This window comes from Prionailurus bengalensis, chromosome E4 (assembly GCF_016509475.1).
Source record: "Prionailurus bengalensis isolate Pbe53 chromosome E4, Fcat_Pben_1.1_paternal_pri, whole genome shotgun sequence".
Taxonomy (NCBI): Eukaryota; Metazoa; Chordata; class Mammalia; order Carnivora; family Felidae; genus Prionailurus; species Prionailurus bengalensis.
This window is the reverse complement of record NC_057360.1, coordinates 38951303-39023391: the sequence shown is the minus strand read 5'-3', so window position 1 is coordinate 39023391 and position 72089 is coordinate 38951303. Positions and strand designations below refer to the sequence as shown.

Genomic DNA, 72089 nt, shown 5'->3' with positions numbered 1-72089 from the left:
ACTCACTGTGACGCCGAAACCCTTGGATGTCCTTCAGAATTTGTCAGTTGAGGTGACTTCAGTGTGTGTGTGTACAAGTGTATGCACAAGTGCATGTGACTGTGTAAATGTGTATGTATGTTCCATTCACAACCTCTATCCTTATTGTAATAGAGATAAAAGAACACTATTTTCCACTTCTCTTTTTGTGGTTTATTGACCCTTCCTTGTCGTGTATTCATAATAATGATTTTGGCATTGGAATCATGACATTTGTGGCTATATCAGCTTCCCTTGGATGTTTAATCACCCACAAAAGCGGCTCATTATGTTTTATACTCCACTGCCACGAGCATTACTTCTTAAATATATTTTGATTTAGCTCAATGGGACTCATGTACTTTTGAAAAATAAAGTAACAATTATGATAAGTTTTTGAGTCCGATGCTCACGGTAATTCTTGTTTGCACTTTCAGACCCTCTTTTTTTAGGTGGGCTCAAGGAAGCAACATTAAGCTAATCTGAGTCTGTTTTGCATCTTGACAAATTGTATCCTAGTGAATAATAATAATTATTGTCCTTGATTGATGGTTTAGTCTGTGACGGTATTTGACTTATATTATTCCTCACCATCACTACATCCATACAAGGTATTATTCTCCTTGTTCAGATGAAGAAATTGAGAGTTAGCAAGGTTAGATTACTTGCTTATAGCTATTCAACTAGTGGCTCGATTATAAAAGAAGGAACTACACAACTTCCAAAGAGAAACATACTTTGTAAATGGGGTGGAGGGTGGTGGAAATGGGGAGAAAATGGTTGGACAAAGAGGATAGACAGGGTAAGTGATTCCCTGACTCCTGACTTCCTCACATGACTGCTATGATCCAGATTCCCACCAGGAATTTCTGGCACCATTGCTAAATGGAGGTAAGAAACTAGTATAAAGTCATGCCCTACCCCAGAAAAAATTTTCTACTGGCATAATGAGTGGAGGGAAAACAGAGATGCGGGGATGGGATTAGGAGATTTCAGCGAGGTGTATTTCGAGTAGACCATTCATCACCTGCATCAGATCACCAGGCATGCTTGTTAAAATGCCAGTTCCAGGGGCTCCTGGGTGGCTCAGCTGGTTAAGCCTCTGACTCTTGATTTCAGCTCAGGTCGTGATCTCGTGGTTGGTGAGTTCGAGCCCCGCATCGGGCTCCATGCTGACAGTGTGGAGCCTGCTTGGGCTTCTGACTCTCTCGCACTCTCTCTGCTCCTTGCCTGCTTGATTTCTCTCTCTTTTTTTTCCTCTCTCTCTCTCAAAATAAATAAATAAACTTTAAAAAGAAATGCAGTTTCCTGGACTTGCTCCAGGCCTGCTTCAATGAATCTTGGAACGGATGGGATGGGGGCTTGCCAGGTGACACTCAGGCACAATGGGGAAACTCCTAATTTAGGGTAAGAGCCAAGAGACTGAAAGGTGCTAGGACAGGAAATCATGATGGAAAGATGATATAATTTAATATTTCCAGCTTGCTCTCCAAAATTGACTTACAGTCCCTGCTTTGCCAGCACATATGCCAAAAATAATTAACAAGCAAAAAAAAAAAAATCAGAGAAATAAACTTACTGATAGTTTAGTGGGATTATTTTTACAAGAAAATTAGGAAATTTAGGAAAATATAAAGAAGACAATAAAAATGACAAACAATCCCACAACTAGAGAAAATCCCTGTGACTATTCTTGCTATTTCCTGTCAGTCTTTTTCAGGATCCAAATCCCAATATATTTATGTAATTGGGGTTACACTCTTTATACTCTCTTCTCCTAACGTTTATCTATCATAAGCAAATCTTCAAGTTGCTAAAGATTCTTTGAAAAATTGACTGCATAATATTTTATCATTAAAATGAAACAATTCAATGATCTTTTCATCACTGGACATTTAAGTTGCTTTCATCCCCCCCCCCCTTATAGTCAGTATCTCCAATATCATTTTTATTATTTAAAATTCAGCTTTAACTGAGTTAACTAATCTTTTTCATATGTTAGAAAGTTCAAGGAAGGTTCTGAAAGATATGTGTTTCAGGTATTTTTTTAGTATTTTTGCATTCTGAGATGCATGTCTATTTAGCTGGGGCCCAAGGGAATGGATGTCTCTGGGTACAAACAGGGTAGCGTAATGAGTTTGGCTTAGAAGCGCATTATTAGAAAGAATGAATGAATGAAATAGTTATCTGAATAAAATCAAAACCAGGGGATTTTGCTGAAGCTGCTTTCAAAACATGAATGACCTATGCTGACATAAGGAAAGAATAAAGATTACAAGGTTTGGTTTCTATATGATTGTTTTGGGGGTTTTCCAGTGAAAAAGTGTTATTTACTAGTACTATAAAAGTATGCCAAAAATATGTCTTCAAATGCAGAAGAGATCATTGGGTTTCACTGTCCCAAGTCAAAAGAAAAAGAATTATTTTCTGTCCAATCTCTAAAACTTTGGCCACCTGCCTGGTATTTCTCTTCAATTTCACACTTTAGAATGGCCTCCGGGCAGACACCGTTCAGGATCAGTACCAAAGAACAAAGCTGCCAAAGTAACCTTTCCACCCATTTTTCAAAGCAAACCAGCCATATTAAATCTATATGGAGAAGGATTGCTAAAATTAACTTTTGCTTATGGAAATTATTGTTTTTGTGTCATATTTCTTATAGTATGGCTATCCCTGATTATAAGCCAACAAAACTCATGCAATTTATAATAAACATAAGCTATCTCACCTGAATCTTCAGGCTTATAAAATTTTAACTAGATTGTGTTCATTTCCCCACAAAACTAACTCTCGGCATATTTTTGAAAAAGATAAAGTGTTTCTTTGGATATTCTTGCACTGATGGTTTTGGGGTCCTTACACGTTCTTCCTTTTTTCTATCTGCAAACCATTCACGCTAAGTTACAAAGCACCAAAAATCACATAAAATGTTACCTCTCCCAGATGTTATCGCCTGTAGGCAATATTTCTCAAAGTTTAGAGTGCAAAAAAGTCCTTGCTAAACTGCAGTTCCTGTCCCCGCCTTCCTGGGTGAAGCCCAGGAATCTAAATTATTAATAAATACCTCAGGTTACTCTGATGCAGGTGATAGAGAACCCCATATATAAGGGGAGAAGGCTCAGATGGTTGGGATTATAAATGCTGTCCAGTGGGCAGCTGAATTATCATATTGAATATTGGACTCTTTTCTGTGGTTCCTAAAATGGATGCAGGGAAATGTTCTTTTTTTTAAAACTGAAGTATATATGACATGCAACATTATATTAGTTTCAGATGTAAAACATAAAGGTGGTTGGACATTTGTATACGTTGTGAAATGATCACCACAATAAGTCTAGTTACTGCCTATCACCATACAAAATTACAACATTCTTTCTTCTTGTGATAGGAACTTTTAATATTTACTTTCTTGGCATCTTTCAAATTTGCAATACATTATTGACTATAGTCACCTTGCTGTGTATTACATCCCTATGACTTATTTTATAACTGGAAGTTTATACCTTTCAATCCCCTTCACTCATTTTGCCCACCCACAACCTCCCTCCCCTGAGGCAACTGCCAGTTTGTTCTCCGAATTTATGAGTTTTGTTTTGTTTTTTAGGTTCTACATTTATGTGAAATGGCACGATATCTGTCTTTCTCTAACATTTCACTCAGCATAACGCCCTCAAGGTCCATCCATGTTGATAAAAATGGATAAGATTTTATTCTTTTTTCATGGCCGAATTGTATTCCAGTGTGTGTGTGTGTGTGTGTGTGTGTGTACGTGTGTGTGGACATGGGCACACGTACATGCATGCTCACATATGTACACCATCATCCGTATCCATTTTCTTTAGCCATTCATCCCCTGATGGACAATTAGGTTGTTTTCATATCTTGGCCATTGTAAATAATGCTATAATAAACATAGGGGTAAACATATCTTTTCAAATTAGTGTTTTCATTTTCTTTGGGTAAATACTCAGAAGTGAAATAGTTGGATCATATGGTAGTCCTATTTTTAACTTTTTGTGGAAACTCCACACTGTTTTCCACAGTGGCTGCTCCAAATTACATTTCCATCAACAGTGCCTGAGGGCTCCCTTTTCTCCACATCTTCACCATTCGTTATTTCTTGTTCTTTTGATAAAAGCCATTCTGTCAGGTGTGAGGCTACATCTCATTGTAGTTTTTATTTGCATTTCCCTGATAATTAGTGATGTTGAGCACCTTTTCATGTGCCTATTGGCCATCTATATGTCTTCTTTGGAAAAACGTCCATTCAGATCCTCTGCCCATTTTTAAAATTGCATGTTTTTGGTTGTTGCTGTTATTGAGTTGTATGAGTTCTTTATATATTTTGGATATCAACTCTTCATCAGCTATATGATTTGCAAATATCTTCTCCCATTCAGTAGGTTGCTTTTTCATTTTGAAACCATTTGTTCGCTGTGCAGAAGCCTTTTAGTTTGATGTAGTCCCATTTTTAAATTTTTGCTTTTGTTGCCATTGCCTATGGAGTAAGATCCGAAAAACATTGCCAAGACCAATGTCAAGAAATTTACTGCCTATGTTTCCTTCTAGGACTTTTATGGTTTCTGGTCTAACATTCAAGCCTTTAATTTGAGTTTATTTTTGTGTACGGTGTCAGTTTCATTCTTTTGCATGTGGCTGTTCAGTTTTCCCAACACCATTTACTGAAGAGACAGACCTTTCCTCATTGCAAATTCTTGCCTCGTTCATCATAAATTAATTGACTATATAGGAGTGGTTTATTTCTGGGCTCTCTATTCTGTTCCACTGATCTATGTGTCTATTTTCATACCGATACCATACTATTTTGATCACTAAAGCTTTGTAATATAGTTTGAAATCAGGGAACGTGATGCCTCCAGCTTTGCTCTTCTTTCTCAAGATTGCTTTGACTATTCATGATTTTTTTTGTGGTTCCATACAAATTTTAGGATTGTTTGTTCCAATTCTGTGAAAAATGTCATTGGAATTTTGATAGTGATGGCATTAGATTATTTCGAATAATATGCATATTTTAATAATATGAATTCTTCTAATCCATGAGCACAAAATATCTTTCCATTTATGTATGTCTTCTTTATTTTTTTAAGGATTTAAAAAATATTTATTTATTTAGTTTTTGATAGAGAGAGAGACAGAGAGAGAGTTGGGGGGGGGGCAGGGAGGCACAGAGAGAGCGAAAGAGAGAGAATTTTAAGCAGGCTCTGTACTGTCAGTGCGTACTGACGTGGGGCTCAATCTCACAAACCGTGAGATCATGACCTGAGCCAAGATCAAGAGTCAGACGTTTAACTGATTGAGCCACCCAGACGTCCCTCTTCTTCAATTTCTTTCATCAGTATCTTATAGTTTTCAGTGTATGGGTCTTTTACTTCCTTGGTTAAATTTTGTCCTAGGTATTTCATTCTTTGTGATGCCATTGTAAGTGGAACTGCTTACTTAATTTCTCTCTGATGTTCACTGTTAGTGTATAAAAACAGAACAGATTCTTGTATATTGATTTTATACTCTGCAGCTGTACTGAATTTGTTCATTAATTCTAACAATTTTTTGGTAGAGACTTCCATATATTTTTTAAAAAGGGTCTTTTAATGTATAAAATCACGTTGTACACAAATAGTGACAGTTTTACTTCTTTCTGTCCACTTTAGATGCCATTTATTTATTTATTTATTTATCTTTCCTACCTAATTTTTCTGGCTAGGACTTCCAGTATTATGTTGAATACAACTGGTGAGAGTGGCATCCTTGTCTTGTTCCTGATCTTAAATGAAAAGCTGAAGCTTTTCATTGTTGAGTATGATGTTAGTTGTGGACTTGTTATATATGACCTTTATTTTGAGGTATGTTCCATCTCTATCCACTTTGTTGAGAGAGGGAGAGGCTCTTAACCTACTTCCAGCTAGGTGAAATCTATTCTTCAACTGTTTGTTAACTATTCATTCACTTACTCATTCGTTCACTCACTCATTCAATCATTTAACACATTGTATTTTATGGGGCGCCTGGATGGCTTAGTTGGTTGAATATCTGACTCGTAATTTTTGGCTCAGGTCATGGTCCCAGGGTTGTGGGGTCAGGTTGCACCCCGTGTCAGGCTCCATGCTGACCATGGAGCCTGCTTAATGTTCTCTCTCTCCCCCGCTTGTGCTTGCTCTCTCTCTCTCTCTCTCTCTCAAATAAAAAAAAATTATTTAAAAAACATTTTAAATGCATGATCTTTTAGGGAATTGATGGGGTGGGATGTGGAAAAGTAAAAGGTGAAAAAGACTTTATATTTGCCTATGAATTATACTATGGAATTTGCATTTGTTAACAAGGAACCATGGTATGAGACAAAATTCAAGATATACCAAATAATATTAATTTTTCATAAGTTTTTGTTGACTTATTTTTACCTTATTTGGTTTCAAAAAACGATGTGAGATGGCCCCAAGGATACACAGCACACAACTGAATGAAAACAGAACAGATGAAGAAGTCAGAAAAATACAAAGGTAGGAAAAGAAGATGAAATCAGAGCCAATACCATACACAAAATGTCCATCTTAAGCATATGTATTACTAGAGATGGGCAGCACATTTGGATCTGAACTCTCTTGGCTGCCAAAGAACTGGCTTATATGTGGCAAATTCACTATATCTGTAGATATAAATCCTCCTGGAACTAAAGCTTGAGAAAAATCTCTTTTGTTGGTCTTCATCAGGGATACCTGTGTGATGTAGTGGACACTATTACCAACCAACCACATTGCTTCAAAAAATACAAAGTTGTGTTTCACAGAGCAGTTTATTATAATGCTAAGATACTCCTTGTAAAAAGAACCTAGGACAGCTACATGCAAAAGAATGAGTTGGGTCCTTACCTCACACCATATACAAAAATTAACTCAAAATGAATCAAAGACCTAAAAGTAAAATCTAATGTTAGAAAACTCTTAGAAAAATGTAAAGGTAAATCTTTGTGACAATGGATTCTTTGATATGACAACAAAAGCACAAACAACAAGTACATGGGATTTCATCAACATCGAATGATTTGTGCTTCAAATCAGCAACAAAGAATGAAAAGTCAACCCATAGAATGAAAGAAAATATTTGCAAATATAAGGAACTTCTTTCTTGAATATACCAAGAACTTTTACAATTCAATAATAAAACAACAAAGAACCCAATTTAAATAATGATCAAAGGATCTTAATAGACATTTCTCCAAAGAAAATACACAAAAGGCCAATAAGCTCATGAAAAGATGCTCAGTATCATTAGTCATCAAGGAAATGAAAATCAAAACAACTAGATACTACTTCTCTCTGACTAGGATGACTGCAATCAAAAATTCAGATAGGGCACCTGGCTGCCTCAGTCGGTAGAGCATGCAACTCTTGATCTCGAACCCTACATTGGGTACAGAGTTTACTTAAGAAAAAAAGTCAATTAATAGCAAGTGTTAGAGACGATGTGGAGAAATCAGAACCTCATAGACTCATGGTGATAATATTATAGTTACTGTGCAAACCAATCTGGCAGTTCCTCAAAAATTTAAACATAATGAGGGGGGCCCGGGTAGTTCAGTTGGTTAAGTGTCTGAATTTGGCTCACATCATAATCTTGCAGTTTGTGGATTTGAGCCCCACATCAGGCTCTGTGTTGATAGCTTGGAGCTTGGAGCCTGGAGACTGCTTTGGATTCTGTGTTTCCCTGTCTCTCTTCCCCTCTCCTGTTTGTGCCCTGTTTCTCTCTCTCTCTCTCTCTCTCTCTCTCTCTCTCTCAAAGATAAACATTTTAAAAAATGAAAAAAAATTAAACATAATGATCCCATTTGGCCCAGGAATTCTACTCTTAGGCATATACCCAGAAGAAATGAAAACATAAACCCACCCCAAAACCTGCACATATTGATAGCTGCATTATTCATAATATTCAAAAGGTGGAAACAACCCAAATGTCTATCAACTGATGAATGGATAAATAAAATGTGGCATATCCGTACAATGGAATATTATTTGGCCATTAAAAGGATGAAGTACTAACACATGCTACAACATGGTTGAACTTTGAAAATATTATTAAGTAATGAAGGAAGCCAGTCACAAAAGACTACATATAGATAATTCCATTTCTGTGAAATGTCCAGAATAGGCAAATCCATAGAGATGGAAAGCACTGTAGTGGCTGCTTAAGACTGGGGGAGATAGGCTGTGGAGAGGTGATTAATGGGTACTTTTGTTATCATTGTCATTAGATGATAAAAATGTTCCAAAATTGATTGTGTTGATGGTTATACAACTCTGTGAGTATTCTAAAAACCACTAAATTCTACACTTTAAATGAGTGAAGCATTTATATCTCAGTAAAGATGTTACCAAAGGGGGAAAAAAATCCTAGGAGATTTCAAAAAAGTTGCAGTCAAGTATATGGCTGTCTGATGGTTTGGCTTGATCCCAGACAAAATTGAGAATATCTAGGAATAGACAGGTTATATATCTTTCTGGAAATTGTCCATTAATATCATTTCTCATCAGTGGGCTTTGATAAGAAGCGGGTAGCAGAGAGTTCAAGTTACATTTTCTGGCAGGATTCCAAGACATAATTATTTTTTGATGATTAAAGATAAATTCACATACTTTGGCAATCCAAAATACAGTTCTTTCTACACCTGAAACTAATATAACACTGTATGTAATTATACTGGAATTAAAATAAAATTTTAAGAAATAGAATTCTTTCACAGGGCCTGAAACTTTCGATATATTCTCTTGAAACTGCTTTGAGGTCTTTTGATTAAAGCACCGCTCAGTACTGAAGACAGAGATAAAACATCATAGTGATTTTAGTCAATAGTCAGAATAGTTGTTCTCAATGCAGAATGTACTTTTAACAATTAAACTAGCAGTGGTCCCAAGTACCAGAATAAATTAAAAATAACATAATTTTCTTTTTTAAAAAACTTTTTTTTTGTTTTATTTTATATTTGAGAGAGAAAGAGAGAGACAGAACATGAGCAGGGGAGGGGCAGAGAGATGGAGACAGAATCTGAAGTAGGCTCCAGGCTCCACGCTGTCCACACAGAGCCTGATGCAGGGCTTGAACTCACGAACGTGAGATCATGACCTGAGCTGAAGTCAAGAGTCAGACGCTCAAACAACGAAGCCACCCAGGTGCCCCGAAACAACATAATTTTCTAAAAATAGTGGCATCTTTTGTGGTTTTCCTAAAATTCTTACTTTAAGAACCACGGTTAAGTGAAAAAAAAATGTATATTTTTTTAAAAGACTCGTGGTCAACCAGAACAGTCTTACATAAGCTCTCGGTTAGCAGGTGCTCATCAGCTTCTCCAGTCAATTTGCTGTGTGATGCCTGTGGAGTTTGCACAAGCTCATATTCCCTCTATCAAAAATAATTACAGTGTAAAGGGGAATAAAAGCCAAAGACCATCTTGCTCTGGGTACCCCGAACTTGGTACCCCGAACTTGGATAACTCTTCTCCTTGCATCATTCTTTTGGTTAGAAGGAGTGCAAGAAGACATGACTGTCTCACCCATTTGGAAAGCCCATGTTTGCAGCCATCACTGCTGTCTCCAAGGAAGAGGCCTTTGCCCAGCCCAGGGGCCTAGAGACATCCTCACAGGCTGCCTGCTTTGAATGTTTTCTAACACAAGGCTTCGTTGTGTCACAACAGCTCCAGAGGAGGCCACTCAGGTCCCACTCTGTCACCTTGAAGCTCCATCTATCTGCCTCAACATACTGCCGACAGTTCCCATCTTGGGTTTGAGCCCTCCCCCCGAATTATTTTTAAGGCTTCTAGAGGAAGCAAATAAGACTATACTGCATACTGCTTGCAGAAGGTGCAAAAGTTCATGGATAATAATAATGAATGTAAGTTTTCTAAATGACTTGTTTTCAAAATGATTTTTCCTGAATGAGATGGAGAGTCACATTATCATCTTATCATAGCAGAGGCTCTGAACAACACATCAAGAAGGGGGTGAGAGGTAGACCCCATCACTACTATTTACTGGGCCAGCCACTGAATCTCCCTGGGTCTGATTTTCTTCATCCTTAAAATAAAAAGGTGGGGCTGTTGTATAGTTATTAGGAGATGGTATTTAAGGCATTTTCCAGCACTAACATTTATAACTATTTTAATGGATCTTACTCGTCAGATGCAGAGAGAAATCAATCAAAACTGTGCTGCTAACCTGTTATTTTGTTTCCCTCAAGGATTATGGCCTTTATACTGGAAAGAGTGACTAAGAAGGATTTGATGCCCCATTTGGATGTCAGAGTTTTGGAAGAAGGTTCAGCTTAGAACCCTGACTCTACCCCTCAGGATACAGCTCCTGACAAGGAAAGGAAACCATCCTGACTGGCTAGGATCCTTTAAGACTTATGAGTTCTCTCCCAGGGGAAGACTCCAGGTGTCCTTATCTGCTGCAGGGTTTTGCCGATGGAACAAGAGCAGCAGGTCACTGTCCTGGATCTCAGGCCTAGCTTTTGCCCCATGCAAGGTTTCTGTCATGTAGCAAATATTTATTGAGCACCTACTATGTATTAGATCTTGAGACCTTAGCAGTGACCAGATTGACAAGGTCTTCCTTCGTGGAGCTTGGGGAGGTGGGCAAAAAATAAACAAATAAATATGGTAATTATTCATACGGCAAGAACTAATAAAGAAGTAAGTACGATGTCTACATGAATGCAACAATAGAGAATTATGGGTATGGGATGGGGAATGTCCCAGAAGGTTAGGTTAGGCAGTGCCCCTCAGTAGAGGAGACTTTGAACCTGAGACCTCAAGGCAAGAGGAAGCTGGCCTTGCAAGGACTAGGCAGAAGGAAAGCCGACACAAAATTCCTGATATGGAGAGAGTTTAGTGTGTCTCAGACTCACGGAGCAGGGTGGTGGTGCAGAGGAAGCAAAAGAGAGAGGGGTAGCCTGCTTGGGATTCTCTCTCTCTCTGCCCCTCCTCTGCTTGCACTCTCTCTCACTCTCTCTCAAACTACATAAATAAAAACATTAAAAAAAAAAAAAAGGTAGAGGGGCAGACAGGAGGCTGAAGGGAGAGCCTGGACCGACTTGTCAGGGCCCAGAAGGCCCTGACAACCGTCCAGGTTGTAAGGAGAGAAGCAGGATCTGATCATGGGTTTTAAGATCAGTCTGGCTCTTGGGTGGAAAATAAATGAGAGGGGGTAGGGGGTAGGGGTACAAGGAGAGGAGGGTCACTGAGGATTGATCCTAAGGAGTAAGAAGTTCCATTCAATTTTGCCTCAAATAGCTAGCCAGTTGTACCATAGTATTAATTAACTTCTCTTTCTTTGAACTCTTTCAATTTATATTCTACATCCCCAAGTATGCATGTTGATCTCTTTCTGAGCTCTATTTCATCCGTCTGTTGTATATTCATGCCAGTGCCCCTGTTTCAATTGCTATAATTTTATACTATATCTCAGTATGTGGTAGAGCTAGTCCCCCTATTACCTTTTGAATATCTTGAGTACGGTCATATCAGTGGTCTTCAGACGTTGCAGAACACTGGAATCACCTGGGGTGCTTTATAATGCAACCAGAGCATTCAGATTTTTTTTTTTTAAGTAGTCTCTATGCCCTACATGGGGCTCAAACTCACAAACTCAATCAGGTGTTGCATGCTCTACTGACTGAGCCAGCCAGGTGCCCCAGGGCACCTGGGATTTTAAAAGCTCCCTAGGTACATTGATAGGGATTGCATTTAAGTGTGTAGATTGCTTTGGGTACTACAGACATCCTAATAATATTTGTTCTTTCAATCCATGAGCATGGAATGTTTTTCCATTTCTTTGTGTCTTCTTCAATTTCTTTCATAAGTGTTTTACAGTTTTCGGAATACAGATCTTTCACGTCTTTGGTTAGCTTCTTTCCTAGGTATCTTATGGTTTTTGGTGCAATTGTTAATGGGTTCGATTTCTTGATTTCTCTTCCTGCTGCTTCATTACTGGTGCATAAAAATGCAACTGTTGTTCACAGAGCTAGAACAAACAATACTAAAATTTGTATGGAATCACAAAAGACCTGAATAGCCAAAGCAATCTTGAAAAAGCAAAGCGGGAGGAATCACAATTCCAGACTTCAAGTTATATTACAAAGCTGTAGTGATCAAGACAGTACTGGCACACACACACACACACACACACCACAAAAACAAAAACAAAAAACAAAAAACAAAAAAAAACCCCAAAAAACAGACACATGGATCAATGGAACAGAATAGAAAACCCAGAAATAGATCCACAACTATATGGTCAACTAATCTTTGACAAAGCAAGAAAGAATATGCAATGGAAAAAAGACAGCCTTTTCAACAGATGGTGTAGGGAAAACATGCAAAAGAATGAAACTGGACCACTTTCTTACATCACACACGAAAATAAATTCAAAATGAATGGAAGACCTAAATGTGAGACAAGAATCCATCAAAATCCTAGAAGAATTTCTGGCCTTCCCTTTCAATTCATCCTTATGAACTCCCACCACCATCATCTCTGCCCAGCAAGGAAACTATTTTTTGCTTCTGTGAATCCTAATAGCATTTTGACTACACTTCTCTTGTGGTTCCTATTCATTATGATAATGATAGCACTTATAGCTGGTTTCCTTACAAACAGTAGGCTTATTGAGGTTAAGGTCTTTTTTGTTTTTCCCATAGTCCGTACCTCAGTAACTTTGTAACATATTAAACACTCCATAAATTTTGTGAAAAGAAAAAATGAACGATGACATCTGTGTAGAAAAAAATAGATGACGTGATAAATGAACAAAATGAATGAGCCCTTGACTTAACCACAATGAAAGTTCTGTGCTGACTTTTGCCTAAAAGTTCAAATAAACCTAAAAACTAGGATTTAGTAGTATGCTGTGGGAATTTGTCCTTGATCCTATGTTGAACCCTTCAATCCTTCATTTCTTCTCTCATTCATAATGTCCTTCTATGTGCCAGGAACTATGTTCACTCGGGTGGGAGCAGAGGAGTAAAACTCAGAAGGCTTGGTCTTTGCTGTCTAGTAGACTCTGGGAAAGCAAATAATAATAATAAAAAAACAATGATAGAGAATTAAAATGATTGGCTACAGAAGGTGAGTGGGTGAACTGGAAACACAAAGAAAAGAGCAGTTGATCTGAGGTGGGAGGAGGAGAGGCATTGGAAAGGCTTCATACAGAAGGTAACCCTTGATGTGAGTCTGTGTTTGGAAATTTTATCAAATTCAGATTAAGAAAAAAGGTGTGCTTATCACATTTACCGAAAATACAAAACTAGGAGAGACATAGTAGATGACAAAGTTATGAATTAAAAAAAAAATTATGATAGCAGTGCTTCTAGTAATTTCTACCAAGGAGATTATCACACAAGTGCAGAAAGACTGTTTACCATAGTTCTGCTTATAAAAGTGTAATTTGGAAGCAAATCACTTGTCTAAGTTGTACTTCACAAATGCAATAGAACACTACACAACCATTAAAAATAATGTTGTTATTCTCTATTTATTACCTGAAAAGATGTGTATGTTGAGAGAAAAGAGCATGTTATAAGACAGAATATAGTGTGATCCCATTGTAAACATTGCACATTCACATCAATATGCATGGAGTTTCTTTTTTAATTAACCAAAGTGGAATTACACCGTTTGGCAACTTGTATTTTTTCTGTATTATGCCACAGGTCTCGTTCTAAACTTAAAAATGACAGAACACGGGCGCCTGGGTGGCTCAGTCATTTGTGTGTCTGACTCTCAATTTTGGCTCAGTTTATGATCCCGGGGTCATGGGATTGAGCCCCATGTTTGGTTCTGCACTGAGCGTGGAGCCTGCTTAAGATTCTCTCTCTCCCTCTGCCCCACTCCCCTGCTTGTGCTCTCTCTCTCTAAAAATAAATAAGTAAATAAGTAAATAAATAAATAAATATTTTTAAAAAGACAAAACATAATTAACAAAGCAACGGTAAACTTACTATTATAAATAATGTTTTCTTTGATACCATTATAAAAATAAACTTGTGTGTTGATTTTTTTAAAAATGCAATCACTCCTAGGTGTAGAATTTGGGATGATTTTTACTTTCGGTTTTGTACTATTACCATCTGAATTTTTACAAGGAAAAATAATTTTTTTAAAGCATCAATCTACTCTTTTAATCATAAAAAGCTAGCTACGTATCAAAATAAACAAGCTGAGACAAAGAGGGATGTTTTATATCCTCCAAATAAAGCACACAAAATAGGGGAGGGGCAACTTGATAGTTTATATGAATAAGAGCTGGGGTTTTAATTATTCATATAATTACATGCCCACCATGCATAGCCCAATGGTATGATGTAGTTATTAAAATTTGAATGCAATTTTAGGCTACATTAACAGAATTATAATACGCCAACCATTGGACTGTGAGCCTGTTTAACCACATATGGATTCAGTTCCAACTTTGCTCTATAGTAAGAGACATTATAATTTAGGGTGTGTTCAGCCAGAAGAGAGAGATCAAAACACTGTCACAGATCAATGTTGAGAAAACTCATAACAATTAGCTTGGAAAAGAGAAGATGCAAGAGGGCACATGTCCGATATCTTCAAATATTTTGAAAATGGAAAGCAGCATAGAGTTCTTCTGTGTTGTTCCAAAGAGCAAAACTGGGCATAGGAATGGGATTTATAGCAAGGAAGGGTTCAGCACAATATCCCAATATAAATCAGAGCTGCCCCCGAACAGATCTAGCTGCCCACAAAGCAGTAAGGGTTGGAAGCAGGTAAGAGATCATTGGGGGGTTTTGTTTTGTTTGTTAATTTATTTATTTTGAGAGAGAGAGAATGAGAGAGAGAGAGGGCATGCGTGCATGAACTGGGGAGGGGCAGAGAGAGAGTAGGACAGAGAATCTGAAGCAGGCTCTGTACTGACAGCAGCAAGCCCAATGCGAGGTTTGAACGCACAAACTGTGAGATCATGACCTGAACCGAAGTCAGATGCTTAACTGACTGAGCCACCCAGGCGCCTCGGTAGGAACCATTTGACAAGGAGGTTATAAGTGCTGGGAAATGGCTCCAAATAACATACAGATGAATTAGATCCCTTCTATTTTTAAGATTCAATGGCTTATTTTTTCCCTCCATAAATGTGAATCCTCATTGGCCCCATATGTTCATATGTTCATTTCTGACTACATCTTCATTTTATTTATTTATTTATTTATTTAGGAGCAGAGGGAGAGGGAGAAGGAGAGAGAGAATCTTAAGCAGGCTCCATGTGAAGCACAGAGCAAGACTTGGGGCTTGATCCCACAACCATGAAATCATGACCTGAGTTGAAATCAAGAGTCCAATGCTTAACAGACTCAGCCACCCAAGTGCCCCTGTCAGTCATTTTAAATCATAGTCTTATAATCCTTAGCTGGGAGAGCCCACGGTCCAAAGGCCAGATGGTTATTAACAAGGTATTTCTTGGTATGAGTTCATGCCAAAACAAATTAGAAAATGTATCTTGCTGAAAAATCTCATGTCTTTTCACTTCTAGGATTTGTTTCAATAAAGGGAAGTTTTTAATTAATAAAAGATATGCAGTGCCACTTGAAATTGGTAATGATAATTCAATTCCCTTCCCTTAATGACCCATCAAAATCACTCATAGCAGGTCTTCTATGGATTATCCCATCCTCTCTTGGCAAGGTACTTTTATAGGAACTTCTGGTGTTGGCAACAGTTATAATAAGGTTAATAACAGTTAATAAGCTGTTAAGAAGGTTATTTTAACATAGCTATTTAAAGATGATCATTTTGGGGCACCTGAGTGGCTCAGTCAGTTAAGCATCTGACTCTTCATTTCAGCTCAGATCATGATCTCATGGTTTGTGAGTTTGAGCCCCACATCAGGCTCTGCTCTGACAGTGTGGAGCCTGCTTGGGATTCTCTCTCCCTCTCTCTCTTTGTCCCTCCCCTACTTGCATGCACTCTTTCTCTCAAAATAAATAAACTTAAAAATAAATAAATAAAAAGATCATTTTGACAAAGTAATCTGTGCAAGAGACATTCTAGGCTCTCAGTGCCATCCCTGAACCCATTTCCAATCCTTATTGAATTTTTTGTTCCATCCCTGAAAATTGCCCCATCACACAACCTTATCAATTTGTTTATTCCTACTCCATGACAGATCCTGAGCTCATCCTCACCCTCTCCCATCTAGGGAAAGGGTGTGGTTCCTTGGGAAACTGAACTCAGAAGGCCTTAGGCAGGAGGTAGGTGTGAGAAATAATTTCTCATTTCTCTCTGAAACCACTTTCTTAGATACAAACATCCGGAAGTCAAGATGTCTAACGAAGGCGGGAATTAGGGAGGATGCTAAAATAGTGCCCACCATATGGAGGCAAAACATCAGCTAGAATGGGGCTACATTCCTGAGGGGAAGATTAATTTTTAAGCAAGATTATTTATTATTATTAATCTCTGTTGTTTCCTGTTGTACTGTATAATGTTAAAGCCTTTATTTAGCCTTTCTTAGAAGTTTTATTTCCACTTGATGATCATAACCGAACCATTTATTAATTTGTTGATTTGTTTAATCATTTATTCACTGATCCATCAAAGATTTATTGAACATTGCATTCAATAGCAGGAACACAAGAAGGAACAAGATACAGACCTACCTTCAAGATGCCCACACTCCAAACTGGATGGGATCTCCATTCTTGATGCTCCCAAAATAAAAAGGTCACACTTGGGGAAGTATAATGGCCCAGCTGTGATCTCTACTAGTGAATTATCTTCCCCAAAGCCAATCTTAAAAAGGGGGTGGGGGTTTGTTAAGAATGTAGCTCCCTGGGGTGCCTTGGTGGCTTAGTAGGTTGAGCATCCAACTTCATTTTGGCTCAGGCCATGGCCTCATGATGCTGCCAGCACAGAGCCCACTTTAGATCCTCTGTCTGCCCCCCCCACCCCCCCTTCACTCTCATGCACTCTCTCTCTCTCTCAAAAATAAATAAACACTAAAAAAAAAAAAAAAAAAAAAGAATGTAGCTCCCTGGGAAACCCCTATTCATCCTTTGAAACTTAGGTAAAATATTTAGAGTAGTGTCTGGTGTCATATTTAGTAGACCCTCCTTGACTTGCCCTGATGCTGAAGAATTTTGAAGAATCCCCCAGACAACTTTTGTACTTCACTGTTTGCCTTTCTGTTTTCTTTTCCAGATAGTTAATTTTCAAAAGGAGGGGCTGAATTTTAGCATTACTGTATCCTCACCTCCGTCAGAGTTCCTGGCATGTAGCTAGTGCACTAAACACCTCCAGGAGTGAACTGCCATGAAGGCTCGGTGGCCTGCTGTTGCCAAAGCCGTCCTCTTCCTGGTGTTGGGGTCACCTCTTTTTTCAGATGGTATCTCTCTCCCCAAACAATCTAGATACCAAGGTTCTTAGACTTGCTGAGTCACAATAGGAGAGAGACTTAGAGGGAACCTTTCTAGTTTAAAGAACAGTTATTTTCATTCTCTTAAATGTCAGCATTGTTTCTGCTTCCATTTTAAGATCCCAAATAGGAGTTCTTCTTTGTGGGGAGAGCTTGCAGCTCGGTCATTTCCGGACATGCCTGTCCTTCACCCAGAGTACCACGGAATGGAATCCTTGTGTTTTCACACAGGATTGATTATTTCACACAGCAGTCGTTATCATTAAGTCTGTTTTTCAGGATAGCCTATACTGACGCTGCCAAGGTTTTATGAACCAAAAATCAGAGCTTATGTTCAATTGCATAAGGAAATACTCACAGACAGAAATTGGGACTGTCACAAATAACTGGGACATAGAATCATTGGCTCTCCTGCTCCTCTCCCCACATATAATTCTTCTGAATGTCAAGCATGTGCTCTGCTCTTCAAAAAGTATACCATGGATGTTACCAGTTTGTACAGAACCCCCACTGTTCTTCCATAGTATTCCACAAGAAGGCTGCGTTGGTCTCAGGGAGAAAACACACTTGGAGCTGGGTTTTAATTCCTGGCTTTGTAACCTACCATCTTAGGTGTGACCCAGAAGTTAGCTGACTTCTCTGAGCCTCTTTTCTTAACTACAAAAGGGTTATTTTGGGAATATATGTGATGAAGTAGATAACATGTCTAGCAGGCATGACAGACACCTGATATATTCTAGATCCTCGTTTGTCTTCTTTGGCTCCTGTGAGATACTGAAATGATCACTTCATAAAACCAAACAAAACTAAGCCCAAACAAGAGAAAAGTAAATTTTTTAAAAAGGAAAAGACAATAGGTTTAAAATTCTGGCTTCCAAAGTCCTGAGCACTTTACTCCAGGAGCTGTGGTCACATTGCAGAATAACCTGGGTTACCTCTGGATTGGGGTCCCCGTGGCTCACTGTGGGCCCCAGAACTGGATATTGTGTTTTTCTTTGGGTTGACAGTGGCCAATTTCCTAAGAATCAAATTCTCCATGTGACTTGCAATGTTGATTCAGCTTTTGTCACGTATGTTGATAGATATCATTCAGAACACAATTCAAAAACTTGTCAAAATCATATTCTGCATTCCTTCAAACTCAAATAGTAAAATTTATGGATCATCAATTTGGGTAGAAATCCAAGTTCTCTGTAAATCTCCAATGCTACAATTTCTCAGCAAGTAAAATTATGAAAGATCAGGTTTTGTCTAATAAGGGTTCTTTGTTTCAAAATCAGTTTATTAGTTTCCTTAGAAATGTTTTCAAGTTCATTCTTGATGGTTTTTCCCTAAAATTTTCCAAGCTATTAAAGCGAGGCTGACTAATACATTATGTGCAATGTAAACAAAACTCCAAAAGGAAAACAATTGAACTTAAATTTAATGACAATGACGATATGGTTATAATAGGTTACGTGAAAACCACAGGCTATAAAACAAAGTATAGGAGGAATTTCAGTTTCCTTTCAAACAGAATGCATTTAGTTATGAAAAAAGTCCAGAAAGATATGTACCAAAGTGATAACAGTGGTTATCCCTAGACTTCAAAATTACAAATCACTTAAACATTTTTTTTTTCTAGTTTCTAACTCATGAATCAATTGACAGGTAGTCTAAAATGAGCATATGCCACTTGTCTAATATAAGATGAAAAAGCTTCAAAAGTTATTTTAATTTTTAAAAATCTGACTTTTAAAATGATAAACTGGTTGGACAATTGCATTAATGTTATTTATAGCTCATGCTATAATATTTTAAGCCAATAAAACACCCTAACCAGATAAGCATTTGGTGAAACCTCCAACCCCAGGCAACTTTTTTGTGTCCTACTCTTAAATAGGCATAAAAGAAAATTTTTTTTTAAATCCCAAATTCTATGATTAATATAATTAGTATCCCTGAAATGAGAATCAGACACTGTTAAAAGAAAAAAAAATCAAAGAAAAAACACACAGTTTTTGAAAATTAAATTATGATATGACAGATGAAAAAAAAAACGGAATAAAAGGAAGGAACATAAAGTTGAGGAAATATCCCAGAAAGCAGAATAAAATAATAGAGAGGGAATATAAGGAAATAAAGAAAATTTAGAGATTCTATTCAGGAAATCCAACATTCAAATAATGGGGTATTTCAAATGGTGGGGGAGGGGACAAAGAAATTAAGAGAAGACAGAAGAAACTATTGAAGAAACAACTTAAGAAAATTTCCCAGACCCTTTTCCAAATGCCTTCCTCAAGGAATGAGATTTCACCCATACCAATGACAGCATTAAACACTGTCAATGAGAGAGTGGGGTTAAAGAGCCAAATTCACATTTTCCATTGTGGCGAGTCAAAGATAGAATAGAAAATGAGGGGCACCTGGATGGCTCAGTCAGAGTCACGAGTCTGAGCCCCACATTGGGTGTAGAGATTACTAAAAAAAAAAAAAATTAATGGAAAAAAAAAGAACAAAAACTGAAAACCAGGAGGTAGCAATAGAAGCATATTATTTAGACATATTGAGTTAAGTAAAAAAACAATCAGTGAAAATCAGTGGCCTCTGTGAGGAGGAAATTTGAATTTGGAGGTAGAAGTCAGTGTTTCTTACTACATGTCTTAGAGAACTACTTGATTCCAGAAATCATGTCCATGCATAACCTTGATAAGAATAAAACTTTAAAAAATTCCTGTAGAAATGGCATTACTCACTGAAGGCACTTGTGTAAGGGAGCAGTGTTGATGTGATCCAAATACTGTATTATTGTTTTCTGACTTTACACAGAAATAGCACTCAAAGAATCTAGGAATAGTTGACATATATCCTAGATGCCATTTCTCACCAATATCAGGTGTCTAGAAACAGCTTTTGGCAAGTTCTGGGTTGCAGTCAATGGATGCTTGAAACCCTGTCAAGTGTCTGAAGAGCTGATATTGCATGTTGTCGATGGAAGGGCTTCCAATGAGCTTAGAAACTGGATATACAAGACAGAACTATCCTTTTCTCGTACCATACTAAGAACTTCTGTGTACTCTTGCAGATTGTGGGTTAGCATACTTGTACATGGATGTGGGAGGAGGGGCCCATGCAAGTATTCTTTTGAACACTTTTAGAGTCATACAGAAGCCCAGAAATTTGTTGCAGTAACACAGAAGGTGTTATTTTGGCCTGAAGAACTCTTACCTGAAAAATGCAACCTAACAGAGCTCTCAAGATGTCAGCCACCAAGGTATTCCTGAGTATCTGAGTATCATCCTATTGAACAGTCATCTCACAGTTATTTTAATGTTAAAGGACTTCTGTTATGATGCTCTTGCTGTCAATATATTTGATGCTAAGTTGTTGCTTCCTACTTCGATAAGATAACTGGATTAGCTACTTCCAAAGTCACACTCAGGTGACGCAGAACACTCTAGACCATCAGCTAAGAGGCTGGTGCTTACTCAGTTCATGGAATAATTGTTATTTAACTATAAAGTAAAATAATAAAGAGCCTACAATAATGCCTTATTTTATACTCATTAGGACTGAAAGTACTTTCCATGATTTACTCAGTAATGTTTTACACGTTTTGAAAAAGAATGGCTAACGGTCTAGGATTTAGAGACAATTTAGTTACTGTTCATGGTGTCAAGAACTGAAAGTCTGATTATGTTGCAGAGACCCACATTACCCTCAACGACTCACGGTGAAGTGAAACAGGATGTAAATTATAATGGACCCATTGCTTTTGCAAGCTGCTTAATCTTCTCAGAAGATGTCAGCTTGAGTCCAAAAATTTGTTGAGTAAAAAACTCGAGATATTTGGCAGAAATGGTAGATTCAGTTTCACCTTTTAAAGATGGGCTACACATGAAACTAATTTAACACTGTATGGTAACTATGCTGGAATTCTAAAATTTAAATGAAGGAAGGAAGGAAGGAAGGAAGGAAGAAAGGAAGGAAGGAATAAATAAATAAATAAAATGTGTTCAATAAAATTTTGAATCCCTCTTAGGAATTTGTATTTATATACTATCTTCTATAAGAAAGTCACCAATTAATTTTTGGTCTACCATATGAAGAGAGCAAAGATGATAACTCTAGGTATAAAAGAAAGAGAAACAGACACAAATAAGCCATTTTATTAGTTAAATGGAAGTGTGCAATAGTAGAACAAATGCCAAACCAAGAACCACAAAATCTAGGTTCTATCTTTGCTCTGCTACTTTATTTTGTTACATTGGGCAAGTAACTTATTTTCCTCATTTTTTAAAATGGGATTCACTGAGTCCAAAATGAAATCATGTTCCATAAAAGTAACTTAAAAAAAACCCATAAAGTAGTGTGCAAATGTTTAAAAATGAACAAATTAAATGCAAGGAACTGGAAAAGGGAACTTGCATAGGGCTAGCCTTAGGAGTTCTGGCTCTTACAAATACTGTGACGAGGGTTAGACTTATGGGGAAATTTCCAAACATTTTGGCCTTAGGCCATTTTATGGTTGATTTTTTAAATTTCATACTTGTTCTTTATTTCAAAGTAGGTTTTTTTGGTTTGTTTTTGTTTTTTGTTTTTTGTTTGTTTTTACTATGTTTAATACACCAAATTTGACACCAGTTGGCATATGTATAACAGAGAAGCCCTTGGATTTGATGACAAGTCTGGAGACTAGGATTCTGGAAGTTAAATATCCAGGCAAGTCAAGCACCCAGCAATGCATGTTCCTAGTGCGCACTCAACAGTACATGTTCAGTGAAGGTAGGTCCTGATGAAGTTCAACTTGAAAGGTACACAAGGTCAACACAGCACCTTAAGATGAGAATTCTATTGAACTACACTCTGAAGTCCAAATGGTATGTATTCCAAGAACTGCAGTTGGCTTTGGCAAAAGATACAGCTCGGTTCAACATGCCAAGACTTTTATGCTTTTTTTGCTTTTCAAAATTTTCAACAAACCGTGTCAATTACTTAGTTAATTTGTTGGCCTGGAACAATTTGCCCAAATTCCCTGAAGAGGCTACTGTAGCCTCTTTTTGATTCAGAGCAACAACTTGTCCCTATGTTCTGTCACCAGATGGCAAAGTAGCATAACACCCCTATGTAATTATGTCTACTCTATGTGATTATCTTCTAGACACAACAGGAAGTATGGAAGTTGTTGTTAGCTCTGATCTTCTGGGAAGTTCTAGGAAACTTAACAGGTTGTTAGTTTCTGCTAAAATGTTAAGATGGTTTTGCAAAACTCTTTCCTGGAAGTGTATAGTGACCTTTCAAAATGAAAATAGAAGTCTAGATTTCTAGCAGATACCATTCATACATAAGTGGCAGAAGAGCTACTCTGGATATTTCACATTTATCAGGTTTTTATGCTTATGAAGCTCTTTTTACATTATTTGGAGAGGCAGTTCTGATTATAAAAGAAACACAAACCCATTGGAGAAACAGGAGAGAGTAAGGATAAAAATGCAGGAAAAAGACGTTTCCTGGAGTTTTACCACACAGTAGCAACACTTAAAATATTTTGGTGCATTTTGTCCATTTTTTAAAATGTGTTTTCTTATATGGTTGTGATTATATTGTGATACAAATTCCTATGCATTTTTCTTTCTTTCTTTTTTTAAAGTTTATTTATTTAATGGGGGGAGGGGCAGAGAGAGACAGAGAGAGAATCACAAGTGGGCTCCACACAGAAGCACGGTTTGATCCCACGACCGTGAGATCACAACCTGAGCAGAAATCAAGAGTTGGTCGCTTAACCGACTGAGCCACCCAGGCGCTTCTGTAGGCAGATTTTTCTTATTTAACAGTTTACACTTATTGCCCCGTGCCATTAAAAATCTTTTAAAATCGACTTTTAGAAAATATTTTTCTGATAATAAGAAATATACAAAGTTTGAGAAATATATAATAGTATAAGGGAAATAAAATTTATCCATAATCTTGGGGTGCCTGGCTGGCTTAGTCAGAAGAGCATGTGACTTTTGATTTGGGGTCGTGAGTTGGAGTCCCATGTTGGGAGCAGAGAATACTTAAAAAATAAAATCTTTTTTAAAAATGTTTACTTATTTTGTGAGAGAGGAAGTACACGTGCACTTGGGAGCAGGGGAGGGGCAGAGAGAGACCAAGAGAGAGAATCCCAAGCAGGCTCCATGCTTAGTGCAGAACCCAATGTGGGGCTCAACCTCACAAACCGTGAGATCATGACCTGGGCAGAGATCAAGAGTCACTTAACTGACTGAACTACCCAGGCATCCCCCTAAAATAAATTCTTTAAAAAGAATTATCCACAATCTTACAACTAAAGGTAATCATCAATACTTTGGCATATTTCCTTCCTTTTTCTTTATGTTTTTTTTTTTAATTTTAAATGTTTATTCATTTTTTGAGAGAGGGGAGAGAGAGAGAGAGAGAGAGTGCAGGAGGGGCAGAGGCAGAGAGAGAGGGAAGCACAGAATCCAGAGCAGGCCCCAGGCTCCGAGCTGTAATCAGCACAGAGTCCAATGTGGGGCTCAAACTCACGAACCACAAGATCGTGACCTGAGCCAAAGTTAGGTGCTTAACTGACTGAACCACTCAGGTATCTGTTCCTTTCTCTTTAAATGCATTTCCTTTTACACAGCTGGGGTAATACCTTTTGTAAAATCCTGTTTTCTTCACTCATTTGTCTTTTTTTTTAAGTTTATTTATTTATTTTGAGAGAGACCCAGATAGCGCAAGTGGGGAAGGGGCAGAGAGAGGGAGACAGAGAATCCCCAAGCAGGCTCTGCACTGTCAGCCTGGTGCCCGATTTGGGGCTGCAACTCAGGAAACCATGAGATCATGACCTGGAAACCGTGAGATCATGACCTGAGCCGAAACCAAGAGTCAGACGCTTAACCAACTGAGCTACCCAGGCTCCCCCCCTTCACTCATTTATCTTAAGCAGTTTCCCACATGATTAAAATCTTTCCCAAAAGATTGTTTTTAATGTCTGCGGTGCAATGTTATATCAATACACATAATTTCCTTCACCATTCCTCTTCTTGGGGCTTTTTATTTTTTAATAATTTTTTATTTTAGAGAGCGATCAAGAGCAAGCCAGGGAGAGAGGCAGAGGGAGAGGGAAGGAAAGGGGGAGAGAAAGAGAGACAGAGACAGAGACAGAAAATCTTAAGCAGGCTCCATGTTCAGAGCAGAGCCCATCATGACCTGAGCAGAAATCAACAGTCGGACCATCAACTGACTGAGTCACCCAGGCACTCTCCTTTAGGGCTTTTTCCAACAGTTTAATTCTTTCATAGAATGATCCAGAAGTCTTGAATTTTATATTAATTTGTAATATTTCATAAAAAAGGTTGAGAAATTTATATCAATAAGGTATGAAAGAGGCAAACAGGACATTATACATATGAAGTCAAGAGGCAGTCCTTCGTAGTCATAGGGACAGTGCTGGACCCTAAATACATGCTGCATGGGCATTGCTTTCTTACCTTTTCCAAGGAGGGTTTGGGATGGCGTATAGAGATACTCAGAAATTAGGACAAAGTAAAAAAGGGGCTAATGGCGAGCCGCAGATTTAATTCTGAGCACCCAGCAGCCAAAGAAATTGATTTTAAGACAATTTCCTTAGAATGAAAACCAAGTTGGGCACCGAAGGGCAGCTACCTGGTATCGAAACGTAAGAGAAATCTTTATAAAAGAGTGCAAGATGAGGGCGTGGTCTGTGGGTTATGCCCGAGACTAGGGTACAGGAGGTCTGGATCCCGGGATTGGCTTTGCTACTAACCAGAAGTGCAAACTGGGTAAATCGTTTAACCACTGGTAAGGCCTTTATTTCTGTCATTTAATGTTCATTTGTAAGGGCTCGCTATGTGCCACTAGGATTCCAAGGGCAAATAAGTTTGTGTCCTTAAGGAGCACAGATACTCAGGAGGAAGACAAGCATGGAAGCTGTGGGGGGGGATCCACTGCAGAAACGGTATAATAGAGGCATGAACAGGGACATGAATGTCTCAGCTGACGTACATCTCGACTTCTAGGTTAATCTAGACACCAGATATCACCTTCTGTAAAATTCCATTATGTTAAAATCAATATCCTGAATTAAGAAATATTAAAATCCTAACAGGATTGAATTGACTAAAGTATCTGTGAAGCAACCGTCACTGAGAATGGTAACCGTGTTAATGTGGAAAACTGATCGAAACATCTGTGGTTTTCTCACTCGCTTTTGTAATTGTAATAGGGGTTGCTTTGCAATATCTGTTCCATCCAAGGATGGTCTTTTTTAATTGTATGCTTTGTCAGAAGACCGACTCTCTCTATTTCTTTCTCTTCCTACACCCTCTCATGCTCTTTTCCTGTAAAATAGTCTGGCTAAGCTCTCCTTTCAGAATCTCTTCCTATTGCCCCTGTCTTCCACAATCGTCATTGCAAATCTCCTTTTTCTGTTTCACATTCAAGTTTAACATATTCACATTCCTTGGCACTTATTTTTCTTTGGTTTCTTGTAGCCAATCAATCAAATTCTACAACTTTTTTTTTTTTTTCTAAAGAACACTCAGATTTTTCATTTGCCTCTGTTGTCACTGACAATCCCTTGCCTTCACTTGTGGTAAATTCTCATTTGGGATCCTCCCATATCTTCCTCATGTGGGTTCTCTGCCTTTATTTCCCACACTCCATCTGAGTATTTCCATACCTCTTTACATCACTGGCTTCTATGGTGATTTAATTCTTAGAATTCATTTCATAACACTGCCATTTTCCAGAGTAAATGACTAATTTGGTCTTAGTGGGAAAACTACCAAGACTCTGATCAGGATTTTCCATCCAAGCAGGTTTTATTTCATATACTTTCTCTTTTCATATAATCTTTGTCTCTCAGATATAAGCCCTCTCATTGGTCACTATGATTATTTCTTCTCTTTTAAAATTCATAATCTTGATTCTCCACAAATCTTTTAGTATTTAACTTGTATTTTTATAATACCATAGTCCACATGTATAAGACTTCCTTTATTTCATATATACAAATTTCTTTCTTTCTTTCTTTTGAGAGAGAGATAGAAGATACAAGTGAGTGAGAGGCAGAGAGAGAGTATCCCACAAGGGGAAGAGAAAGAGAGAAATGGGGCTCACCTGGGGCTCCTGTTTTACCCAAAGCGGAGATCGTGCTCACCCAAAGTGGGTCTCGAGCTCACCCGATGTGGGACTCGAACTCATGAGCTGTAAGATCATGATCTGAGTCGAAGTCAGATGCTTAATGACTGAGCCACCCAGGCGCTCATACAAATTTCTATATTTTGCTCCCTCACTAAGTTGTGAGTCCTGAGGATACTGACCGTGTCTGCAGTAAACACTAACTGGGGTAGCTGACATTCCCCACATGATTACTTCTACCCCTCTCCCTCCTCCAGCTCTAGCTAAGTGGTCTGAATGGAAATGGTCATCTTCTTTTATGATCCTGCTCTTCTGATCATAGGATTGGTTAAGGTGTAGACTTGTCACCATAACAGCTCATTCCCTGGACCACAGTGAGTGTTTCAGAGTGACATGTGACCTAAATAGGGCCAGAATCCTATCTCAAGAGTTGAGAGAGAAAAACCAGTTTTTCTCTTGTATTAAAAGCTGTAAAAACGAGAGCCTGGACCCTTTGGGTGGTACATGTCCCACCAGAGAAAAATGATCTGGGAGAATGGCTGAGAAGCAGACAGAGAAATCTTTGTTCATTCCTCTTCTTGCCAATCTGAGATTTAATTATTTAACTATTTATTCAATTCTTAGAGCTAGTTCTCAATAAATCTCTGTCCTTTTATTTGTTTCATCTGGTTTGAGTTGAGTTTGTCATTTACAACCATGGAGGTCCTCATTCATATAATATTTGAACTATATTTTGAAATCCTTGTAGAATTGATCTGTAACATGGGGACCTCTATATATGATATGCCTCGTATCTGACCAATTAGCTTAACTTAAAAAAAAAAAGAGCTCCAGAAGAAATTTTTTTTTAATTTTAAATTTATTTTTTTAATTTACATCCAAGTTAGTTAGCGTATCATGCAACAATGATTTCAGGAGTAGATTCCTTAATGCCCCTTACCCACTTAGCTCATACCCCTCCCACAAACCCCTCCGATAACCCTCTGTTTGTTCTCCATATTTAAGAGTCTCTTATGTTTCGTCCCCCTCCCTGTTTTTACATTATTTTTGCTTCCCTTCCCTTATGTTCATCTGTTTTGTCTCTTAAAGTCCTCATATGAGTGAAGTCATATGATATTTGTCTTTCTATGACTAATTTCACTTAGCATAATACCCTCAGTTCCATCCACGTAGTTGCAAATGGCAAGATTTCATTCTTTTTGATTGCCAAGTAATACTCCATTGTATAAATATACCATGGTATATTTATCTGTTGATGGAAATTAGGTATATTTTTGTTGGTATATTGCTTTACCAACAATGTATATTTTTGTTAGGTATATTTTGTTGATGGAAATTAGGTATAGGTATATAATGTGGTATATTTCATCTGTTGATGGAAATTAGGGCTCTATCCACACTTTGGCTATTGTTGATAGTGCCGCTAGAAACATGGGGGTGCATGTGTCCCTTCTAAACAGCATACCTGTATCCTTCGGATAAATACCTAGTAGTGCAATTGCTGGGTTATAGGGTGGTTCTATTTTTAATTTTTTGAGGAACCTCCATACCATTTTCCAGAGTGGCTGCACCAGCTTGCATTCCCACCAGCAGTGCAAAAGAGATCCTATCTCTCCGCATCCTTGCCAACGTCTGTTGTTGCTTCAGTTGTTAATGTTAGCCATTCTGACAGGGGTGAGGTGATATCTCATTGTGGTTTTGATTTGTATTTCCCTGATGATGAGTGATGTTGAGCATTTCTTCATGTGTCGGTTAGCCATCTGGATGTCTTCTTTGGAGAAGTGTCTATTCATGTCTTTTGCCCATTTCTTCACTGGATTATTGTGGGTTTTTTGGGTGTTGAGTTTGATAAGTTCTTTATAGATTTTGGATACTAACCCTTTATCTGATATGTCGTTTGCAAATATAGAAGAAAACTTTTGTTGTCAAAACTCTTTAAATTCTATCCTGAAATTCTTCCTAATTTATTTACTCCCTAAGCTTTTTGGTTACAATACCTGAAAATCAGTGCATGACAATTTAATTTGCCTTCTAATAAGGCACACTCCCACCTCCCTAAAGTTACAGACTCTAATTTGTCAATTGTCCCTTAAAATTGTGATTTGTTCATTTTACATAACAAAGATATACTGAAGGCTTATTTTGAGCCAGATGTGCTAAAAATTTACCTCTTCAATCCTCCAACACACCTCTGAAGTAGGTACTATTATTATCTCCATTTACAATGAGAAAACTGAGGCACAGAGAGACTGAGTAATTTGCCCTAGGCCACAGAGTTAGTACATAGTGGAGCTGGAATTAATTCTTAAACTTTATTATGCATCAGAACAACTCAGGTGTGTGTTAAAAATGCAGATTCCTGGAACCTACTCGTCCAGAATCAGACCAAGAAAAGGTAAGACTACTTTTTAGATTTTTTTACGGTTACCAAAAAATTCTCTCATCTGTAGCCTTCAGCTATCTTAAATTTGGTTGAGAATACACTTCATCTTTTTTGATTTTTGTAATAGAATGAGATTCTGCCACATGTGGATCTGATATTTAAACTGAACTGATCTTCTGTATGCCGAAAACTATAGAAAGCTTATGAAGGAAATTGAAGAAGATATAAAGAAATGGAAAAACATTCTGTGCTCATGGATTGGAAGAATAAATATTGTCAAAATGTCAATACTACCCAAAGCTATCTACACATTCAATGCAATCCCAATCAATATTGCACCAGCATTCTTCTCGAAACTAGAACAAGCAATCCTAAAATTCATATGGAACCACAAAAGGCCCCGAAAAGCCAAAGTAATTTTGAAGAAGACCAAAGCAGGAGGCATCACAATCCCAGACTTTAGCCTCTACTACAAAGCTGTCATCATCAAGACAGCATGGTATTGGCACAAAAACAGACACACAGACCAATGGAATAGAACAGAAACCTCAGAATTGGACCCACAAATGTATGGCCAACTCATCTTTGACAAAGCAGGAAAGAACATCCAATGGAAAAAAGACAGTCTCTTTAACAAATGGTGCTGGGAGAACTGGACAGCAACATGCAGAAGACTGAAACTAGACCACTTTCTTACACCATTCACAAAAATAAACTCAAAATGGATAAAGGACCTGAATGTGAGACAGGAAACCATCAAAACCCTAGAGGAGAAAGCAGGAAAAGACCTCTCTGACCTCAGCCGTAGCAATCTCTTACTTGACACATCCCCAAAGGCAAGGGAATTAAAAGCAAAAATGAACTACTGGGACCTTATGAAGATAAAAAGCTTCTGCACAGCAAAGGAAACAACCAACAAAACTAAAAGGCAACCAACAGAATAGGAAAAGATATTTGCAAATGACATATCAGACAAAGGGCTAGTATCCAAAATCTATAAAGAGCTCACCAAACTCTACACCCGAAAAACAAATAACCCAGTGAAGAAATGGGCAGAAAACATGAATAGGCACTTCTCTAAAGAAAACATCCGGATGGCCAATAGGCACATGAAAGGATGCTCAACGTCACTCCTCATCAGGGAAATACAAATCAAAACCACACTCAGATATCACCTCACACCAGTCAGAGTGGCCAAAATGAACAAATCGGGAGACTATAGATGCTGGAGAGGATGTGGAGAAATGGAAACCTCTTGCACTGTTGGTGGGAATGCAAATTGGTACAGCCACTCTGGAAAAGAGTGTGGAGGTTCCTCAAAAAATTAAAAATAGACCTACCCTATGACCCAGCAATAGCACTGCTAAGAATTTACCCAAGGGACACAGGAGTACTGATGCATAGGGGCACTTGTACCCCACTGTTTATAGCAGCAGTCTCAACAATAGCCAAATTATGGAAAGAGCCTAAATGTCCATCAACTGATGAATGGATAAAGAAATTGTGGTTTATATACACAATGGAGTACTACATGGCCACAAGAAAGAATGAAATATGGCCCTTTGTAGCAACGTGGATGGAACTGGAGAGTGTTATGCTAAGTGAAATAAGCCATACAGAGAAAGACAGATACCATATGTTTTCACTCTTATGTGGATCCTGAGGAACTTAACAGAAAGCCATGGGGGAGGGGAAGGGGGAAAAAAAAAGAAAAAGAGGTTAGAGTGGAAGAGAGCCAAAGCATAAGAGACTCTTAAAAACTGAGAACAAACTGAGGGTTGATGGGGGGTGGGAGGGCGGGGAGGGTGGGTGATGGGTATTGAGGAGGGCACCTTTTGGGATGAGCACTGGGTGTTGTATGGAAACCAATTTGACAATAAATTTCATATATTGAATAAATAAATAAATAAATAAATAAATAAATTGTTCTGATCTTGCTTCAATAAATAATAACAAATACATACCCTTCAGGCACTCACCAGAGATCCTAATCTTGAACTGACCGCCAGCCAGATCACTGCAAAGAAATAGTTGAAACAGTATGTGAGAAAGACATGACCAAAGAACATGCTTACTACTTAATCCTTTCGCTTTCCTTACTCTATCACCCAAATACAATAAATCGCCCACAAATCCACATACTTGGACTTTGGCAGTGTGATTCTCTGTGGAAATGCTTTCAACTCTTCTCAATCTCTCAATTAACCAGCTCCCATTCAATGCTCAGTTTCTGGGTATTGTCCCCACCATACTTCTAAAGGCACTGTTACTGACGTCACCAGCAGCCAACTGGAGACTGTATGATTTCGAGGCTAAGGAGGTGTTCTCCGAAGTCAGTCCAGCTCAATTCAAATCCCGATTCTGCCACCTCCTGGCTCCAGCTCCTTGCTGAACCTCTCCGTGTTGCTCAATGTTCCTACCTGTAAAATGAGAATAATTATGGTACCTATATCCAGGGTAAGTGTGAGGAATGAGCGAAGTAATAATGCTTGTCAGGTGATGAGAACAGTGCACACACAGTCAATGAATGCTATTCGCCAGAATATAAGCTCCTTCAGAGCAAGTTCAATGTTTCCTTCATGACTATGTTCTCAGCGCCTGACATATAGAAGTTACTCAAATGTAAATGCAATGAATCCAGTAACTACCAAATCTAATGGCATTTTCAGGTCCTTTCTTAGTTGATCTTATGTGACATCAGTCAAATACTCAGATAGTATTACCTCTGCCAGGCACTGTTCCAAGCACTTTACACTTATTTACTCTTTTAGTTCCCATAACAATCTTATGAGACAGGCACATTACTGTGAGCATTTTATACACGATGAAAGTGAGGAACAGAGATGCTTAGTAATTTGCCCAAGCTCACACAGCTAGTAAGTGGTAGAGCCAGGAATGGAACCCAGGCAGTATGGTTTCAGAGTTTATGCCTTTAACCTATGTTTGCCGCTACTCATTTCTTCTTTAAAACTCTCTTCCTGGGGTGCCTGGGTGTCTCACTTGGTTAAGTGTCAGACTTTGGCTCAGGTCATGATCTCACAGTTCGTGGGTTCAAGCCCTGTGTTGGGCTCTGTGCTGACAGCTAGGGGCTTGGAGCCTGCTTCAGATTCTGTGTCTCCCCACCTCTCTCTGCCCCTCCCCTGCTCCTTCTCTCTCTCTCTCTCTCTCTCTCTCTCTCTCTCTCTCAAAAATAAACATTAAAAGAAATAAATAAAACCAAATAAAGAAAAAAATAAAACTCTCTTCCATTGGCTTCCATGAAAGCACCATCTCTCTGACTCCTCCTTCATTGGTTTTCTCTCTGCTTAGCTCTGAAGCAGGAATGACATTTCCCAGAAATCTGTCTACAGCCACTGCCTTCATTTACTTTACGTGCTTCCTAGTTGACGGCACCCACTGCCATCCCTCCTTGGATGATTCCCAGCCCTGTATCTCCATCCCAGAGATCCTTCCTGAGGCTCAGACTTGTGTGTCCAATTGCTCAGTGGACCACATTCCCATCTGACACATATAATAAATGTATTCTTTTCCTCAGCAAACATGCTTCTTTTCCATTTAATTCTCTGCCTTAGGAAATCACCCATCACTGAAGCCAGTGAGCTGACAATCACCTGTAACCCAGCTCTTGCTTTCTCCTGTCCCGTCCAGTCAGCATCCACCTCCGTTCAATAGTTGACTGTACCTCCTAAACGTCTCTGAATTCTCATAACCATTTCCCTCGTTTTGGATTCTCTTACCCTGACTGTAGCTTCCTAACTGGTTGCCCTATGCCTCTTTAACCCATTTCTCTCAGTGCTATAGGAGTTACTTTACAACAACAAAATCCCCCAAAGCTCCTGACATCACTTTCCTGATGAAAACTTTGTAACGACCCCCTTTTCTAAGAGAGGAATAACTGGATTCCTTGACACGATATGCAAGGCCTTTCGCGGTCTGGTGCTGCCCCTGCTTCTGGTTTCATCAGCTTCCCCTCTCTCGCTTGAAAGCAACTTGCTCTAGCAATTCTGAGCTCCTTGCGTGTCCCCTGGAGATCTCTGTGCTTTCATGAAGCTGTGCTTTCTCAAAGATCTCTCGTAAATGCCCTTTCCCAGCTGTCTCACTGACCACACTTCCTTCTCCTTCAAGAATCAGATCTTCAGAAGAGCAGCAAACCAAACACATACCACAAGAGGCCATCGCTTGATAGATTTTAGCTCCCTTCTCATGATGCACCCACGTTCCCTGGCAAAATTGATGTGTTCTGCTGTATAAACTGCTTATTTTCTTTAGTCTACTAATCACAAGTATACATTTATTGGTAAATTATACCCCGCTTTTAAAAAATAATAAATTCATCTTATTTTTTAATGTTTATTTTTTAGAGAGAGAGAGAGAGAGAGAGAGAGCGTGTGTGTGAGTGCAAGCGGGGGAGGGGCAGAAAGAGAGGGAGACACACAATCTGAAGCAGGCTCCAGGTTCTGAGCTGTCAGCACAGAGCCCGACGCGGGGCTTGAACTCACGAACACAAGGTCATGACCTGAGCCGAGCTCTGACACTTAACCGACTGAACCACCCAGGTGCCCCAATGAATTCATTTTATTTTATTTATTTATTTTTTTAATTTTTTTTCAACGTTTTTTATTTATTTTTGGGACAGAGAGAGAGAGAGAGAGAGAGAGCGTGAACGGGGGAGGGGCAGAGAGAGAGGAAGACACAGAATTGGAAACAGGCTCCAGGCTCTGAGCCATCCGCCCAGAGCCTGACGCGGGGCTCGAACTCCCGGACCGCGAGATCGTGACCTGGCTGAAGTCGGACGCTTAACCGACTGCGCCACCCAGGCGCCCCAATGAATTCATTTTAAATAAACCCACTTACATCTTTTTTCGTTCAAATGTATTATACTCTTTATTTTTTTATATTTATTTATTTTTGAGAGAGAGAGAGAGTGAGAGCGAGAGCACATGTGTGCATGTAAGCTGAAGGAGCAGAGAGAGAGGGGGACAGAGAATCCCAAGCAGGCTCCATTCGGTCAGCACAGAGCCTGCCATGGGGCTTGAACTCACCAACCGTGAGATCATGACTGAGCTGAAATCAAGAGTCAGACATTTAACTGACTGAGCCACACAGGCACCTCAGGTACTCTTTATATTAAAATAATAGTGGGGATGCCTGACTGGCTCAGTCATGTGACTCTTGATCTCAGGGTTGTGAGTTCGAGCCCCACTTTGAGTGTAGAGATTACTTAAAAATAAAAGCTTTAAAAAAATAATAGGAGTCAAGAAAAAACCCCAATCTTACCCCAAATCAAATCAGTATTTTATTTGTCCATCTTATCTTTAGCTCCTTATCCACGTGCAGATTCTCTTTTCTGTATTTATATGTAATATCCTCCATAGAATTGTACATTCCACCTCCTTTGATAAGGTCATACATGTTTTTCTAGTGTGCTTCTAACATGTTTCTGACTTGCTTCCTCTCCCTCACGTCTTTTCCACTAGGAAAACCAGTGACAACAGTTTGGTGTGCACCTTTCCACCCTGTTCTCCTGTTGAATCAGTTGTATTTGGGGAGGAGGAAGGGAGGTTTTGTTATTTGTTTTACAAAAAAGAGACGATATAACACACGTGTCTTCTCCTCTTGCTCTTCTCCTTTAACAATTCATGAAATTACTCCAGGCTAATAAACATAGCTCTAACTCATTCTTTCAGCTGCCTAGTATCTTAAGGGATGAAGAGACCACGATTTACTCAGCCAATCCTGTGTTGAAGGGCATTCAGGTTGTTTCCAGTTCTTTACCACTACACACAGTGTTGCAACAAGCAAATACACATATCCTTGCACACTAATGCTTTTGTTTCCATGGGATTTCGTCCCCCAAACAGGAATTGTTTATAGAAACTAGGTTGGAGCATGGTTTGTAGATAAATAAAAGCACACAGCATAGCACCATACATTCAAAGAAGGTCAGTAAATGATGATAATGATAAAGGATATTTGACTATGTGGTTACCTAGCAGCGTTTTGATGGGAAAAGATATGTTTCCCAGCAACTAGCAAGTATACATCATTGAATGAGAACTTGTAAGGAAGCACAAAAGACAGAACCTGGTGCATAGCAACTAGGAACCACTGTTGCAAAGTGTATTTCCTGTTGTATTTGCTAGGCCATCTTAGACTGTGGAGCACTAGTCTAAGCAGCTCTATTACTGGATACTGAGTCCCTGACCTTCTACAGTTCTAATCAAACTATAATATGCTTTCAAAAAACCTCAGCTTTTAAAGAGCTCACCAATTGTATTACCTTGAAGCTGGTGATTTCAGAGTTACGAAGGTGTCTATTTAAGGCAGTTGTATGTGAAAGCACATTAGATGAGGAGTCAGAAACTAATCCTTGCCTCTGCCCACTTGTCAGCACGGTGGCATTTTGAGCAAGCCTCAAAATCCTCATATGTAAAAAAAAAAAGCTAATAACACTCATGCTGCCTACTTTGCAGTATTGTAGTGAGGAACAAATGGAATTATGCAAATGAAAGTACTTTGAGAGAGCTATACATATATTAGCATTGTTAATATTCTTCTGATTCCTGAGTGGGCAATGTACTGCGTATAGTGGCACCTTCCTGTTCTTTGTATCGCCAGGAAAGAATACATTACCACAGAAAAGATTGATTTTGTAGCAGTCATGAAGTGCACTAGGAAAGTACAGAACAATCAATATAAAAATAACAGACTAGATGTCAGCCATTGAATCTATCTGCCGACGTTGTTCAATGAACTTCTAGGACAATGAAGATATTTACAAAGCTGCCTCAGTTTTTAATGTTTCATACATAAATGAAAATAAAATAATATAGCATGATTTCCCCCCTTCTTTCCTGTAAGTTTCTATTTTTAACTCCTGTACAGCATCAGATGTAATACCCTTGTGTTCTTCCCCTGGTCCTGGCTCCTGCCCATAATGTATACACATGCTATAGGAATCCAGCTACGCTTGGGATGTTTCCTGTCCAATTACTGTTATTTTTACTGCGATTGAAACATTGAGAAATTGGTTCCATTATAGATTAATACTCCATATATATTTTGAATGGATAGGTCTATGGGTGGAATAGCAGAAACTCCCCAACAGACATGAAGGATCATTCGTTTCAGAAATAAGGCATACTTACAGTGTTCACTCTTTGGTGGGACAGAATGTTGGTGGAAGGAGCTCAGAAGTCTCAGTGCCAGTTGCAATTTGGCAGTTGGTTCCTTCCAGCTGTTCTTAAAGGTATTCTCCCTGCGGGGATTTAGAAGTGGCTCCTAGTTATGGCTTAAGATTTTTATGTTTAGCTATTTCTGTTTTGATTCTTCCCTTGGGAAAATAGAGAAAATGAGATGTTTAACCAGTAGTGAAGGGCTTATGAAGTTCTGTAGAGTTAGATCTAAATTATCACAACTGCCAATAGTTGGTAAAATCAGTGGGGAAAAAAGGCACCATGTATAAAACACACAATTTATTATTATTATTGTTGTTATTATTATTATTATTATTAATGTTTTACTTTTCAGCTGGTTGTGGTGACATCAGGTAGACAACCCAAGAGAAAAAAAAGCAGAGATTCCTTGGAGTGATTTCAAGTCTCAGGCTTTTTCAGGATCTTTGAAGTAATAATTTGGGGATTGCTTACCATGCTTTTAAGTGTGCATCTGTTGAAGAGAAAGGAGAAAGAGAAAAAAGCTTCTGAGACTGAAGCTGCCTTTATTTAAAACAGTTTTTCAGTCTAAATCTTTTTTTCAAAAGGCAGACTTTTGTTGTGGATCATTTTATATTACTTTAAAGAGTTAAATATGTGAGAACTTAAAATGTATAACAAGTAACATGGAAATAGAGTAAATAAAAATATTAGAACATACTCCATATCCTCCTTACTTTACCAAGACATGGAGAATAAATGTGATTTTTGAAATTTTCTTTTCTTTTAGAGAAAAATGAATTTACAAAATAGATAAATTACAGAAGTGATGATACACATCATAGAAGGGCTCTTCTATAGATGTCTCAAAATATACAGATAACAGCCGAATTTCTTTTTTTGTGCATTTTTTAATGTTTATTTATTTTTGAGAGAGAGCATACGGAAGGGGCAGAGAGAGAGGGGCAGAGAAGATCTGAAGCGAGCTCCTGGCTGATGGCAGAAAGCCCAATACGGGGCTCAAACCCACAAACCATGATCATGACCTGAGCTGAAGTCAGCTGCTTAACTGACTGAGCCACCCAGGCACCCCAACAGATGAATTTCTTAACATATAGAAATCACAGTGCCTATTGTTCCATACACAAGGCATTGTGGTGAAGAACTTAGGTACTGCACAAAGCAAAATACTCCTGTCTCATACATAGAAGTAATTTGAGTGACCTACTCTTAATTTTATATCTATATAACACAATATGAAATAAAGAATTAGCAATTATGAAAGGAAGGAGCACTATTAATTATTGTATAGTTTTGTCATAAGTCAGAGAACTTTTTTCTTGGATTATCTAGAATATAGGCAAACAAGTAGCCTATAAAATGAGTATCATCTAAGACGCTTGAATTCACACTATGTAGATCTTGAGAAAGGCTACTTGGATGGATTTGAGTATCGATATTGAGCTATGGGACGTGATGTATACACAGTGAAGAAACTCTCACTGTACTTGAATTTTTAAAAGTCAATGACCCAGTAGACATTTTTGGTTGTTCAAAACTCTTTGTCAACCTTTCTTCCTAATACAAACACATGTAATGAAAGTTTGTTTCTGATATTACATAGAGAGTAGTATTGAAAACTTGTAAGATTAATTGTAATGAACATACCATACTAAAGTAAAATGACGAGGGGCACCTGGCTCAGTCAGTATTGCATGCAACTCCTGATCTCAAGGGTTGTGAGTTTGAGCCCCATGTCGGTGTAAAGATTACATAAGAAAATAATAAAGAAAGTAAAATTGTTCTTAAAAAATAAAATATGTTACAGAAGAAACTAACGAGCAAAACCTAGTTCTGTTTTATTCAATCTCCTTATTATAGGATTGTTCCTGTTATCTGTAAGATGTTAAGTATGCAGATATAAAACAAATATTAAAATATTCCTGTAATATTTTCCTTTCGAAATGTCACATTTCTTAACTATTTGAACCATTTCCAGACTTTAGTCCAGGCATCTATCTCATATTTGGTTTACTCATACCTAACAAGAATGGGATAATATAGATTTTTTCTTTCCCCTGCAAAGCCAAAATACATGGAAAATTTCTTGCTATTTTCTCTAATAAGTTTAAACTACATCAGTTTCATTTTCTTAAAAAATTTAATATTTTAGATTTAAGAGTGAGATTCATTTTATATTTTACAATTAAGTATTTTCTAAAACTAAGGACTAATAAACAGCAGATCTTTGAAACTTCTTTATAAAAAGTTTACAATAAAAATGTGTGTAGTTTTACAAGTGATAATGTGAAATTTTATCTTAACCTGAACTGGAGTTTTAAATATTGTTTAGAAACTATTTATTACCCTAAGTTTATCCTTTTAGTTCTTTTCATTAAAAAAAATTTTTTTACTCCTGTGAAGACTTTAACCAATATATTCCATTTTCCGTAGTCTAAAACAGTGTTTAGAAATATTGATGCTGAGTGCTATTGATTACTTTGATGACATTTTCTGAGTTTAATTTTTTCATTACCTAGCTATCTTTCAGAGACTGGCATTTTGATTTTTATAATTAATATTCTATGTACCAGGAATGGTATTTTTATTTCCTATTTATGAAGAATTGTGTAGCACACCACTGTAAGTGATGTGCTGGTATGTTACCTTATAAATGCTCAAGGTACAGCTTCTAATGTTGAAAAATAGAAAAATAAATTGACCTTGATGAAGTGTGTCTTCTTTTGTCTGTTCCCAGGAAAGTTTATTTCAGGTATTTCTACTGCTGAAATGATTAGCGTTAACAGCTTTTTCCCTCCATTTTATTTTACAGGGTCTCTTCATCTTCCTGATATATGGGGTATACAACACAGAGGTAAGTCTGCTTGGAGTATCTCAAGGCTGACAGAGTGAATGAGAGAAATGACAGGTTTCTTATCTTGATAACTGAGGAACAAAGTTGGCTTTTCATATGAGTGTCCTACTGCCCTTCATGCTTGGACTAGCTTATATGCATCCCAGCTTACCATTAAACACTGACGCCCTGAATAAAGGGACAGCCTCATTTCTCACAGGCATTGACTAATATTTTACTACTGCCTTAAGTTTTGGAATTTTCAGTCTTTCTTTTAACACTTAGCTATCCTTGACGGTATTCAGGTTTTACAATTTAAGTGGCAGAATGCTTATAGGTAACTTCATGGAATTAGAATAATATTTCTTACCACCAAATGTTCATTAAATATTACCTTTTAAGTTTCTGCACAGGTTCAGAGAGGCCCATAAAGAATAATGAATAATCTTATGGTTTCAATGGTGAAGTTTCTCAGAGAAGTCATTTACTATTTAGTTATGAGCAGTTATTTAGTTAGAAATATTGTGAAAAAATGGACTTGAAATTTCACGAAGAAAATATACTATGTAAACGAATTATTGTGATGGTTCTAGTCGTTTTATGAAAAAAAATTGTGATTTATATAGGCTTTGTTAGGCAAGTAGCTGGTTTAGATTTTGGCATGTTTAATATGAAAGTGAGTGCTTTGTGTACACTAGCCACTGAGTAGAGACTTGTGTGGTATTTGTTAGTCTCTGATTTCAAGATTTTACTTTGTAATTTTCCCTCAAGAAAAAAATTGTAATTTTGCATGCGTTTCTCAGCAGTCTATACTGGGGGAGGGCAGAGTGAATCCTAGTACACGTCTTAGAAGGGCCTGGTAGTCAGTTTTTCCTAAACAAGTAACATAAGGGGCTAGGCAACATTGTAACATTGCAAACAGAGTCATTAGCCAGACTGAAAAGGTATGTGGGCATTTAAATAACATCTGATGATGATGAAGTATGAGTGTGGGCGTGTTTTACAGGGCTGCAGCACCCGGATTACACGCGGTTTCCTTCTTCAGTAGCCTTCAGGTAGGTTGGCAGTAAAACAACTTTTTTTTTTTTTTTTTTTGCAACGGTTTCAAAGCAGGCTCCTCCTATAAATCCAAAGGTACACGCCCACTATTAAAATATTTCCAACCTAAGAGGGATAACGGAAGAAATCTGTTTTAATAAATGTTGGGCATTTGAAGTTTACTGCTTTTAGGTAGAACCAAAAGTGCCCTAAGTGACCCAGTTCTGGGTTTGGATTGTGATTCAATACCTAGACTACAAATTGTAAGCTAGAAAAAGCCCCAACATTCAGTCCTCAGTTTCCCCCATCTTGCCAGCCTCTTTCTCTGCAGCCCCCGAGCCACGCCGCAGTAAGGTCCCGCGTAATTCCGCCCCTTGGGTTCCACCCCCTGAGCGTCCTCCCCCAGAAGCCCTCACCCACGTCCAACTCCGTCAGTGCAGCCCACCAATCACGCCCGTTCGCCTGGAAGCCTCTTTCTACAGGGGACCCAAATCCCCGCCCCTCGAGCCCTGGGCCTCCCCTCCGCCCAACCGCCCCAGTGATTGACAGGCAGACCGGGCGGAAGCTGCAGCGCAGGCGCCGTGGCTCCGCAGAGCTCCCCTCTGGCTGGGTTGAAGAGTTCCCAGCAGACACCGCGCCGCGGCTGCGCAGTACGGGGGAGGCTTTTAATTCCATTGTGGAGAGGACGGCGTTATTTTTATTAACTGGAGGCGACGGCGGCTGCGGCGGCGGCGGTACCCGTAAGTGTTGCCGGTGGGTCTGAGAGGGAGAGGGCGAGGCCCAGGGAAGAGTCCCAGGACCATGTGTGCCGGTGCCGGAGGCGACCGGGCTGGGAATTAGTGCTGGGCGCGTTGCGGTCTGGGCGGCGGCGCGGCGGGGTCCTGGGCGCTGCGGTGGTCCCGGCCCGGGGCCCGGTTCCACCCCCTTTCCTCCCTCTTCCCTCTTCCTCCTCCTCTCCTCAGCCAGGCCTCCTTCGGGGTATGAAAATCGGCAGTGGGTTCCTGAGTGGCGGCGGTGGTACCGGCAGTAGCGGTGGTAGCGGCTCCGGCGGCGGTGGTAGTAGCGGCGGCGGCAGCGGCGGCGGCAGCGGCAGCAGCAGGAGGGCAGAGATGGAACCCACCTTTCCCCAGGGTATGGTTATGTTCAACCACCGGCTTCCCCCGGTCACCAGCTTCACCCGGCCGGCGGGGTCGGCCGCCCCTCCCCCGCAGTGCGTGTTATCCTCCTCTACCTCCGCAGCCCCGGCCGCTGAGCCCCCCCCTCCGCCAGCCCCGGACATGACTTTCAAGAAGGAGCCGGCGGCGTCAGCCGCGGCCTTCCCCTCGCAGAGGACCTCCTGGGGATTCTTGCAGTCTTTGGTTAGCATCAAACAGGAGAAACCCGCAGATCCTGAGGAGCAGCAGTCCCACCACCACCATCACCACCACCACTATGGGGGGCTGTTCGCTGGGGCTGAGGAGAGATCTCCTGGCCTAGGAGGCGGGGATGGGGGGAGCCACGGCGTCATCCAGGACCTCAGTATTCTCCACCAGCATGCCCAGCAGCAACCAGCCCAGCACCACCGTGACGTATTGCTCAGCAGCAGTAGCAGGACTGATGACCACCATGGCAGTGAGGAGCCAAAGCAGGACACTAATGTCAAAAAGGCAAAGAGGCCAAAGCCAGAATCTCAGGGAATCAAAGCCAAGAGGAAGCCAAGTGCATCTTCCAAACCTTCTTTGGTTGGAGATGGAGAAGGTGCCATCCTCTCCCCAAGTCAGAAACCTCATATCTGTGATCACTGTAGTGCTGCTTTCAGAAGCTCCTATCACCTGCGGAGACATGTCCTCATTCATACTGGAGAACGACCTTTCCAGTGCAGCCAGTGTAGTATGGGTTTCATTCAGAAATACCTACTACAGAGACATGAGAAAATTCATAGTAGAGAGAAGCCATTTGGATGTGATCAGTGCAGCATGAAGTTTATTCAGAAGTACCATATGGAGAGACACAAGAGGACGCATAGTGGAGAAAAGCCATATAAATGTGACACTTGCCAACAGTATTTTTCAAGGACTGATAGACTGTTGAAGCACAGGCGCACATGTGGTGAAGCCATAGCTAAAGGAGCCGCTGGTGCAGAACCTGGGTCATCAACCCATAGCAGTATGGGTAATCTGGCTGTGTTGTCTCAGGGAAATACAAGTTCTTCAAGGAGAAAAACGAAGTCAAAAAGTATAGCTGTTGAAAATAAGGAACATAAGACTGGTAAAACAAGTGAATCACAAATTTCAAATAATATAAACATGCAGAGTTACTCAGTAGAAATGCCTACTGTGTCTTCCAGTGGAGGCATAATTGGCACTGGTATTGATGAACTGCAGAAAAGGGTGCCAAAACTGATCTTTAAGAAAGGAAGCAGAAAGAATACAGAGAAAAGCTACCTTAATTTTGTGTCACCATTACCAGACATCATTGGACAGAAGTCCTTGTCTGGGAAACCAGGTGGCTCACTTGGCATAGTTTCGAATAATAGTGTGGAGACTATTAGTCTTCTCCAAAGTACCAGTGGTAAACAAGGTCAAATAAGTAGTAATTATGATGATGCCATGCAGTTTTCAAAGAAAAGAAGATATTTACCAACTGCCAGCAGCAACAGTGCCTTTTCTATAAATGTAGGACACATGGTCTCCCAACAGTCCGTCATTCAGTCTGCAGGTGTCAGTGTTTTGGACAATGAGACTCCATTGTCCCTTATTGACTCCTCAGCTCTAAATGCTGAAATTAAGTCTTGTCATGACAAGTCTGGAATTCCTGATGAGGTTTTACAAAGTATTTTGGATCAATACTCCAACAAATCAGAAAGCCAGAAAGAGGATCCTTTCAACATAACGGAACCACGAGTGGATTTACACACCTCAGGAGAACACTCAGAGTTGGTTCAAGAAGAAAATTTGAGCCCAGGCACCCAAACATCTTCAAGTGATAAGGCAAGCATGTTGCAAGAATACTCCAAATACCTCCAACAGGCTTTTGAAAAATCCACTAATGCAGGTTTTACTCTTGGACACGGTTTCCAGTTTGTCAGTTTGTCTTCACCTCTCCACAACCACACTTTATTTCCAGAAAAACAAATATACACTACATCTCCTTTGGAGTGTGGTTTCGGCCAATCTGTTACCTCAGTGTTGCCATCTTCATTGCCAAAGCCTCCTTTTGGGATGTTGTTTGGATCTCAACCAGGTCTTTATTTATCTGCTTTGGATGCTACACATCAGCAGTTGACACCTTCCCAGGAGCTGGATGATCTGATAGATTCTCAGAAGAATTTAGAGACTTCATCAGCTTTCCAGTCCTCATCTCAGAAATTGACTAGCCAGAAGGAACAACAGAAAAATTTAGAGTCCTCAACAAGCTTTCAGATTCCATCTCAGGAGTTAGCTAGCCAGATAGATCCTCAGAAAGACATAGAGCCTAGAACAACGTACCAGATTGAGAACTTTGCACAAGCGTTTGGTTCTCAGTTTAAGTCGGGCAGCAGGGTGCCAATGACCTTCATCACTAACTCTAATGGAGAAGTGGACCATAGAGTAAGGACTTCAGTGTCAGATTTCTCAGGGTATACAAATATGATGTCTGATGTAAGTGAGCCATGTAGTACGAGAGTAAAGACACCCACCAGCCAAAGTTACAGGTAAGGTCCCCAAAGTGACCAGGCTGGAGGTCTAATGTAATTTTGTTTTATTTTGAGAACACTGCCATTGGAATGTTTCTACACGATCCTATTAAGAATAATGTAATGCCCTTTCAATGCAACTTTTCATATTTAGTTTATTTTGTTAGTGTGATTTTAGCTCTGTTTGTATTATGATTTTTAATCAAAATCAATAGATTAAAAATAGTTTGACATTCAAAGTGACAATGTTTAGCAATCAAATTTACATGTATAGATTGTCAGGGAATAGCCCAAAAGTTTTAAATGCAAAAAAACCACAAAAATACAAAAAAAAAACCAAAAAAAGCAAAAAAAAAACAAAAACAAAAAAAAAACCTACAAAAAAGACAAAAAAAAACCCACACAAAAAAAAAAACTTTGTTGCTAGGATTAAGGTTATTCTAATTGCTTTACTCTCAGGAAAGTGTAATAACGCATGGGAATTCTGTACGTTATCACTGTAATGGAATATCCAATTTACAGATAGTATGATAATACATTTTATCATTTAAGTAAGGGATCGAAAACATTTCAAATTGCTCTATCTGGGCTGATATACATTTCATCATTTTAAGTAAGGGATCGAAAACATTTCAAATTGCTGTCTCCATCTAGGCTGATCCAAAATTCTGAGATGTTGGCTACCTATGTTTTGTTGCAGCTTTTAAATGTACTCTGAACTTCCAAACCATTCATTCCAGCCTGGTAGAACAAATATTCTTGGATCTTTGATCAAAGCCTGGAATGATAGCTTTAATAAAAGAAGAAGAAAAAATAGCACCCTCTCCTTATCCCAACTGTAACAGGGCTGTAGTTCCATTAGGAGTTATGATATCTGGCACAGTGTTGACACCCAAGTGGTTGGTTGGATCCAGTATTAGAACCCAAGTTGGAATTACATAATTTTTTGAAATTTGGGGTATGCATTATTTATTATACATGGCTTAAAGCATCGTTTTCTTGTCTGTGTTATTACGTGTCACCCACACTTCTGTTTTTTTGTTCTTTTCTTGACTTACCCTCTTTCTTAAAGTTCTGAGCCTGCCTTGTTCCCTCTTCTCTCTGGACAGTTTCAATTTGAGAATGATTTACATTCCGTTAGGTAACTCATTAGGCATTTTATATGCCTTGTGGCATTCAAATACTAAATAATAGGATAAACAACCCCCCATCTTTAAAAAAAAAAAAAACCCATAGATTTCCATGTATAATAAAGCCCCACCTAGTCTGAGCTACAGATACTGTTAATAAGGTTGTAATTCCAACTGGTGACCTAGCTAATGTGAGGAATAAGTGTCTGCATTTAGTAGTGACATCAGAACCTCTTTGTGAAATTGCAGCCTTTAATGTACATTTTAAAAGGGTGCATTAGTCAGTATTGTACAGGGGTCTTGTAAAGTCATCAAAACTTGCTATGAACGCTAATTGCCATTTGAAGCTACTGATAAGACAGTGGCTTTGCTCTAAACCACTTTTTAGCAATTGTATTTTTTTCCTGATTATATTTTTTAATGTACTTTGATGTTTATGCTGATGAGTTTTTTATGTACTTTTGGTGATGTTTCAGTCTTATGTACTCTTCTGACGTCAGAAAAGTACCACTGGTTGTTTGCAGTCTTATTGTGTAATCAGCCTACCACAGGCTTCCATGTATAATAAAGTAATTAATATTGTGCAAGTGTAAAACACTTCTGTTATGAAAGCAGTGTTTGGAAAATAAGAAATTATTAAAAATGGTTACAAAATATTAGTTAATTTCCTTTCCCCACTTTCCTCCCTTAAGTCTGCTTATCAGCTAAAGGGTCACCTATTTGTCATTGCAAGATTCTTAGAAAATGTGTTTAATCCTCTTAAATACATCAATACTAAAACGTCTGTATATCTTATTTTGGTAAGTGCGGTAAGTTCTATTGGGTACAGAGTACAAGCTGTAATCAAAGGATGGAGAGGACCTTTACCACTGTATCTCTTAAGCTGTATGATTTTTCTCCAGTGTTTGTTTTATACAGGTTTTGAATTTCTTTAACTTTTATTGTGTGTACTGAATACTGCATATGTATTATTCTGATTGTTTGCTCTAGTTTACTACCAATAAAAGACCTGTTAATCACAAAATTGAAGAAAGGAGATATCACTTAATATCCAGTAACATTTTTCAGTTTTTTTCATGAACTACATTTTCTAAAATATTCACATCAGTGGTATAACTTGCAGTTTAGAGACTTGTATTTCTATTGTTTTTTTTTTTTAACGTAAGTATTTCATGTTTCTAGGTTTATTTTATTTGAAAACTGGTTGAGCATTTTGTGTCTGAGGTGCACTATATGGAAGGATAGAAAGTTAATATGTATATTAGAACATGTTTTGTTGAAATTGGGTTACGTATCCTAAGTATTACATCAGAGAGACTATTGAGGCCTCACTTAAAATCAGATTCCAATATCTTTTGGTTCTAGATGCATCCTTTTTGCCTCAAAAAGGTTGTAATAACAGTAGGACACAAAAAGGGACTTGAGCATTTTTAGTAGGAAAACTATTAGTCATAGTCTAACAATGTTTAAAAAAGTTGAAAGTATAGATATCAGAAGGAAAGAGGTAAGACATTTAAATATTGAAGATGCAGAAGAGATATTTGAAAGTAAGTACCTTTTAAAGATGGAGAAAAAATTGTGGGTGGCTATGTAAAATCATGAGAAAATTGTGCTTTGAAATTCAGTAGCTACAAATGTTGAATTAAGGAGTAAAAATATTAAAGGATAGAATAGGTCTTTGAAGCTTTGCTTTTTTGGGGTATATGATACTATTACAGGGAAATGATAAATTATATTAGACATAAACATGGGTTTGTCTCTAGAGAAATAATCTGCTGGGCCCATATGATTGGGAAAAGTAAATTAGTTCTTTCTTTGCCAAGGTCATTTCCTAGCTTTGGTATTTTCTCGAACAAGACTGCTAAACAGAATCTCCCTGATTCTGCATTCAAATCCAATTCTTAATTTTTCTGCACAGATGACTGACTTCTCCATTCTAGGTTAACCTTAACTTTTTTTTTTTTTTTTTTTTTTTTGCCCACCTACCTCCCCCCCCCCCCGCCGTTTTCTTGTTTGTGGAATGGCCATATTTGAATATCGTCATTTTAAAATTAAGGTTTTTACTTTCAAGATGTTAGGGTATGAAGAGGAAAACTGTTGTGTTGCTGTACATTCAGGATGAATGTACCATAATTTACCATAATTTAGCAGTTGCTAGTCAGTAATTTGTGTGGTAATTCAATAATGAGAACAGAAATACGTGGAAAAAGATGTGTGCTTAATCTTTTTTCTTTATTAGTAGGCTCTACCGCCAGTGTGGGGTTCGAACTCACGACCCCGTAGATCAAGAGTCACATGCTCTAACGACCGGGTCAGTCAGGTGGCCCTGTACTTAAAATTTTTAATATTTCTAAAAAATTGCAAACAGTGATACAAATATTTCTGCCTCACATTTAGTTTTCTGTATTACATTAATCAGGTGAGAAAGGCAAAACTTTCTGTTCATTCCTGGTATCTGGCATTTTGTAGTTTCTTGTAATTAGTAGCATTTAAGCCTGAACTGGGTGACAGTTTGAGCAATAGGACATACACAGTCCTTAGCTTCCAAATTCGTAGGTCTTGTTAAACTGAAGAACTTTCTTCAAATGAAAATTAACTTCTGGACTTCAAAGTTATGTTTTTAGAGTAAACTACATCTGAAGACTTACCATTTTTTGAGTTTTACGGTCTTCATGTTTTCTGTGATCCATAATGACAGGTTTTAATTTTTAAAATGTCATGCAAGATTCCTTTGTTGGTGCTATGATACTCATACCGTCTATGAGAGGATAACGAGTTCCTGGCAGATTTTGAGAGAAAATGTGTTAGTTCCACTTGTTATTTACGTGCTTAGTCATTGATTACTTAAAATGAACATTAACATAAAGACAGCATTAGGAATTCTATTGTCTTATCCTTGATCAAAAAACTTGAAAATAAATCCTCTGAAATTATAGTGAGTTTAAACCATACAGAGGGCATACGATTCTAAAATTATTTCTCCTTTTTACCTGTTTCGCTTTTTAAAAAAGTATTGACTGCATGTGAGTGACCAACGTAAGTAGATTCTACTGTAAGATTTTCATGAACCTTTGCTCTAGGGAGAACTATATATAACATTTTTAGTGTCTCAAACTCTGGGCAGCTGATGAGAGAATTGATATCTCCCCACCCCCATTCGTTACCAGAAATATATTTGCACATGAAAGTTTACAAGCCAATTTGTATACTCACAATAACCACCCCCCTCCTCAAAATGAACAAACTCCAATACAAAATTCTTAACCTGTGGACCTTAAAGATTCCCTGCCTTGGGGCGCCTACCAGGCTCAGTGGCAAGAATACGCAACTCTTTATCTCGGGGTCGTGAGTTCGAGCCCCACATTGGGTGTAGAGATTACTAAAAAAATAAATAAGCTTAAAAAAAAAAAAGAATCTCTGCCTTAGAAGAATGCCTAAATATTGAAATTTTGTGTTATAGTCATTACCTAAATTAAGCGTCAGATATTAGGCATACTTAAAAGTTTCTTTATCTGCAATTTAATTAGTTACTTAGCATTTATGGAACCACATTTAGGTTACATAAGGCCATAAAATTTTATGATAAAGCTGGTCAGATAATTAGTGGAATATAATTCTCTGCACAGTTTCCCATCTGATAATAAGTACCATAGAGACGCTAAACGTGACAATTGTTCAGTATTTTCAATCAACAAAGAAATGTGTTAACAGTGTATAATAACTACAGTCAACCATTGTGCTGCTTCAGTTGCACAGGAGTAGCTTCCCTCATAAGCAAGTATATTGATAAAAATGAAAGCCCACAGCCACCCCACATCTTTTTGCCTAAAGAATAATACTGAGTTCTTAATAACATGAAAACTCTGCTTCATGTAGCCTGAGTGTGACTAGCTAGGTTGAAATATACTGTGCAAGATAAGCCTTGAGAAGTATGTTGTTACATGTTGAGATAAGTATCTCTTGGGAAATGTAGATAAACAGCTGGAGAAAAATGTAATGATTTGGATCTTCTACTCCAAAGGGAAAATTTTGTTTCCTGTGTTTGTAGGGAGTAAAAGAATAATGAGCAGAGGTTGTGTGTTAAGGGAGGTAAGCAATATGTTAGAATAGGAGAAGGAAAGGAATAGGTTTGAAGGAAAATAGGGAATATACAATTTACTCCAATATTGATAAGGGTCCTGGGGAATTTAAGTAACTAGAAAGGTAAAGGAGATCTTTGAAAAACTGTTCGTATTTTGTCATTCTCTCAGTTCAGACTTCTTTAGGTACTTTGGTTTGGTATGAACTTTAGTACTATTGTGGAACAATTAATAAATAACTCTTAACAGACAACTGTGGTGAACTTCTGTTTACATTCCCAATCTAGGAAAAAGATGGCTAATCTTTGTGTTTATATATTAAATCTTTTCTTTAGTAACTCATAAAGTCACACAGCTCCCATTGGTTGGTGAGACTTGCAAATAACTTTTCTTACCAAAACAATTGCTGTCAAAATTACTGTTATATGTGTTGAACTGAATATGCACAGAATTGAGGAATTAAGACAAAATCTCTGAATCAACATCCCCAACCACCAAGAAAGAGATGTACAAGTACAGTGTATAAAGGCATATTGTGTTCTGACAAAGAAAAAGTGTAACATGTTGGAAACTCCCTAATTATTATTTTTTAGGTTTTGCTTTGAAAAGTGTTGTTTAATTTTAACTTGTGACTGACTCATTTGTTCATTCTACTTTATACAAGATCTTGTTTTTATAAGCATTATCTATTGGAAAATTAAAACGAGCTAAAGTTGAATCTTGATTTTTGAGATAAATACAGCTTTTTAAATCTGGAAGTGACATTTTTAGATTAATTTTTTAACAGTGGATTGCAAAATTGAATGACAAGATCAGCAATGTAACTATTTTATGTTTGGTTGCACATAAACTAGGCTCTTCCTACAAGGAAGCCAAGTATAAACATTTGAAAGAGAGTTCCTTCTTTTTGGAGGATAATGAGAACTGTAAATGGGTATCATTGTGGGTCTCCATGAATAGACAACCCATGACCTTGATCAGTTTAGTAGTGGTCCTGGAAATATCCTCTCTGAGGCTGCAGTTTTGTTACTTAGTGGCCCCAAATAACAAAAGTGTTCAGTAAGAGATTAGAAAGCAGGCTGAGATGAGACCTGGAGTTTTCCTCTTGCAAATGGATGAAGTACAGGAATGAAAGTTATTAGGAAAATATTTGCTTTTAATAGACCCAACATGTAAATTTTACTGTCCTAAGCACAATATTAGAAAACTGATTGAGGTTCATAGCACTGCATACGTGCATTAAAACATTTTTAAAAATTAGTCCTGTATGATCCCCTTTTGTTTAGCCTTTCAATGAACATCTTAAAATTGTGTTAATATTGTTAAGAATTATGTTGTTTCTAAGTTACTGTGGAATTTTATTCCTTTGAGTTTGGGAGACAATGCTGCAGAAGTTCCCAAGATTTTTTTTTTTTTTTAAATGTTTATTTTTGAGAAGAGAGAGAGAGCATGAGCTGGTTAGGGACAGAGAGCGAGGGAGACACAGAACCCAAAGCAGGCTCCAGGCTCCAGTCAGCAAAGAGCCCGATGCCGGGCTCGAACTCACAAACCGCCGAGACCATGACCTTAACTTAGTTAAGCCGAAGTTGGACACTTAACTGACTGAGCCACCCAGCTGCCTGAAGTGTTTATTTTTTTAATGTGATTTTTTCCACTAAGATACCATATATGTTTCGATCACATTTGGAGTAGTCAGCTGTGTATCTTTATGAGAGTGTTAATGTTAGCAATTTAGCTAATCTCTTCAAAGTTTGGTGAAGAAAATTTATATGGGTAATCTGAAATCATTACACTCTTAACTTTTTTAATTGTTTCATTTTTAGTAAAGAAGAAATCATAACTAAACATAGTTCAGGATTTATTTGAATATAAAATACCTAAGAATGTTGAACATAGTGTCAAAAGCATTCAAACTGTTGTGACAGATTTGTCTTTGAAAAGGAAGGATTATTGTGTAAAAGAAAAGTGTAAAGGGATGTAAGGAGATTAATATTAGTGGATGTGTTTACCATAGTCGTATAGTAAAAGATCTTAAAGATTTGAATGAGATGCATTTGGGAGACTGGTAATAACAGTAAGCTGATATGGGTTACTGCTGATGAATCACAGGAATGTATTATGGAAGCACAATTAAAATGCGATTTGGGGAGATTTCTAGAGAAGGCTGGGGGAATGAACAGAAAATTACAGTTTTCGTTTTGTTCACACTTTAATTTTATTAAACCTCTAAAGCAAATTGATATTTGACAAGGAGAGAAAAGGTATATTAGTGAAAGATACAATGTTATTTTTGCTGATAATGCTAGTGTGTAGGACCTATGAAAGGAGAAAAGGTAGTATTCAGGAAAAGTTGGGAGAAAGGGGGGCATCTTGCATAATCATGTATTTCTAACAAGAACATTTCAATTCCCTGCCTTGTAACTGTTGAGATTTTGAATTACTGTAATTTAGTATGGGTGAATATCTTAATTTATAAAAAATAATGTTCTCACAAACAACTAATTTGTTAATACAGGGTAAAAGAACACTTTTATTCTTATCTAAAAACTAGGTAGCTAAGAAAGAATTATAAGGGGGAACTTTTTTTTTTCTTTTTTGCTTTTAAATCCCATCAGTTCATCTGTGTATGTAATTGAAATCTTACATAACATGCAAGTAAAAATTTATAAGATTGGATGTATAATTATGGAATCATTTCAAGGCTTCCCATGGCATTTAATGATAGAAATTATTTGTCTGATTTTCAAACCCAAAATAAATAATATGCATTTTCTAATTTAATAAGAAATGATCACTCTGGGTTATATCAGTCACTCACCCAACTGGACCAATACTCCATCTGGAGCTAAAATACAAAAACATTTTGAACAGTCTGAACGTACTGCTTGTTAAAAACATTCAGTACTGAATATCAGTTGGAATTTTGGCAGCTGAATATCAGAGCAGAAATTCAAAATATTTGTAGAATTGCTTTTCAGACTTCAGTTGGTGATTTTGTTTATAAACCACATATAAATAATTATTTAGATGATCAAGTTTATTCTAACACCCCCCCCCATGTACTTGCTTTGTAATAAAATATTCAGAACACAAATTACTGGGGCTGAATATATTAAAAAAAGAATTGTATTTTTAGATGGAATACTAGCAAGAGCAGATGGTAGGGACATTGCTCAGCAATAAATAAGATTAATGTGTTTAGAGCTATTAAGATTGTGAAGAGAAAGGAAAAAAGTTTAGCTTATCAATAGGAAGCAAACCACTGCCTGAACCTGACTTGACTGGATTTGAAAAAGCTCATTTCTCAGAAACATGGCTAGAGAATTGAACTTCACTGAACACATATAAGGTTTAAGGTAGATCCAGTTTCTCCCTGTGTGTTAAGAGCAGCCACTTCAAATCTTTCAGGAGGCTTTCAAATGTTGGAGAGCAGCAGTTGTTCTGGTGTATTATAAAATGTACGTCAAAGATCTCTTTTTGAAAAACACTGAATTTTTTTCACATGATAAGATTACAATGGATATCTAGAAATGTCTGTTGAAAAGTAAAATGAAATAATTCATAAAGATATTTAGTATTTACATTGTGAACATGTGAAATAAATTATTCTTTAGAAATGGTCACGATAGTGTACTTAGAATAGAAGGAATAAATTTAGTTTATACTTTGGAAATGGATATCTTCAAAATTCTCTTATTCCTTTCTGCCATTTGTTCTATGAAACCATCAGGTTAGTTGAAGCCTATTAACTTATTCATTTATAAATAAGTTTGAGTCATATTTTTTTCTCTTAAATACAGCATCACTGTATTTTACATTAGGAATAGATAAAAAGAAATGTATTGGTAATTTTATAGTTGCACTTAGTTGATTTGATTTAAAATTTTAGCCATTTTTAATAAAAGTAAATCGAGCATTTTACTGTTACCAGAGACTCTCATAAGTAAACATAATATATATTTTTTAAGTTAGAAACCTATGGTGCTCCGTGTTCTTCTTGATTTTGGTCCCAATTACATTGTTATCCAGATTGAAACTGGGACAACTGGTCTTGAACTTGGGAATGTATTCCCTTCTCCATTTAGCTACTTCTTAATCTCATAATTTTCAACTCCTCATAATCTACCCACTACAAAATTCAGAGTCTGTATATGTGTTGGATTAAGCATTAAATAATGTTGAAGGAGAATGTGGAAAAGAAAGCTTTTGCTAATCTATTAGTGAAATCAGACACATTAGTCACTAGTATTTTGTATTACATGGTAATCAGAAATTAAGCTAAATGTTTTTTTTAACATCAAACATTTCAGTATATTGCTTCCTGAGCAAGTCCAAATGTATATAGATGATCATTGCATCAAGAAAAAGATACCATACAAATAAAAGAGATTATATGGTACTGGGATTTGCAAGATTTTTAATTCCATGAAGTATTCCTTGCATCTATCTTGTCAGTTTTAGAAGCTGAAAGGAAGGCAATATAGAGAAATATGGCATTACTTTTCGTTAGCAAATAATTCCTCTGCTTAGTCTTTGGCAGCCCTAATTCTCATCTAGTGAAAAGTTTTAGAATGTTTAAAACATTAGCCAATGCTCCAACACCACCTCCTTGGCTTTCCTTTCTCATCTCAAATCAAAATCCATCTGATTTCCACAGGTCCTTAATTCCAATTTTCCTGCTTTAATTTTTGCATTTTTTTGGTTTACTGTTTATGATTGAGTTTTAATTGACATGTAACATTCTATTAGTTTTAGGTGTACAACATAATGATTTGATACATGTGTATATTGTGAAATGATTACTATGTTAAGTTTACTTAACATCCATCACCACACATAGTTACAATCTTTGGTTTAGTTTTTTTTTTTTTTTTTTTTTTTTTTTAAGATTTTATTTTTAAGTAATCTTTACACGCAACATGGGGCTGGAACTTACAACCCCAAGATAGAGAGTCACAGACTCTACCAGCAGCCAGCCAGGAACCCCATGATCTTTGGTTTAGTTTTTAAGAATCCACTGAGAAAACATCTAGGTGCCCACTGTGTGCCAGGCATTGTGAGGTGAATAGAAGTGAAAAGAGAAGAAAATTAAGTGTCCTTAAATTCTACCGGAGGAGCTGGGTGAACAAATGTCCACTATGATGTGGAGTAGGGTGAGTGCTAGGAAGAAAAAATAAAGGGACCAGAAAGTGAGAGTGAGGTGGGTGCTCTTTCATATAGGGAAGTCCTAGGAGGGGTACTATTGGAACAAAGACCCAAAGGAGGTAGGAAAGAATCTGGGGAAGAGATTTTAGGGTGCTGATAACCTATCATGAGGGAAAAAAAATCATTTGATGATAATTCTACTTGTATGCCATCAGTCCACATAGTACTTGTATGCTATAGGTTGTGGGAGTATTCCTTTTCTAAAAATTTGTTTTTGGGGGCACCCCAAAAAAGTTGAGTGCCCAACTCTTGATTTCAGCTGGGGTCATCCTGGGGTTATGGGATGGAGCTGCACATGGGGCTCCATGCTGAGTGTGGTCCCTCCTAAAGATTCTACCTCAGGGCACCTGGTGGCTCATTTGGTTGAGCATCTGACTTTGGCTCAGGTCATGATCTCACTGTTCATTGGTTCGAGCCCCATGGTGGGCTTTGCGCTGACAGTTCGGAGCCTGCTTTGGATTCTCTGTCTCCCTCTCTCTCTGCCCCTACCCCACTAGTGCGTGTGCATTCCTCCCCCCCCCCCCCCCCCGCCTCTCTCTCTCAAAAATAAACATTAAAAAAATTCTATCTTTCCCTCTCCCCTGTGCATGCTCTATCTCTTAAATAAATAAATAAATAAATAAGAATTTGTTTTTTTTAAATTTCAGTGTAATCAACATGCAATGTTATGTTAGTTACAGTACAGTGATTCAACAATTCTATACTCTGTACTCATCACAGTAAGTGTACTCTTAATCCCCGTTACCTATTTCACCCATCCCACCACCCTAGATGGGAATATTTTTCTATCACTGGTGGAGAACAGAGACCCAGAAAGGGAAGTGACCGCTCCCTTAAGGGTGGTGAATCCCTTTCATGAATCTAAATCTTGTGGGTTTATTTTGTTTAGTTTTTAGCTCTACTCATCCTACTATGCCTTCTTTCTTCAGAGGTCTTTGTCCTTATGGAAGGACCTCTCCATATAAAAAGCTTTATAGTTAGGTCTAATTTAAAATCTTGGTTCTGGCATTGAATAAAAAAGTTACTTCATCTTCCTGAACCTGAATTTCTTCATCTACAAAGTAGTACATGTAGCAGCCACTGTATGGGGCTAGGGCTCATAACAGTGTTTAGAGGCATTAACAATTGCCATTGGATCAGTGACTGTTGAGGGAGTGCATGCGCACTTTAACAAGGTTCTTGTCGAGGCAGAGACACCAGAGAAATGAATAAATCAGTGATTCAGCCAGGGAGCAATTTTGCCCCCCCCCTCCCCCCCGCCAGGGACAATGGGCAATATCTGGAGACATTTTTGGTTGGGACATCTTCGAGCCATGTTGTGTACTACTGGCCTTTAATGGGAAGAGACTAGAGATGTTGCTATACAACCTACAATGCCTAGGACAGCACCCCCCATCCCCCAAAGAATTATGCAGCACAGAATGTCAATAGTGCTGAAGAAATTTCTAAATGATGTGCCACTATTGGGATAATTTGGGGACAGATGGTGAGAGCTTTTGGAATAAGATAACCTGAACAATCACTGTTTGAGAAATGAATACAGGGCTAAAGCTGGAGCAATTTTTAGTGGGAAACCTTCCCAGAAAAGCTCCTTGGGCCTATCTGATTCGATTATTTTGTTTTTAAGCTTGTTTATAGGCCAATGACAGTTTTATTTCTGATCATTGTTTTTGGCTGACAATATATTGGCAAACCGAAGGAACTTACTGCTTCTTAAAATCACTGATGGAATATTAGTATCTCCAGGCTTTCCCCAAAGCTCTAATCTTGTGTATTCTGGATAATTTTGGGTCCACTGTAATGATAGGTTTACGGTTATTATGTGGTAATAAGAGCTCGAGATTAGCCAAATTTCTTAAATGAGAATAAATCTATTTGCAATTAGCCAAAACTCCCTATTTATATTATCATGTTTATAGTTACCATTTAAAAAATAGTCAAGGAAGAGATATCTAATATCTCTTTAATTCCAAGACTCTTTAAAATCTCCTCTCATAAAGACAGGTCTTATTTTTTATGCATTTTCTGAATAATACCTTTATGTAGCATACAACTGTGGCAGAGGAATTGAGTAGCAATTATTGCTTCAGATCGGTAGTGACAATGGATACAAATGGAGGAAGGAGGAGTCCTGTTAACGTTGCTAGGAAAAGTGGTCTGCGTGTGACTTGAGACTCTAGTCCATCAGTTGGAATGTCTGATTTTGGAGCTGACTAAACCAGCAGAATTCCGTTTGTTGTGTGTCCTGCCATATTGGGATAGAGTGTACCAGTATACAGAGTACACATCCTGAGGAACCCAGGGTTGCTCAGGAAAGTTGCACAGGCTGCTTGTGGCCCTTGGGCATATACGCATTTGTGGAACATCTTTATGGCCACAAATTTTACATACTTTGCCTCATTTAATTCTCCTGACAAGCCTGAAAGGCAAGATCATATTAATCTCATTTTACAGATGAACAAACTGGGTTAGGACACTTCCACCAGAGAAACACTGGAAATGGTGGCACAAGAATGCGCATGTGGGCTGAGCCTTAGACCCCTGACATTTTGACGTGTGTTCACTATCCAGCCTGGCACCGGCTTTCATTGTAATGGGACAGAACTCAAGTCTACAAGTCCAGATGCTTGAGTTCTTAGAACAAGGCCCAGCTCCAGAACTTTTAAGCTGTGTGATTCAGGGAAACGGCTAAACCTTTCTAGATCACTTCTTCCTGTAAAGATAAAAATACTTGCCTGCCAGGTTCTCAGGACGGTGACCATCGCAGCAGAGAACAGGAAATTAGTCTGCAATAAGTAAGGCCTATGACCCAAGGAATCCTAACCTGCCTGAGTTACATAAAAGAGGTTGTCTGGCAGAACTGGGCTAACAATGTGGAGGAAAGAAGGTTTTCTATTTTTACTCATTCTTTTTTACAGAATCTTTCCATGTCCTATTTGTGATTCCCTGGTTAGATACTGTCGATCCTATCGTGCTCAGCTGTTGTTTGCAATTTTCAATGTGTATAGTTATAGTGCTAATATTTAGAATTTGCACAGTGGGAATTTTTTTTGAGGGGAGCAAATTTGTAATATGAAAAGGTAGGTTATTTTCTATCTCTGATGTTCAGATTATTTTTATCGTTTCCACTGGAAACATGAATATAAAGGAAATTTAGTATAAATATTACCACCTTCCTCATTTTGTTTCCCCAAAGTGTAACAATTTATAGAAAACAACTGACTCTTCTTGTTATCCTGTCATAGCATTCTCTTTCTTTCTTTCTTTCTTTCTTTCTAGCTTTTTATTTTTTTTATAATTTGTTTTAATTTTATTTTTTTAAATTTACATCCAAATTAGTTAGCCTATAGTGCAACAATGATTTCAGGAGTAGATTCCTTAGTGCCCCTTACCCATTTAGCCCATCCCCCCTCCCACAACCCCTCCAGTAACCTTCTGTTTGTTCTCCATATTTAAGTCTCTTATGTTTTGTCCCCCTCCCTGTTTTTATATTATTTTTGTTTCCCTTCCCTTATGCTCATCTGTTTTGTCTCTTAAAGTCCTCATATGAATGAAGTCGTATGATATTTGTTCCTGTCATAGCATTCTTTCTTAATAAATAAGTAGATAAAAGGAAATATAATTTTCTCAGGAATAGAAATAATGTCAGTGTTGTTTATATATACCGTGTACTTTGTTTTCAGAATAACCACTTCAGAGGAAAAATAGAAAATAATATGATAATTTAAAAGTAAAAACTCTAGTGTTTTTTTAAAAACACTCTAGTGTTATTTAACTATTTTTTGAGTTATAGTCTATAGAGGAATCTTTGCTGAAGCAGTTTAGTGCAAGATATGCTTAGAGAATAAACTGAGAAATTGAAGATAATTTGAGAATATTTTGAAGTTGTTTTTTTAATGTTTGTTTGTTTATTTATTTATTTATTTATTTATTTATTGAATGTTTATTTATTTTTGATAGAGACAGAGCAAGAGAGGAGGAGGGGCAGGGAGAGAGGGAGACAGAATCCGAAGCAGGCTCTAAGCTCTGAGCTGTCAGCACAGAGCCCGACCAGGGGCTGGAATTGAGGAGCCGTGAGTGAGATCATGACCTGAGCCGAACGAAGTCAGACGCTTAACCGCTTAACCGACTGAGATCCCTCCCCCCCTCCCCGGGGCCCCTTTAATGTTTACTTTTGAGAGAGCGTGAGCTGGGGGGAGGGACAGAGAAAGAGGGAGACAGCGGATCCGAAGTGAAGGGAGCCCACAGGGCTTGAACTCAAGAACTGTCAGATTATAACCTGAGCTGAGATTGGACTGAGCTACCCAGGTGCTCCTGAAGTTTCTTAAAACAAAAGTGCCACATGGTTTTCTACTGCTTGTGTTTATTACCTGATGATGGTTTTTTTTAGCCTCCTCATTGTTTAGCCAGTTGGCCCATTTAATCTTTTCCCAAAAATAGGTCTAAAGGAAAACAGAATTTGTTGCTTGCATTTGGGATTTGACTTAAATATTCTAAGTACATGAATGTCAAACATAAAAGATAGAATTTAGGAGAGTATAGACACTTCAAAATGCAAACAAGTATTTTGTTAGTGTCATCTCATTAAGATGCAAATCATGCTTTTTAATTTTTAAGGATTTATCTTCACTAATACACTTGGTGATTTTTACCAAAATTTTTTAAGACCCCAGTATAAGATTAATAATAATATCACATAATGGGTAACAGATTTTCTTCATTGTTGAGATCTCACATTTGAGCATGCTGACATACACTAACCAGCAGGTTTTTTATTTTCTTTAAAAAAAATTTTTTTTTAACATTTATTATTGAGAGACAGAGAGACACAGGGTGTGAGCAGGGGAGGGGTAAAGAGAGGGAGACATAGAATCTGAAGCAGGCTCCAGGCTCCGAGCTGTCAGCACAGATCCCGACACGGGGCTCGAACTCACAAACTGTGAGATCATGACCTGAGCCGAAGTCGGACACTTAACCAACTGAGCCACCCGGGGCGCCCCTAACCAGTGGTTTTAATGACACATTTTTTAATTAAAAAAAAAAAAAATTTGTCTTTTATTTTAGAGAGAGAGACTGCATGCATGTGGGAGAGAGCCAGAAGGAGAAAGGGAGAATCTTAAGAGTGTAGAGCCTGACATGGGGCTCGATCCCATGACCCTGGGATCATGACCTAAGCCAAATCAAGAGTCAGATGCTAAACCAACTGAGTCACCCAGGCACTCTGACATAAACTTTTTAAAAGGTGATTTTTAGGGGCACGTGGCTGGCTCAGTTGGAAGGGCATGTGACCTTGATCTCTGGGTGGTGAGTTCGAGCCCCATGTTGGGTGCAGAGATTACTTAAATAAATAAAGATAAATAAAAGGTGACTTTTCAGTATTAGCATTCTGAAACAAAAATTCCAAAAGGAATAAATACATGAGCATTTAAAACGGTCCATGTTTCAGATATTCTGTGCTGCTGAATAGATCCTAACATCAGTCAGATATGTTGCAAATTTATGTCATTGGTCACAAGGGAGATCAAAAGGGTTAATCAATGTAAAAATCAATGCCTGCTGGCGGTAAGCCAATTTTATATCACTTTCCTTAGTGGGACAGTCTTTACATGCAAAGGATAACAGACTAGGTAAGTTAGATCTAATGTTATGCTTTCACTTTTTCAACTCAAAAATCACTCTACTTTTTATGTTTCAGTTTTTAAAATAGGATATTACCCCATAACAGTATTAAGTGCATGCCAAACACTACTAGCCACTGGCACTAAAGTTAAGAATCAGACATGGTCCTTGTTGTCCTCTTAAGCTTAATTAAAGTCTAGTGAATTTTATTTATTTTTTTTTAATTTTTTTTTAACATTTATTTATTTTTGAGACAGAGAGAGACAGAGCATGAATGGGGGAGGGGCAGAGAGAGAGGGAGACACAGAATCGGAAGCAGGCTCCAGGCTCTGAGCCATCAGCCCTGAGCCTGACGCGGGGCTCGAACTCACGGACTGCGAGATCGTGACCTGAGCTGAAGTCGGACGTTCAACCGACTGAGCCACCCAGGCGCCCCTAAAGTCTAGTGAATTTTAAAAAAGGGCCTGAAGCAGAGTATAATGAGAGGAAGAGGTGAGGAGGGTATAGAGTTGGATAGTTGGATACTTACCCTGATTTAGGAATCACGAAGACCTGAAAGATAAGGAGGTAGGCAGGCAAAGAATAAGTGTAGAGAAAACAAGTGGAAATTTCAGAAGGACCATGACTATATAGCAAGTGGTACCAGTTGGAAAGGACAGGCATAGATTTGCTAGGTAGCGGAAAGGACGACAATTGGAAATGGAGTATTGGATTGGGGTGGAATCCAAGCTGGATAGAAGCAGACAGGGAGATGGGAAAAAACCCCAGCAGTTTGGAAAACAGCTGTGGTGGAATTAGATGAGGAAGCCCAAAGGACAAGAGGTTCGGGTCAGAGTGGGTTGTTACAACTTATTCCAGAAAGAGCAGGTTTGGACCTTATGAGGTCTCGGGTGCAACTTAGAGACGTGATTGAATTGCTGCAGGGCAGAATAAAGTTGGAGATAAGGGTGGTCAAGAACAAGAGGGGCAAAGTGATGGATGGCTGATTCCCTTAGATCTTGAAGATGTTCAGAAAGATGGCAGGACTTGGGGAGGAGAGGAGCCCGTTTACAAAGTGTTCCTCTAGGATCTGGCTAGGTAGTTAATAGATAGAAGCTAAGAGAAATGGTGGAGAGGGATACAGCCAAATGCCATGAGGTTCAAAGAAACTAGCTTTGCAAAAAGGGAAAACCTTTAGAAAGTTTTTAGGAAGGAGGTGTGTGGGAAAAGAGGACACTGACCCCACCTAGCCCCAAATCTGTGTCCTTCTTAATTTTCCCCAATTTCAGTACATTGGCAGATTCTACTGACGTGCAGAATGTATTTTCAATCAGTTCTGTTTATTTCCACTGCCACTATTCAGGTTCAAGGCACCATCATCTCTCCTTCAGATGGTTTTCACTGCCTAACTCTCCTCCCTTTTTTCATTTTTGCCACCACTCAATCCCTTTCCTCTAAAATTATTCGTATAATGTAACTCCCCTGTTTTAAACACTTCAGTCACTTCCTACTGCTCTTCGAGTAAAATCCACATTTCCTGTGGGGCCTTGTACAGCCACTCTGTCTGCTCCTCTCAGATTGTGCCCTACTCTCCTGACACATAGGCTTCCTCTCTGTGCCTGCAAGAGGGCCAGCCCAGCGCCAGCTCAGAACACTGCATTTGTCCTTCCTCATTACCATATTCATGGTGCTTTGCACTTTGCCTGGCACTTGGAAGGTACTCAGCCTGGAAGGAAGCACAGCCTCCTCTTAAGAGGACTGTGGGAGAGAGGTTTTAGGTGAATGCCAGGAGGTTAAGGTTGTAGCAGAGTTTGACTGTGGAATGAGTTCCAAAGGATACAAAGGAAGGCTTTAAATGGGGGAGTATGGTCAGGCAAGTGGAAGCACAGAGAATTTTGAGGTCTGTGGTACCATAGCAGGCTATATAATTATGGTGTGACAGGTAGACTAAGTATTAAAAAATAGACCAGGGTTTAATGTGGCCAACCTGTCAACACTCTTCATATGATTTGGGGCAACACAAAATTTCTGAAGGTTTAAGGTTTGGGTCAGGGCATAACTCTAGAACCCTTCTGTCCCAAGTCATTTTTTTCATACTTTTTAGGAATGCTCGATTTGAGGACTTATTATTATTATTTTTTTTAGAAATGTATTCAGTATTTTTAGTAATCTCTACACGAAATGAGGGGCTCAAACTCAAGACTCAGAGATTAAAAGTCACATGCTCTTCCAACTGAGCCAGCCAAGTGACCCTGGAGATTAATTTTTAATTACTGGGGGGAACAGTAGTTTATTGATGATTTCATTGTGTGTCTATTACATTAGAATAGAAGTTTTCAGACTTTTATTCATGACCCCATAGTCAAAAATACATTTTATATCACCTATGATACAAATCATATATAACGTTTTCACACAAAATAACATCTTTCTTATTGCCTGCTGATACATTCTATTTTTTTTTCTAGTTTCATGAGAAACAATTGACATACACCACTGTGTAAGTGTAAGGCATATGGCATGATGGTGTCATTTACATTTATTGTAAAAAGATGACTCCGATAAGTTCTTCTATTTCATTTTTGAAAAGTGCTGGATAGGACCCACTAAAAACGCATCTGTAACTTGAAAAACACTATTCTAGAAGATGAGGAGTAGCATTTCTCTGAACGAGAGCATAGCATCTACGTCTATGTCTACATCTGTCTTGGTTTTGTCCCTTCTAGAGGGAATGAGGGAAAGAGATGGAAAGGGTAGAGAAAAAGGGCTTCTGTTTGTGACTCTAGTTTTTACATCAATATTGACAGCAGCTTCTGAATATTTTTGAGTGAATAAACTAACAATTCAAAAGGCCTCTGTCCCATTTCCTTTTCCTTGCTCTGTTTCCAAATGCCCGTCGCACAGGGCGCTGGAATGGAGAATAAGTGACTAATTCTTTTCCTTTGATCCACTTTCTGTCACTTTTGTCTTTATTAACAGGAAACATCTTTTATTGCCACACATATCATAGGCAGGCCTTGAATTGCAAAATTATCGTGCTGTTAAAAGGTCATATAAATTATCCTAAAGAAAGGCGAATTTTAAATAATTTCATGAATACCTAGAAATTATAGGGCAACATGTAGAAGTAAAAATATTTTAAGTTATAATCCCTTAAATGAACAATGTCCATTAACTGTAGGCTACGATGCTGAAGATAAAACTCCAGTATTCTCAGAGAACTTAGTAGCATTTTTACTGAAAGAAATAAAGTTCAGTGACTGCACACATTTTTATGTTTCTTTTATTTTTTTTTTCCAGTTAGCAGGCAGAGATTATTGTTAAGAAGCTGGAAGATACAAAAAAGAAGAAAAAGCATCCAGCATTCAGACAACTATTTAAGCAACATTTTGTTGTATTTTTTTTTCAGTTTCCCCTATAGAAATGTAACTCTTTTTCTCAAGATTTTATTTTTAAGTAATCTCCACACCTAACATGGGGTTCACACTCACAACCCTGAGATCAAGAGTCATACGCTTTATCAACTGAGCCAGCCAGGTGCCCCATAAAATGGAGCTTTTAAGTCTTACTTTAGTTCATAGGTATCTAATTACTGATCATTGGTAACTTTTCACTGTTATGAGGAAATATATAACACTCTGAATGCCTTTGTTTGTAATTCTTTATACCTGTGTCTGGATTATTTTAGTATGATAAAGTCTATAAGTACACTATACTAGGTTAAAGGGTTTGAAAATTCTTAAGGCTTTGATATTGCTAAATTGACCTCCAAAAAGTTTGTTCCTATTTACTTACTTACCTGCAGGCTGTGAAAGTGCCCATCTTAGGCTCTTTTCTTTAGCCAACTCTAGATATTTCTAAGGAATGTTACCTTTTGAGAGAGGAGAAATGTAATCATTTTGATTTGCATTCTTTGGTGATTATTTTGAAAGTTGTTTTCTTGTGTTTATTGGCCATATTTCTTTGTTAATTGATATTGCCTACATCTTGACTTAAGACATCATCTAAGGGGCACCTGGGTGGCTCAGTTAATTGATGTTCCAACTTTAGCTCAGCTGGTGATCTCGCAGCTTGTGGGTTTGAGCCCTGCATTGGGCTCTGTGCTGGAACCTGCTTCAGATTCTGTCTCCCTCTCTTTCTGCCCCTCCCCTGCTCATACTCTGTGTGTCTCTCTCTCAAAAATAAATAAACATTAAAAAAAAAAGACATCATCTAAGTTAAATGCATGATTAATGCAACATCCCTTTAAAGTGTCCTAAACTTCCCATTTTGCAGTTTACATTAGGACTGCTTTTCTGGAGGTTAGTTTATATCAAAAGGCTTAAAATATGCACAGAGCATTTGAGCTACCAATTATAATTCTAGAGATATTTTCTATGGGAATATTGTGGAATGTGGACTAAAGATGAACAAAGATATTCATCCTAGCACTGTTCATAGTAGTGGAAAAATTGAAACATTCTAAATGTCCAGACAGGTTAAATAACATATTCTATTCGTAGAGAGTGCAATCATTAAAAATGATTTTATAAAAATGGAAAGATGCTCAATATTTATTCACTTAAAAAAAAGTTGTAAAATGTAAGATGATACTTCCTTTTTGTCAGAATGTGTGCATAGGAAAAAAACCTGGAAGTGTTAACAAAGTATTATTTCTGGGTGATGGGATTGTGCGTGGTTTTTTTCCGAAGTCTTTGCTTATTTGTCTACAGTGATACTTATATGCATAAAAGTAAAGCTCTGCAAAAACCAACAAAAATGAGGTGACCTAAATTGCATCAAATATCAGTATCATCAGTATCACTGGAAGCAAAAAGCATACTTGAGGTAACGTTATAGAGTGTATCAATACGTGGTTACTTTAGTTGAAATATATTTTAAAATAAGCTAAAGTATCTTTCAACTCACTCTCATCATTTAGTTGGAATGTTATTTGCTCCATTTTAAGTTAATGTGAAATTTAAATTCACTTTTATGATTTTTGATAGATCTTTTGTTAATATGCTAATGTGAAAACTTTTTACCTCTGCTTGACTCACATTGTCAGTCACCTGAGTGAGATGTTGCCCTTCTTATGCAGATAACACACATTAATTCAGATTATTAGAGTATGTTTAGAGTTTTTCTGAACCCTTAGAATGGTTCTAGGATGGTTCTCTGTTTGACAATAAATCCTATGCCTTTTTTCTTTTTGAAGGAAAATTAATTTTTAAAGGGAGACTGAATTAGTTTGTGTCTTAAACTACATGAATATTAAAGAATATGATAGAAATTCATTTTAGTTATATATAACCAGTGTCTTCAATAGATGTGATCACTGTTACATTCTTTAAAACTCCTGGCTCTACCCACTCAGGGATGATTGCTTCTTCCACATCTTTATAGCTTTAAGTAAGGGCCAGCATATCTGGAATTTTACTCTAGTTTTTTGCTGGAAAAAAAAATTGCTGAAGCCACAGTATCACATTTATTTTTGAAGCAGCTATTTGCACTCATTAGTTACCAAAAACCATCCCTGAATATCACATGCATAGAAAATGACACCTGGCTCAAGAAAAGGTATCTGGTACTTGGTAGAATGTAAGTGGGGTAGAGATGTCTGGAATTGAGAAAAGTGTAAAGTTTGCTGAAATCTTTAAGAACTCTTGTTAGAAATCTTTCTAGAAAATCTCAGTGGGCTCTTTAGAGACAATTCATGCTGAACTCCACAGCCACTATTGACTAACTTATAGTTAACTAGAAGCTACAACAAATTGTAAGGCAATTGAACTAGACTTTTTGGTTTTTGTGTAGTCTCTTCTTGCTGAGTTTTTTTTGCCTCTCTGTTCTGATTACATGGTGCCCCTGGAGGGCTGTTTGGCTACTTTGAAGAGTCTCATTTGGCTCTTACGTCATTTATGGTAAGATTTGCCATAGGGCCCTTTCCTCAAGGATATGTGGTTTAGCTTTTTGAATCTTTCCGTCTCTATTAATTTCCTTGAAAGAGAGCTATCTTCTCTTCTCACCATGGTTGTTTCTCACTTTATTTCTTCCTATTAAATTTATGTAATATCCTCATATAGAGATTGGTCCTTTAGGGAAGAGGAAAACATAAAACATTTGGCAAAGAGTGTATCAGGGTATTGAACTGTGTGGGACAGATCTTATCTGCGGGGCTAGAATGGCCAGACTGCAGAGAAGAATGAGGATTTGAACCCAACCTTCCCTACAAGGGTTCACTAGTGTTCTTCTATTAACTTCCTTCTGTGCAATGGGTTCTACCCAAGAGATTTGTAGATTGTAAGTAAATTAAGATTCTATGAGGGGTGTGGGGGTGGGTGAGGAGAAAGAAGGAAGCGCCAAATTACACCTATGTAGTGAGTTCCTTTGGTTTTCTTAATATTCATTAAAGGGGGGGGGTGCCTGGGTGGCTCAGTCGGTTGAACATCCAACTTTAGCTCAGTTCATGATCTCACAGTGTATGAGTTCGAGCCCCGCATCGGGCTCTGTGTTGACAGCTCAGAGCCTGGAGCCTGCTTTGGATTCTGTGTCTCCCTCTGTCTCTGCCCCTCCCCTGCTCATGCTCTGTCTCTCTCTCTGTCAAAAGTAAATAAACACTAAAAAATTTAAAAAATATATATTCATTAAATGGATTCATTCAACAAATAGTACCTAACACAGTCCCCCTCCATCACCATTTGAAAGTTTGTTTTATGCCACTTTGTTTTTACAAAAGACCTACATTAGTACTTGAAAGACCTACATTAGTACTTGTTTTCACCAATTGAGATAAGTCTGAAGAGGATTTTCATTTTTACAGAATGGCAATTGTTTCTTTGCTATAGGATACTGGAGCTTAGGAGAGGTTTCATAGGAACACTGTGTTTTCGGAGAGTGGGGGAAACTTGTAACTTCCTGGCACTGTTTGAGGTCCTGGTGCTACAGTGGCAAACAAAAAAGTAATGTCTTTGCCATCTGAGTGGTATAGCTAGTATCTTTAAAGCTGGTTTCTGAGTAGGGTATGTATTTAAATACTTCCATGAATAATTACTCCAAAATGGTGCTAAAGAAAACTAAGATGTTTTGGGGACCCAACTCGTAAGTTGTCACAGAGGACCACAGCTTCCCATGAACTCCTGGGCTGGATGGACCAGTCACTGGATATGACTTCTATCCTACTTCTCCGATGCTCTACTTGATATAAGCTAAGTCCATAACATTTTAATATTCATCATATACTTCCTGGAACACCCATATTACTCATGTTTCTGAGAATAAACTTTTAAATCTGGGTTGAAATGTAATCAAGATGTGAAAATGTTCATGTTTTTTGACTTGTTAATCCCAGTCCAATAATTTGCTTGCTTGCTTGCTTGCTTTATTTATTTATTTATTTATTTATTTATTTATTTATAGTTTATGTGAAAGTGAGAGAGAGCATGAACAGAGAAGAGGCAGAGAGAGAGGGAAAGAGAGAGAATCCCAAGCAGACTCTGCACTGTCCGTGCAGAGCCCATCATGGGACTTGAATTCAGGAACTGTGAGGTCATGACCTGAGACGAAACCAAGAGTCAGACACTTAACCAACTGAGCCACCCAGGCACCCCCCAAGAATTTGTTTTAGACTTTCTAGTAAACTGTATCTTTAGTGTTATTTTTGATGGTGTCCCCCAAACAAAAGAAAAATGCCCAATATCCCACAGAAGGAGCATTTAAAACAAATCACAAATTTTATCAGATGGTATATTTCACCACTGAAAGTTACAAATGGAAATGTCTGCTATATATGGAAACATATAAAGCAAAAAAGACATAATTCTAAATAGCATGTATAGTATAAAGGCAATTTAAAATTATGTTCATGTATTGATAAGGAATGAAATATTTGATATGGTGCAATGACAGTATTATTCCATTAATCCTTTCCTTCTTTATGCTGATTTCCTTTACTGTTGCTATAATATTTGCACAAAGGTAAAATAACTGAGTTAATAATATCCATGCTATACCTGGTTTTGGAATGATTATTGATATAGGCAAAAACTGTATAATATCGAACCCAGTGTATGGGAAGGTGATGAAAACAAGTAAAACAGCTAAAAATGAATGTTGAACTTTTATGCTTTCTTAATTTTTAGCTAGGCTTTAAGTTACCATGATAATACCATGACCTATCAATGTGTAGCATGTCTGAATATATCTCAAGAAGGTTGATCTGGTGTGTATTCATCTAGGTTGTTGGGAGTCCCATTTTCTTTCTTTTTTTTTTTTTTAATGTTTATTTTTGACAGAGAGAGAGAGAGAGAGAGAGAGAGACAGAGCATGCGGGGGAGGGGCAGAGAGAGAGGGAGACACGGAATGGGAAGCAGGCTCCAGGCTCCGAGCTGTCAGCACAGAGCCCAACGTGGGGCTGAACTCACAAACCGTGAGATCATGACCTGAGCCGAAGTCGGACGCTGAACCAAATCAGCCACCCAGGTGCCCCGGAAGTCCCATTTTCAACAAATGTGTGGATTGATACCAGCAGAATCTTTTCACCCTAAAATTATTCAAAGTAGACTTGTGCCATAGACGTGATGCACCCAAGGAAATGGACTATATTGCAAAACCATGGAATAATTCAGGGAATGCAAAATAAATACACTGCAGTTAGTTAGGCTAGGCAGTAAATTTACACCTAGATTCAATTTCACAGTTACTGCTGCTAAGAAAAGTTCCTGTTAAATAAAATCTTTTCCTAGGAATCCAGATATAATGAAAACTAGAGTATCCTAAAGTTACAGGTTAAGACAAAATGAAGAAATTAAAATGTCGTTGATAGAGAATCTACAAATTCACCATTGAATTAGTGAATTGAGTATTTTTACTATACCACTGATAAAAATAAGCATGGCAGGAGATTTATAGTTGCTTGTTAAATTGAATGGACTTGCAGATGATTTTGTAGCTGGAATCTTGCAGTTTTAGATACCTTAATGTTTAAAAACTTATTTTGGGAAATATAAGCCTCTTCTTATACTTGAGAGCAGTTTAAACTTTGAGCTGTCAAGATCTTTCTTAGAATCTGTCTGGAATGGGAAGACTTGTATCACTTATCCATGGATAATATGTCAATTACAATGCCTTTTACCAAATCTTAATTAAAAACAGAATTCCATATTGTTGTATAGCAGCCTAGGGCAGCAGTCTAAGAATAGTTTTACATATGCCTTCCCGTAGCCAGTAAGCAGCTATTTACCTCACCTTGGATCTACTATTCATTTAGTCACTCATTCATTCATTTTTAAGAATTTGAATATCTACTAGGTACCAGGCACTGTGTCAGGTGCTGGAATACACTGATAAACGAAGAGAGTCAAGGTTCTTGCTCTCCTGGAAGTAACATTCTAGTGAAGTAAGCAGAGAATAGCAAACAAGATAACCAGATTGTGATAAGTGCTACAAAGGAAGGACACAGGGTGGTGAGCTAGAGTAAAACAGGGGTGGGGTATGCTTTAGACTGTAACCCTGGGAAGAGTTAAGATCAATCTTGGACTGTGTTTCAGTTCGTAACACTTCTAGGAACAGCCTCTGAGTCCATTAGTCAACTTGACCAAGAAACTTCTGAAACTCCAATATGATTGAATCTATGGAGACAATCTTTAGAATAGCTCCTATTTGGTTCAATTAACACTTTAGCCATGGTTTATTATTATTATTATTATTGTTTATTATTTCTGAGAGAGAGAGAGGAGAATGAGCAGGGGAGGGGCAGAGAGAGAGAGAGAGAGACAAGAATCCGAAGCAGGCTCCAGGCTCTGAGCTGTCAGCGCGGAGCCCTTTGCGGGGCTCCAGCTCTTGAACCTTGAGATCACAACCTGAGCCAAAGTCAGATGCTTAACCAACTGAGCCACCCTGGCGCTCCTAGCCATGTTTTAAATGTGGGATCTGTACTTAAATTTTAACACCCACTTTTTAAATAAGGTATGTAGCAAACATACTCACTTCTAAGCAGAATCTTTTTAATGACTTAAGGCAAGTATGCCTGCCTCTATAATCTCACATTTCAAACTATATTTTTATTTTGATGAGCTTTGTTCCTTTATTTGTGCATTCATTCATTTACTCAACAAATACTTATTGAGAACCTACTAGGTCCTGGAGATACTGCAGGAAACCAAATAAATAATAATCTCTGCTCTCATGTAGTTATAGTCTCTGGTGATGCCACATGGTTCCTTTTCTTTTTCATTCTGACTTAATAATACAGCGTTAATATCACTTCTTAACTTAAGACCACATTGGGAAGGCAATCTCTATGTGATGTAAATAGACCTATTTCATGTTCTGCTGTTCTTAACACTTAAGCATTATTGTTATCAGTGATTTTTATTCTTTGGGATGTGGGTAATTTACCTTTTATTAAGGTAATTTTGCTATGTTAGATACTCAACTCTTTTGGCCATTAGAGTGCTTTTCTTTGTTTAGGAGCATATAACTACTTGTCCCTGACTGATTGTGCAGTCATGACATAGCTAGAGTAAAGATCCAACTTTAAACATTGTGAGATAAATCATTTCCACATTCTTGCTTAAGTGGCCATTTTAGTGTAGAGAAGCACATTTTCTTTTGAAAGCCAACGCGAGTGTCTCCTTGACCCAAGGTCTCAACAATTTTTGAGCAACATAGGTATGATGGTTTAGAAAGAGTTTGATAGATCAAAAACAAATGCTGTGAAATTTAAATTTTTTCCCTTTGAAGAATTATTGACAGAACATTCATTTGAAACAGTATATACATACATATATATATATATATATATATATATATATATATATATATAATCGGGTCTATTTTTATTTCTTATTATTTACTGACATACCAAAATGGCCATGTCTGAGTTTCCTAAGCATTAGCTTAGCAATTGCATGACTTCTCTAGACAGATTTCTGAGTTCTTATGAACATTTTGGTCTCAAGGCAGTGAAACAAATCAGTAGAATTTGGTAGGTTTTTTATTTTTCCTTTTTAATGATTAGATAAGAACAACTCTGTCTCCTTTCGTGTGTGAACATTGATGACCAATATCTACATGAACGCAGAGTGCGAATAGTCAGCATTCAGGCTCATTCCCCACACGATTTGTGGGGTGATTCACTGCTTTTGGTAGCAGGCGCAAAGCAAGAAGAGAGGCCCCACTCTTTATTTGCCTGTGAAAAGCTGGGACGTCCAGGTTCACTGGGTGTGAAAAATCTGTTTTAGAGAAAAAAACATCAAAACAAAGTCCTCGTAGCTGTGTACTTTTCTACCTTTGGAGCTAGGATCCAAAGTCCAGTCTCGATAGGACTTACTTGCCTTCCAGAGGGCAGGGGTAGCTGCAGGGGATGGTCCCAGAGCTTTGCACAAACTGGGTCCTCTGTAGAAATAGTAGGAGCTTGGGATACAGAATAACACAACCAGTTTCTTTAGGAGAGGGAGTTCCCTAGGGGCGGAGCCGTGTACCTGGTCAACCTGACTGTATCCTGGACTCCGGTGAATCTGGGTTGACTTTGGACAGGTAAGAGGGGGTTGAGGCAATACTGATGTGAGTATTCTGTCAGCTGTCAAATGTTGGACAAGTACCCTGCTCCCAATTTTTAATGGCTAAATATTTTGAAATAAGCTGTTTATAGTTTTAAAAGTATTTATGTACTGCCTTATTTATATAGAGCATAGTATGGAGCATTGTACATATCACTTTTTTCTTTTGAAATTGATCAAAACAGTAGATCAACATTACCAAAAGCTAAGGGAAAAAAGCAGGGGGTGGGGTGGGGTGGAAATAACCCATTATCCTACCTTCTGTTTTTTCTGCATGAAAATAGATTTGAGAGCTGTAAGTGTGGTTCAGTCAGTTAAGTGTCTGACTCTTGATTTCAGGTCAGGTCATAAGATCAAGCCCCTCGTGGGATTTGTGCTGGGTGTGGAGCCTGCTTAAGATTCCCTCTCCCTCTCTCTCTGCCCCTCCCCTCCTCGCACATGAACTCTCTCTCTCTCTCAAAACAAACAAACAAGATTTGGACATGGTCTCAATCATAATGCACATATAATTTGTATTCTGCTTTTTTTTTTTTAAGGTTTATGTATTTAGGGGCGCCTGGGTGGCTCAGTTGGTTAAGCATCTGACTTTGACTCAGGTCATAGTCTCGTGGTTTGTGAGTTCAAGCCTGCGTCAGGCTCTCTGCTAACAGCTTAGAGCCTGGAGCCTGCTTCGGATTCTCTCTCTCTCTCTCTCTCTCTCTCTCTCTCTCTGCTCCTCTCCTGCTTGTGTTCTGTCTCTCTCTCTCAAAAATAAACATTAAAAAAAAATTTTTTTTATTTATGTATTTATTTTTGAGAGAGAGAGAGAATGTGAGAGAGAGTGAGTGGGGAAGGGGCAGAGAGAAAATACCAAGT

At 38.1% G+C, this 72089-nt stretch overlaps 1 protein-coding gene and 1 long non-coding RNA gene across 3 annotated transcripts; both read left to right on the top strand.

Moving 5' to 3' along the window:
* The first annotated feature begins 36282 nt into the window (after positions 1-36282).
* Positions 36283-40396, top strand: LOC122476574. The gene is made up of 3 exons (XR_006295526.1): positions 36283-36610; positions 38972-39013; positions 39999-40396. It is a non-coding gene; the product is annotated as an uncharacterized LOC122476574 (long non-coding RNA).
* A 215-nt stretch (positions 40397-40611) lies between these two features.
* ZNF281 (zinc finger protein 281) lies at positions 40612-45839 on the top strand. Of its 2 annotated transcripts, none has more exons than XM_043569425.1 (2): positions 40612-40770; positions 40997-45839. In XM_043569425.1, exon 2 carries the CDS (start codon positions 41011-41013, stop codon positions 43705-43707), a length of 2697 nt encoding a protein of 898 aa, XP_043425360.1. In that variant the 5' UTR covers positions 40612-40770; positions 40997-41010; the 3' UTR covers positions 43708-45839. The 2 variants fall into 2 exon arrangements, with proteins under 2 accessions (XP_043425360.1, XP_043425359.1); XM_043569424.1 differs by having other exon boundaries at positions 40661-40770; positions 40993-45839.
* Positions 45840-72089: the final 26250 nt, after the last annotated feature.

Excerpts from the sequence above, each read along its gene's own strand:
- ZNF281 (XM_043569425.1), top strand. The coding sequence starts at position 41,011 with ATGAAAATCGGCAGTGGGTTCCTGAGTGGCGGCGGTGGTACCGGCAGT.